This window comes from Macaca fascicularis, chromosome 1 (assembly GCF_037993035.2).
Source record: "Macaca fascicularis isolate 582-1 chromosome 1, T2T-MFA8v1.1".
Classification (NCBI taxonomy): Eukaryota; Metazoa; Chordata; class Mammalia; order Primates; family Cercopithecidae; genus Macaca; species Macaca fascicularis.
Genome location: NC_088375.1, coordinates 25212469 through 25272703, shown reverse-complemented (window position 1 = coordinate 25272703; position 60235 = coordinate 25212469). Strand labels below are relative to the sequence as shown.

At 44.0% G+C, this 60235-nt stretch overlaps 1 protein-coding gene and 1 pseudogene across 1 annotated transcript; one reads left to right on the top strand and one right to left on the bottom strand.

The window, feature by feature from the left end:
• Positions 1-1687: 1687 nt before the first annotated feature.
• LOC123572958 (small ribosomal subunit protein uS13-like) lies at positions 1688-6042 on the bottom strand (annotated as a pseudogene).
• A 32828-nt stretch (positions 6043-38870) lies between these two features.
• On the top strand, positions 38871-51801 carry CREG1 (cellular repressor of E1A stimulated genes 1). Its single transcript, XM_005539881.4, has 4 exons — positions 38871-39283; positions 44646-44765; positions 46530-46714; positions 50524-51801. The coding sequence occupies exons 1-4, from the start codon at positions 38930-38932 to the stop codon at positions 50525-50527; spliced, it is 663 nt and encodes a 220-aa protein (XP_005539938.1). The 5' UTR covers positions 38871-38929; the 3' UTR covers positions 50528-51801.
• Positions 51802-60235: the final 8434 nt, after the last annotated feature.

Below are 60235 nucleotides of genomic sequence, written 5' to 3'. Positions count from 1 at the left end.
GAGTGTTTCTTTCCAAACAAGATTTGTCTCCTACTCCAAATTGTTACCTAATCTATCAGGACTCCATGCTTCTCCTGACTTATATTTTGCTTTGTTTCATATTAGTGTGGCATTTTAAGTCATTCATTGCAAGAAGGGATGCAATGGGGGTCCAAGATTACAAATGTTAAAAAGTGAAAGGGGCTTGAGATATCACAAAGCATCCTCACAAATGATTCCTTTGTTTATGTTGGAATGTAAGTATGACTACACTTGCTTTTTTCCCACATGACTTAAGGAATTTTCTTCATGTTGTAATGTTTGATGGATGCAAAGCAAATGTGTAACTTACATGTTTAGGAAGCATAATAACATAACGAAACCTGTGCATCCACCGCCAAATTTATAAACCAATTTATGATAGGTGCCATCTAAACTACTTGCATGTTTCTCCTTTCAGCCCTCCACCTCCCCACGAGAGGTCGTACTACCCTAACTTTTACATTTTAATTAATTTGGCTTAAAAAAAAATAGTTTTACTACAGATGTATATGTGTACAAACTATATATCAATCTTACTTCTTTTTTGAGCTTCAAAAAAGGGATTATATGGTGAATCGCCTTCTGCAACTTGACTTTCTTTTTCCCACTACGTTATACTTCCCAGATGCATTCATTTCGATACAGGTAGCTGGTGAAAACATTTTTTTTTTCTTTCCTTTTCTTTTTCTTTTTTTGAGACAGGTCTTGCTCTGTCACCCAGGTTGGAGCACAGTGGTGTGATCATAACTTACTGCAGCCTCAAATTCCTGGACTCAAGCGATCCTCCCACCTCAGCCTCCTGAGTTGCTGAGACTACAGGCACATGAAACTGTGCCCAGATAAAGATAGAGTTTTTCATTGTTGTATGATATTCCACTGGGTAAATATTTCACAAGTTATTTATCTATTCTCCTGTTGATGGAATTTGGGTAGCTTCTGTTCTGTTTTGTTTGGGTCATATAAAAAGTGCTGCCCTAAGCATGTTTCTTGGTGGGCGTACATGAGCAACAGTTTCTCTAGGATATTATGTCCATGATGAAAGGAGAGGTGGGTGGTAGGATATGTGTCTAACTATAGAAGATAATTACAAATTATTTTTCTTTTTTTTCTTTTCTTTTTGTTTTTCTTAAGACAGAGTCTCACACTGTCGCCCGGGCTGGAGTGCAGTGACACAATCTTGGCTCACTGCAACCTCCACCTCCCAGGTTGAAGCGATTCTCCTGCCTCAACCTCCTGAGTAGCTGGGATTACAGGTGCCCGCCACCACGCCCAGCTAATTTTTTTTGTATTTTTAGTAGAGACAGGGCTTCAGCCTGTTGGCCAGGCTGATCTTGAGCTCCTGACCTCAAGTGATCCGCCCGCCTCGGCCTCCCAAAGTGCTGGGATTATAGGCGTGAGCCACTGCGCCCAGCCCGACAAATTGTTTTTCATAGTGGCTAAACCAATTTACATTCCCACAGTCATGTATAATACGTTATTGACATTTGGTTTAGTCAGACTTTGTTATTTCTGTCCATCTACTGGATATAAACAGTGCTTTCATTTGTATAATTCATAGTGTGGCTTGGGATCTTTTCACAGTGACCTTATCCTAAACTTTAAGGTGATACCAGGACTTTGTTTTATTTTTATTTTTTTAAGTATATATACAGACAGGCCTACAAACTTACTGCTTCCTGAATCCACTCACAGTACAGCCATGGCAGCCAGTGGTCTTGGCATGCTGGCCTCAGACACAAAGGTCCCAGAAGTGGCACAGCCCTCTATGGGTCTCCATGTCTTCAAAGAGCTTGTTGTCCGGACCAGAACCTAGCCATAGTTTCCATCCTTTACATCCTTCTGTCTGTTCAGGAACTAGTGTGAGATCTTGTACTGGCGTGGATTCTGCATAAGGGTGATCCTCAGGGAGTTCCACTTCATCCTCAGTGAATTCTCCTGCCCTCTTGGGGAGGTCGATGTCTGCTTTTTCAACTCCACACGAGCATAACTTCGGCGCATACCCTTTATGGCAGTGATGGCAAAGGCTATTTTCTGCCACATGTTGATGTTGGTGTTGAGTATTCACAAAACATGCTGGAACTTCTCAGGGATCACTAAAGACACAGTGGCAGCATGAGTGGCGATGCGCAGGCCTCCTGTGGAAGAGCTATGTCAGCGCTTTGGATGACCAAACATCAAGATTAAGTCTGCACAGCTCCGACTGATAACCTGTCCTATCCATAGGCTCAAAGGCTAAGGAAAAAATATTTTTAAATAAAGGACACAACCTTTTTTTTTTGAGATGAAGACTCACTCTGTTGCCCAGGGTGGAGTGCAGTGGCGCAATCTCGGCTCACTGCAACCTCTGCCTCCCAGGTTCAAGCAATTCTCCTACCTCAGCCTCCTGAGTGGCTGGGATTACAGGCGCCCGCCACCACACCCGACTAATTTTTGTAGTTTTAGTAGAGGCGGGGTTTCAGCATGTTGGCCAGGCTGGTCTTGAATTCCTGACCTCAGGTGATCTGCCTATCTCGGCCTCCCAAAGTGCTGGGATTACAGGCGTGCGCCACCACGCCCGGACAAGGGCACATTCTTACGTTGATTCTGACAGACTTCCCCACAAGGTGTTTCACATATAAGTCATGAACTGGGGCTGGGTTCCAAATCCACATGCTTCTGGTAGGGAATATTGATCCAAAAAACCAGATCTGTCAAGTATGAAAAGCAACCTGGAGTTTATAAGCTGTTTATTATATAAACTGACCTATTATTTATGGGAATAGAGAATTGTCCTCCTAACTATGAATCAGGTTTATATTTAGGATAGGCTTAAGATAAATCTGATTATAGAAAACCTTTAGCTTTATATTAGTCCATTTTCACGATGCTGATAAAAACATACCCAAGACTGGGCTGGGCACAGTGACTCATGCCTGTAATCCCAGTACTTTGGGAGGCTGAGGCAGGCAGATCATGAGGTCAGGAGATCGAGACCATCCTGGCTAACACGGTGAAACCCCGTCTCTACTAAAACTACAAAAAATTAACTGGGCGTGATGGTGGGCGCCTGTAGCCCCAGCTACTCGGGATACTGAGGCAGGAGAATGGCGTGAACCCGGGAGGCGAAGCTTGCAGTGAGCTGAGATTGCGCCACTGCACTCCAGCCTGGGTGACAGAGCGAGACTCCATCTCAAAACAAACAAACAAACAAACAAAAAATACCCGAGACTGGGCAACTTACAAAACAAAAGAGGTTTAATGTACTTACAGTTCCACATGGCTGCGGAGGCCTCATAATCATGGTGGAAGGCAAGGAGGAGCAAGTTACATCTTACATGGATGGTAGCAGACAAAGAGAGAGCTTGTGCAGGGAATCTCCACATTTTTAAAATCATCAGATCTTGTGAGACTCATTCACTATCATGAGAACAGTGCAGGAAAGACCCACCCCCATAATTCAATCACCTCCCAGCAGGTTCTTCCCAAGCCATGAGGGAATTGTGGGAGCTAAAATTCAAGATGAGATTTGGGTGGGGATACAGCCGAACAGTATCAAGCCTGTTATTTGAGGGTTCTGATCTCCTGTACCCGATCACAGAGAGACCTGGGATCAGCAAAGATCAGAGTGGTTTCTCCTGGATCACACGGCCAAACAATCTTTCTGCATGAGATACTGACCACACCTTTTGGGAGCAAATGCACCCGAAACTACATTGCTTGATTCCATGTCGTCAGCTTGGTTGGTGGTGGGGAGCTCACGAGCCTGGTTCAGTAAGCAGGCTTAGTTGTTGGAGAGGAAATATTTTGACTAAGATAGTTTTCTTCTGTTAGTCTGCCTCACGAACAGTCCCCAGGAACTTACGGCTTGGTGGTCCTGTAGAGAAGGGGGGTGTACATTAGAACTCCTTGAGGAGTGGAGGCACAAGCAGTTCTTCTTTGTTTGTGGCCAATCTGTGGCCAGTATTTCTTTGTTTGTCTCCCAGCATCCTCTCCCTTGGTGGAGCAACGTTCCCTGACTTCCCCACCCTCTCCTAGTCATGTTGTTGGGGTGCAACACATGACTCAGCCTTGGGCAGTCAGCATAGTTCATTCCCCGGCTTAGGAGTGGGCTCCTCACCTGAGTTGGTCTGATGAGAAGAAACCCAAGACTCCTCTGCAGAACTCCCAGAAGAGAGGCTTTCCTTGTACTGCCTTGGAGGCCATTAGGTTATGATGGTTTGCCCCTGCCTAGAGCCTAAGAATGCTGAAAACCCAGGGAGCAGCAGAGCAAAGAGATAGAAAGAACCCAGAAGACATCACTCGAGCTCTGAGCCCAGCCACATCTGAACGTAAAGCTCCTCTTGGGATTTTTTTTTAACGCTATACTTTTTAATTTTTATTTTTAATTATCTATATTATTTGTACATATTTTGGGATACATAAGATATTTTGATACAGGCATACAATGTGTAAGGATCAAATCAGGGTAACTGGATATCCATCATGTCAAACATTTTTCTTTTCTTTGTGTTGGGAACATTACAATTCTTCTCTTCTAGCTGTTTTGAAATACACAATAAGTTGTTAACTATAGGCCAGGTGTGGTGGCTCATGCCTGTAAAATCCTAGCCCTTTGGGAGGCTGAGAAGGGCAGATCACCTGAGGTCAGGAGTTTGAGACCAGCCTGGCCAACATGGTGAAACCCCATTTCTACTAAAAATACAAAAATTAGTAGTCCCAGCTACTTGGGAGGCTGAGGTGGGAGAATCAGTTGAACCCATGAGGCAGAGGTTGCAGTGAGCCGAGATCACGCCACCGCACTCCAGCCTGGGTGACAGAGCAAGACTCTGTCTCAAAAAAAAAAAAAAAAAAAAAAAAAATTAACTGTAACTTCCCATTACACTATAAAATACTAGAACTTATTCCTTCTATCTAACTGTATCTCTGCACCCATTAACCAACTTCTCTTGATCTTCCTCCCGCTTCCTTTCCCAGTTTCTGGTAGCCACCATTCTACTTTCTATGTCCATGAGGTCCACTCTTTTAGTTCCCACATATGCATGAGAACATGTGATGTTTGTCTTTCTGTGCCTGACTTATTTTACTTAACATAATGACCTCCGGTTCCATCCATGTTGCTGTAAATGACAGGATTTCATTATTTTCCATGGCCAAATAGTATTCTACCGTGTATATATGCCATATTTGCTTTATCCATTCTCCTGCTGATTGACAATTAGGCTGATTCTGCATCTTTGATATTATGAATAGTGCTCCAATAAACATGGGAGTGCAGATGTCTCTTTGATATATTAATTTCCCTTCTTTTGAAGATATACCCAGCAGTGGGATTGCTAGATCATACGGTAATTCTATTTTAAGCTTTTTAAGGAACCTCCATATTGTTTCCTATAATAGATGTACTAATTTACATTCCCACCAACAGTGTGTGTTCCCCTTTCTCCATATTCTCAGCAGCAGTTTTTTTGTCTTTTTGATAATAGCTATTCTAACTGGGGTCACATGACATCTCATTGTGGTTTTGATTTGCATTTTCCTGATGATTAGTGATGCTGAGCATTTCTCAAATACCCACTGGCCATTTGTATGTCATCTTCTAAGAAATGTCTTCAATCACATAAATAGTATCTTCCTTTTGTTTACTTATTTATTTTTTGCCATGGTCAGTTTGAGTGTGATTTTGCTGACACTTGATTCAGAAAATGTCCCCATAGGTAACCACCTAAAAGAGGTGTGAAACAAATTCAGGAAAAGAGAGGCCATCTTCCTTTTCTACCACAGCATTTAGGGGCTCCAGTGGCACAGAAGGTGGCAGAAGCCCCCAGCCAGGAATTGTGGGGTCTGCCACAGTGGCCCCTGCAGATGCATGTGAAGAGGCCAGCAGAAGTAGTGATACCTTGCAAGGGCAGTGGTGTCTGGAGCAGATCCCCAGCAGAGGAGGCTCTAGCAGGAGGATGTGAGAACGTGGTCTACGTGATGCGTACCCCAGTCTCCTCGTCCCAGGGCTGTGGCTGCCAGTGTGCTTGCTGCTGTGGTCGTCATCATCTTCTCATAGTGCCAGCAGCCTCAGCCTCCCCCTGGAGAGGGCCTGCTTCTACTTGGCTTCTATAACGCTTGTGGGGACAGCACAGGTGCCCTGATTTTTCCTTACTAGATCCACAGCTGCTGTGGCTCCTCCCACACTTCTGGGCTCAGGTGAAGGCCGTATTGGAGGACATGGGATTTGGCCTCCCTATCAACTGCATAGAGCAGCCACATAACTCAACCAGAAGAGGGGGGAATCAATGCCCTGTGTAGTGAATCTTAACAATGACAGAAGGTGAAAGACCTAGCAGATGTAGCCCTCTCCTTTTTCACCAAGAGGGACATTTCCAAGGCATGGTGTGTCTACAGGGCCTGTCTAGACAACATTCCACACAACTAGGCAGCCTCTCTCTTTCCTTGGAAGCTGTGGGCTGCTAATCCAAGTGCCACTTTGCATTCTCTTTCCTTCCTTCCCTGCCTTGCCCCTGCCCTGGGATTTACAATGAGCTGTAGCATGTGAAGCTTGCCTCTGCTCTGTTTTTCTAGAAAACATGGGCCAAAGGAGTAACTGATAGTATTTGTCGTGAACACATGTGAGCTCCTCCCTAAAGGCAGCATTGCTAGATTTAACAAATAAAAACACAAGGCCAGGTGCGGTGGCTCACGCCTGTAATCCCACCACTTTGGGAGGTTGAGGTGGGCGGATCACCTGAGGTCAGGAGTTCGAGACCAGCCTGGCTCACGTGGTGAAATCCCATTCCTACTGAAAATACAAAAAAATTAGCTGGGCATGGTGGCGCACACCTGTAGTCCCAGCTACTTGTGAGGGTGAGGAAAGGAAATCGCTTGAACCCAGGAGGCAGAGGTTTCAGTGAGTCGAGATCCACCACTGCACTCCAGCCTGGGCAACAGAGAAACACTCCATCTAAAAAAAAAAAAAAAAAAACCAGGACACTCAGTTAATATTGAATTCCAGATGAAAATCAAAAAAATGTTTAATATACATATGTCCCAAATATTGCATGGGATGTAGTCATGCTAAGAGGAATTATTTGTTATTTACCTGAAATTCAAATTTAACTATGTGTCCTGTATTTTATCTGGCAACCTTATCTGATGACTCCCAGAAATACCTGGGGGAAAAGGAGGACCTAGGTATTTGATGATGTCATTAAGGCACTGCACGATCTCTGGACTATATTTCTTCAGACTTCTTATAGTGTAAGAAAATGAAACCCCAATTAATTAGGGCTACAAATGTCAGGTTTTATTTCACTCGCAAAAAATTGATTAACCTCTCTAATTCATCTTTGTTTCTTTCTTTAGAACTTAGCACAGTGTTTAAGCCCAGAGTAAGTGCTAAATAAATGACTGTTAAATCATTTATATTTAGAGGAAATAAATTTCTTTCAATGCATAGACTAGGCATCATATACTTATAGTTTAAAACAAGGGAGACTGGGCACGGTGGCCCACGCCACTAATCCCAACACTTTGGGAGGCCGAGGCAGGAGACTGCTTGAGCCCAGGAGTTCATGATCCACCTGGGCAACATAGTGAGACCCTATCTCTTTAAAACAAACAAACAAGGGCTAAGTAATTTTGTCAAGTTTTTATTAAGGAAAAATTTAAACATATAAAATAACATAATAAGCCCTGAAGTCCCATGTACATACCACCCAGCTTAACAATTGAGGATAAATAATTTAATGCTTTATGACTATGTATTACATAAAATGATACTTTATATCCATCACTGATAACTTTCTTTTTTTTTTGAGATGGAGTCTCACTCTGTTGCCCAGCCTGGAGTGCAGTGGCACAATCTCGGCTCACTGCAACCTCTGCCTCGTGGGTTCAAGCAATTCTTCTGCCTCAGCCTCTCAAGTAGCTGAGACTACAGGAGCATGCCGCCACGCCCAGCTACTTTTTTTTATTTTAGTAGAGACGGGGTTTCACCGTGTTGCCCAGGCTGGTTGCGAACTCCTGAGCTCAGGCAATCCACCTGCCTTGGCCTCCCAAAGTGCTGGGATGACAGGTGTGAGCCATCGCGCCTGGACCATCACTGATAACTTTCTTTTGTGGGGGTGATCACTGTTCAATCGCCATTCCATCTCATGCATCCTGAGATAATAACAAATATGTAATTGGTTTTTTGCCAAATTAAATATCACCATTTAGACTCCTTCAGCAGATACAAAGAGAAAGATTTTCAGAATTTTATAGAGTCAAAACCAGAAAGCCATAGCAGAAACAGCAATACCGGAAGTCGAAAGCTCTGTTTGGGTCAAACTGTGTCTAAATTTCTCATCCATAACAAGTGGGGTCTGAAACGGAATCTCCTCTAAGGGTTTTCAACTCCAACAATACATGAGTTTTGAAAGAATCCTAAATGTTTACTAGGCAAATGGCATTTGAACCATACACTCAAGGTATGAGTTCTGCTTTGAGTCTGCACTCAGATCCTGCTTTAGGTCAAGAATGACTTAAGCTGCTCTGCATAGACTTTCTCAGAGAGGATGCTGTGGTGTGCCCCTCAGATACCCACTTCCAACCCCTTTCAGGACCAGGTCACTTATTTCCTCATTCGCTCAGAGTGTTGACAACTCATAGCTGGCAGCTGAGTCCCTCTCTGGAGATTGCCCTCAGCTGGTGAACACAGCTAGTAAAGGCAGAGTGTATAAATGTCTAGCCCCCTTGCCCCAGTGTGGGATGGCTATGAGCCATCTCAGCTCCATAGGACCAGTGGCATTGGTTCAGGCTTTTGATGTGACTACGTCACAGCTTAACTTCCCTTGTTGCCCCATCTTGCTCCCTTCACTTCCCCTGGGGATTAATTTTAAAAGCACTCCCCAATAAACCTCTTTTTCTTGTTTTTGTTTGTTTGTTTGTTTTGAGACAGAATTTCACTCTTGTGGCCCAGGCTGGAGTGTAATGGCATGATCTCAGCTCACTGCAACCTCCGCCTCCCAGATTCAAGCAATTCTCCTGCCTCAGCCTCCTAAACTGGGATTACAGGTATGTGTCACCAAGCACCTCTTGCACCTGGTCTCCATCTCAGAGTCTGACGCCCAGGGAACCTGATCTGTGGCAGTGTGGGGACTCGTCCAAGAATGAAGACTGTTTGTAAATTGGGATTTGAGGTTGGAGTCATCCACTGGCCAGCGAGCAGTGAGGACCTGCTGCTGGTGGTTGGGGGTGCACAGATGGCCTCATGCCCGCTGTGCTGCTGCAACTATTAAAACTCCACCATGGTGGACATGGAAGGATGGCTGGTGGAATAGAACATACTGTCAAGTAGTGTATCAGGCATTTGAGAGATACAGGGAAATAGTCATTATAAAGACAATAGAACTAGATAGTTTTTGTTAGGAAATAATCCATTCTTTGGGGCAAGACAGTAAAAGGCTAAGGATAATTGGTCACCTATTATAGGTTAAGTCAGAGTTCCAGAGGACATCCTCAGAAGCATAAAAAGATACCCTCATCTCCTATCACTGGAGTGCAGAAAAACCTGAGGACTGAATTTAGGATTTAATTATGGAAGCACAGAGCTCCAGAGAAGGTTGAGTTCTGAGTTCCACAGACCAGCTCTGCCAAGGTCAGAGCCCTAATTATGAAGGAATGTGACTGCAATACATGGGATGTGGATAACTGATGTAGAATTTTTTCTTCTTGGTCACTTTGCAAACCTGAGACCTCCAGGCAGTGATGTCCTCCCAGGGCTTGCTTGGCCATGCTGGTGTGCCTCAGCTCACCTGTGTTATAGCTTGTACCTGCATTCGGTGATTCTCAAGCTCTTGTACCACACCCAAGAAGAATGAGGATATGCTGCACATTGAAGGGTGAGGAGGGCAGAGAAGAATTTTACTGAGCAACAGAACAGCTCTCAGTAGAGAGGGGACACAGGGGATGGTCCCTCATCCCCACAGTCTGGTGGTTCTCTCCTCCTTGTGTAGCTGGGTCCGCAGATTTTTATGGGCTCAGAATAGGGGAGGGGCAGGCCATAGGTAGTATTGGAAAAGGCAGCATTCAATTAGTTCAAAAGTGTTATTCAGACCCTATTGATTCTTTCTGAATAATACAATCTATACAACCCAAAGAAATCAAGAGTAGATGATTAGGAGACTAAAAGTAGCCACCACAGTAAAAACTTAAAATCTCCTTTTTAGTTTCCAGACCTGAGCCAGTTTTCTGACCTAGCAACCATTGATTGAAGGAGAGTCTAAATCCCCAGGAAGGCCTTGTAACACTATAGCAAGTATAAATGGCAATGATTCCCCTAGTCTTCCCCTCAAAATACTAAGAACTATTTATTTTGGTAATTATGTACTGGGAAAGGGTGGTACCAAAATAGTTTGAGGACACAGAATCCAAGCTAATATTGGTACCTGGAAACCTAAGACATTATGAGAGCCATCTATTAGAGGAGGTGTGAATGGGCACCAGATAATAAATGGTCCTGGCCTAGGTCGAGTTCACACTTGGTTCCCTGGGGTCCACAGACTCACCCAGTGGTCATGGTCCTAATCCCCAAATGTGTAATTTTAAATGGACATACTTGAGGATTGGCAGAAACCTTACATTGGTTCATTGGCCTGCAGAATGAGAAGTATCACAGTAGAGAAGGCTCAGTGCAAACCTTGAACTATCCCTCCAGCCCATGCAGATAAGACAGAACAGGAACTCCTTTTCGGAGCCTGTACCCTCCTTCCCCTGAGCATGAAAATAAAGGAAAATCTTCCTTCAAAGGAAATTCGAGGCAACTACTTAGCCTCAATAAGGGAACAACTTAATAAGCAAGAAGGTAATAGTAACTTAAAACAATAGCCAAGGAAGTTAGAGCCAGCAGATGTTTTGTTTCTTATAGAAACTAAAGGTAACATCCTAACACATGTCACCGAGTTGTTTTTCAAAAACCCGGATCCCCACCAAATGGATCCATTGGCACTCAGGCCTCAGATAAGGAGGAAATGAGGACTAACTCCTACCGCCGTTCTTTGTTCTAAATTTCTTCCTAAGGGGCCTGGAGAAGGTCACACCCATGAGCCAGAGCTGACGTTCTTTTTTAGAGACAAACCTTTGCCTCCTTAACTAATTGCAAATGTGAAAATCTTTGAGTCTACCACCAACCTATGGGCTCCTGCTTTGAGATATCCCACTTTTTTAGGTCAAACCAATGTGTAGCCTCCATGTTTTGCTTTATGACTTTGCCTGTAACCTCTGCCTCTTCACCTTTAGAAACTCTTACCTGGAAGTTCTGGTCTTAAGTATGAGCTGCTCGATTCTTCTTGCTTGGTGCCCTGCAATAAATACCTCACTTTCTCCTGATGCTATGCCAATGTTAGCGTTTGACTTTGCTGCCCCGGGCAAGTGGACTCCAGTTCAGTTTGATAACAAAGATAAGTAAATCAAAACCAATATCACATTCTGGGGGAAAACAGCAGCTGAAAATATCTGCCTCTTCCATGGTCGTATTCCCACATCCAGGGGCAGGCCAGTCCTGGAGGATCAGGACAATTCTAAAAGGCCATCCTTCATCTGGAGCCCTCCATGAGATTGGCTGAGACCATTGGTATGACCGTGTCACACTCCAATTCTCCTTCTGCCCAGTCTGACTTTCTCCACCCCTCACAGGTGTTGATTCCCAAGAGTCCCTCCCAATAACCTTATTGCATATGAATATATATTTCAGAATCTGCTTCCTGGGAAATCTGACATGACAGAATGAATCCACAACATTCATTACCAGAAGATGCTCTGCCTTTGAACTGGCCTGCCCATGGGCTTTTCCCTGGACTTCGGGAGCCCTTCTAATCAAAAGTTAATACCCAGAGGCTCAGAGGTTTCACTCAAACACTGCCCAGGAAGGAGTCACTGAAAATCCTATGAGGAAGGGAAGTGGGGGAACCTGGGAGGAAGGAAAGTACACAATCTGAAAGATGTATAAATACAAGGTTTCCATAAGTTTGGGGCTTGAATCATATACCTGAGAGAGAGAGATTGCTAGGAATGAAAAGAAGCAAGCTACAGCCTTTTATCAACTACCTAAGCCAAGCAGTGGGCAGATCTACTGGCTGGCCACTCAGGGAGTGCTGAATGGCTGTCAGTCTTGTGGGCAGGACGTCCCAACTATTCTGACCCGTCATCGCCATTTTGGGCACAGAAGGGAGGACTGTGGGGCAGTCAGCCTCAAGGCACTTAGTCTTCTACTCCTTTTCTCTTCCTTTCCAGTTCTTTAAACTGAGAATCAGGGTTTATGTCCAGTCCCAGAGTGACACTTAATTACACCACTTTGTTCTCTCTCTCTCTTTCTTTTTTTTTTTTTTTTTTCTGAGATGGAATTTTGCTCTTGTTGCCCAGGCTGGAGTACAATGGTGCAATCTCGGCTCACAACAACCTTCCCCTCCCAAGTTAAAGTGATTCTCCTACTTTAGCATCCCAAGTAGCTGAGATTACAGGCATGCACCACCACACCCTGTTAATTTTTGTATTTTTAGTAGAGACAGGGTTTCTCCATTTTGGTCAGGCTGGTCTTGAACTCCCAACCTCAAGTGATCTGCCTGCCAAAGTGCTGGGACTACAGGCGTGAGACTACAACATGGTCCAGCCCTGATGCCTCCCTTTTCCTCCACCCCCATCTAAGTTGAGAAGATTCTTAGCTGTAAAACTGTCATGAGCTGACTGGAGAGGTCTACATTTTGAGCTTTAAATGCAACTGGAAAGCATATTTTTGCTCTGAAAGTGCCCAGACATGGAAGAATTTAAACAGTTTCTAATTTCCACTTTCTACAGGACTCAGAGGAAGAAAACCCACCTGAGAGGCATTTTTTTCTCTTACTCGGTGTCTCAGTTTCCTAGGGCTGCTGTAACAAAGCACCACAAACTGGGTACTTAACAGAAATGTCTCGTCCCATAGTGCTGGAGGCTAGACATCTGCAGTCAAGCTGCGGGCAGGGCCAACCTGCCTTTGAAAACTGTGGGGACCCTTTCTAGCCTCGCTGCTAACTTCTGCTGATTTGCTGGCAATCTTTGGTGATTTGATTTTTGGCTTGCATCTGCATGACTCCACTCTGCCCTCGTTGTCACATGGTGAGGGAGAACCTTGTGTGTCTCTGTGCCTTCTCGTGGCCATCTTAAAGGACACCAGACAGATTAGGGGCCCACTCTATTCTAGCATGACCTCATCTTAACTAATTGCATCTGCAAGAGCCCTGTTTCCAAACGAGGTCACATTCTGAGGCACTGGAGGTTAGAACTTTAGAATATGAACTTGGAGGGCATGCAATTCAACCCATAATACTCATTGGGGATTGCATTGCCACCCTTTCTCTGAACCCCTGGTAAAAAGAAAATAAAGAAATCGTGCTTGGGATGAAATGAAAGGTCAGAATGATTGGAAATCTCACTCTTTCAGGCACTCCTGGGTGGTATTTGATTGGGAGTCAGTAAAAAGAGAAGAGCTCAGCTGGGCATGGTGGCTCACACCTGCAATCCCAGCACTTCGGGAGACCGAGGTGGATGGATCACCTGAGGTCAGGAGTTCAAGACCAGCCTGGGCAATGTGGTGAAACCTCGTCTCTACTAAAAATACAAAAATTAACTGGGTGCGGTAGCGCGTGCCTGTAATCCCAGCTACTCGGGAGGCTGAGGTGGGAGAATTGATTGAGCCTGGGAGGCGGAGGTTGCAGAGAGTTGAGATTGCACCACTGCACTCCAGCCTGAATGACAGAGCGAGACTCCATCTCAAAAAAAAAAAAAAAAAAAAAAAAAGAAGAGAAGAGCTCAGGCCAGGCGCGGTGGCTCAAGCCTGTAATCCCAGCACTTTGGGAGGCCAAGACAGGCAGATCACGAGGTCAGGAGATCGAGACCATCCTGGCTAACACGGTGAAACCCCGTCTCTACTAAAAATACAAAAAATTAGCCGAGCACGGTGGCGGGCGCCTGTAGTCCCAGCTACTAGGGAGACTGAGGCAGGAGAATGGCGTGAACCCGGGAGGCGGAGCTTGCAGTGAGCCGAGATCCGGCCACTGCACTCCAGCCTGGGTGACAGAGTGAGACTCCGTCTCAAAAAAGAAAAAAAAAAAAAAAAAAGAGCTCAAATGTGTTATTAAATACAAAGTAGCCAGTAGAGTTGTTGGATGATTACAAGACATCTAATAAAAAAATCATATTTTCAGAAGACATTATTCTCTAAGTAAGTACCAAAGGCTAGCACCATATCTGGGCTTGTGGAAATAAAATGTTTGATTTCAATGTTGGTCTAGTTCAGAAGAATGTAACCTGCTTAACGTTCACTAGAATTTTTATCTGTGCTCTTCCTTGTCACAGAATGTTATCCAGGGCACTTTGACCCAGGAATAAATGTAGTATAATATACTAACATTTATCAAGTGCTGATTTTGTACCAGGTACTTTTCTAAGAACTTTATCTGTGTATTTAATCCTCACAACAATTCTCTTATTGCCATTTGACAAATTAGGAGATTGAGGTACAAAGAGGTTACACAGCTAGGAAGTGGCAGCATGAACAACAAAAGAAAAGGTTAGATAAACTGGACTTCCTCAAAATTAAAAACTTCTGTGCATCAAAGGACTTTACCAAGAAAGTGAAAAGGAGACGTGTAGAACGGGAGAAAATATTTGCAAATCACATACCTGATAAGCGTCTAATATCCAGAGTATGTAAAGAACTCTTGTAGTCCAGCCTAACATGAAAAGGACTACCCAATTTTAAAAATGGGCAAAGGACCTGAATAGACATTTTTCCAAAGATATACAAATGACCATCAAGCACCTGAAAACACACTCAACATCATTAGTCATTAGGGAAATGCAAAGCAAAACTTCAACCAGCTACCACTTAACACCCATTAGCATGGCAGTAATCAAAAAAATAGCCAATTACAAGTGCCGGTGAGGATGTGGAGAAATTGAAACTCTTGTTCATGGCTGATGGAAACAGAAAATGGTGAATCCACTATCCAAAAGAGTTTGTTAGTAACTCAAAGAGTTAAACATAGAACTTTCATTTGACCCAGCAATTCCAGTCCTAGGTATATACTCAAAAGAATTGAATACAGGTACTGAAATCCTTGTACATGAATGTTCACAGTAGCACTCTTTAGCATAGCCAAAAGGTGGAAACAACGCAAAGCTGCCTCAATGGATGAGTGGATGAACGAATGGTGGTATATATATACAAAGGAATATTATTCAGTCATAAAAAGGAATGAAGACTGACACATGCTATGACATGGATAAACCACAAAAACATCATGCTCAATGAAAGAAGGCAGTCACAGAACAGCATACGCATACTGTATGGTTTCATTTATTTGAAGTATCTAGAATAGGAAAATCCATGGAAACAGAAAGCAGATGGATGGTCTCCTGGGAATGAAAGTAAAAGGAATGGGCACAACTGCTTAATCGGTACAGAGTTTTATTTGGCAGTGATTAAAAGGTCTTGGGACTAGATAGATGTGATGGTACAACATTGTGAATGTACTAAATGCCATTGAATTGTTCTGTTTTAAATGATTTATGTTATGTGAATTTCACCTCCATTGAGAAAAAACTTTATTCTACAAGCAATGGGACATAGTAAAAAGGTTTAAAAGCAGGAGAATACCCCAAGTTCTTGTATTTGTAAAGCCATTCTGGCTCCTTTGTGGAGAATGGACTCTTGGCAAGGGTGGCAAGAGTAGGGACATGGAGGCACTCAGGAGGCTACTACAACCATCCAAGTGAGAAAAGGGTGCCTTTACCTTTGGTGCTAAGAAGGGGTTAGGGAGAAGGCATGGGAGGAAGAATCAGCACAGTTAAGTGTTAGATGAAGGAGGAGTCAAAGATGGCTCAGGTTTTCAGGTGACAAACCAGCAGTGTACCCTTTAATTCAGTTAAAAAATACAAGAATAAGATTGGGTGGGAAGTTTGGTTTTAGACTTAAGGTTGAGAGTCCTGTGACACATTCAAGTGGAGCTGCTAATTAGGAAGCTGGAAATACAGAGCCGAGAGCTGTTAACCTTCTGGTGGCTAATGAAGCCACAGGAGAGGATGGGAGTGCTTAGGGAAAGAGTGTAGAATAAGAAGGAAAGATGGCTTACAACAGAGCCTCAAGGAACTGCAAATTTTATGGTGAAGTAGAAAAGGAGGAGCAGGCAGAGGAGATTAAGATGTGCCAAAAAATAGTAGAACAGGAGAAGAAAATCAGGGGGTCAAAGGAAGAGAATGTTTTGAGAAGAATGAAGTTAGCAGTTGTGTTGAATGCTTCTGAGAAGTGAAGTGTCCACTGACTTTAGTAACATGGGAGTAATTGTCACTTTTGTATGGAAGGATGGGAAGGAAAGCCAGAGTCATTAAGTCAAAGAGTGGGAACTGTTATTTCTTCACCCTCTTGGCATCCAGGTCACCACAGGATTGTCTTAGATTTTGTCCTCCAACTTCTCACTCCTCATTCCTTATTCTTCATTTTTTTCCCTGTGATGCACAGTTTTTGCTCCTTAGTTCAGCTAAAATCCAGGTCCTTGTCTCATGACCAAGACAAATTAGGCATGCAGACACACTGAAAAGTGAGGAGGGTGGAAAGGAAAACCCTCAACAAGAAGGGTCCTGCACGCAGGTTTTCCACCTCAAAAATTGAATACTAGGCCACCACACACACGAGTCGAAGAGGCCCAGCTCCCACCTGCATAAGGCACGAATTCCTGGTGGCTCCACCCCATTCTTCCAGTGCGCATGCAGGCCCTTAGTCTGAGCCACTTCACGTTGACTTATTTTCCTTACTGCACATGTGTTAAGGGATGGAATTTTCCAACCAATCTCGGCTCACTGCAACCTCTGCCTCCCGATTCAAGTGATTCTCCTGCCTCAGCCTCCTGAATAGCTGGGTTTACAGGTGCATGCCACCACGCCTGGCTAATTTTTTGTATTTTAGTAGAGACAGGGTTTCACCGTGTGGCCCAGGCTGGTCTCAAACTCCTGAGCTCAGGCAATCCACCTGCCTCGGCCTCCCAAAGTGCTAGGATTACAGGCATAAGCCACTGCACCTGGCCCACCGTGGGCATGTTAGGGAAGCCCCCTGTGCACAATGACCTGGATGGCATTTGGCTGTCTCCTGCCTCTATCATTCCCCACCTAAAGAAATACGTCTAACTGCCATTAGAATAAGGATAATGATAAGGATGAAGACTAATCTTAACTGCTTCCTGCTGACAGGATATGCTGTTTTGGGAAAATGGTAGTCAGAGCTCCCTCAGAGACCTATGTAAGGGTCTGGTAAAAGGGGTCATCGTCCAAGGCTCCAGTTGCATGACCATTTGGAGTTTAATGGCCTGAAGGTTAGAAGAGACAAACCAGGTTATTAGAAGACATATATCGAAACAAAACAAGAGGGTGAGGATGGCTCAAAAATCCCAAGGCTGCTGATACACCCAGATAACTTGTGACTATAGTTATGCTTGCTAAGATTTGGGTGCATGGGGCTTGGCTTTGGTTAGCTCTCTTGCTCTTATTTTCTCAAAAAAGGAAACCTCCGGGTGATGGGCACCCTATTTACCCCTGTTACCTGGAAGGATTTGTAGGATAATTCCAGAACTAGAATATTGATCCAAGCGCTTATCCTTCTTTAAGTGCATTAATTAGAACTTTTTCTATAGACATCACACACAACACGTATATAACTATACAGAGAAAGAAGATCTGATAGCTATAAGACTTTTTATTTGCCAATCTCCTAATTGTATTATTGGCCTCCAGGTGGGGCCCTTTAAGAGCAAGGCTAGGAAAGCATGCTGTTTCCGGGGCCCAACAAATAGGTATCGCTGGAAGACAAAAACAAATTTTGAGAGGGACCTATCTGTTTTTAATTCCTGGGGTTCCATGAGGAAAACAGAGGTTTCTCCCAAAATGGAATCCATGGCACCTTTTCTGTTTTTTCCAAGGAGTTCCAGGCCACCAGAAATTATCTTAGAGTCTCTCATGCATTCATTAAGAGTGGCAGTGCAAAATGGAGAAAAGTAATTCAGTCAACTTTTTCTAGCAAAACAAGATCCAAGAAGAGAAAAACATAAAGTCCTTTTAAATACGCCTATAACTGGGATATCAAGTTTTAATTAAGCTGAGTGCTCTTTAAGAAAGTCCTGATTGGGTGTGGTGGCTCAAACCTGTAATCCCAGCATTTTGGGAGGTCAAGGCGGATGGATCACTTGAGGTCAGGAACTCAAGACCAGCCTGGCCAACATGGTGAAAGCCTGTCTCTACTAAAAATACAAAAATTAGGCTGGGCATGGTGGCTCATGCATGTAATCCCAGCACTTTGGGAAGCCAAGATGGCTGGATCACCTGAGGTTGGGAGTTCAAGGCCAGCTTGACCATGGTGAAACCTTGTCTCTACTAAAAATACAAAAATTAGCTGGACATGGTGGCATGTGCCTGAAGTCCCAGCTACTCGGGAGGCTGAGGCAGGAGAATTGCTTGAACCTGGGAGGTGGAGGTTGCAGTGAGCTGAGATCACACCACTGCACTCCAGCTTGGGCCACAGAGTGAGACTCCATCTCAAAAAATAAAATAAATAAATAAATAAATAAATAAATAAACAAACAAACAAACAAAAAGCAAAAGTTAGTCAGGTGTGGTGGTGTGCACCTGTAGCCTGTAGTCCCAGCTACTCAGGAGGCTGAGACAGGAGAATTACCTGAACCTGGGAGGTGGATGTTGCAGTGAGCCAAGACTGGGCCACTGCACTCCAACGTGGGCGACCAGGGCTGACATTCCTGACCCCTTAGAGTGTCAGGGTTGGGGGATAGGGTGCAGTTTCCTCTGCCTTAAGTCTGAGGACAAGAAGGCTCAGAAACAAAAGGGAAAGAGATTTTTGAGTCTGCATTTTACTCACCATTTTTCAGGTCCCTATATGGGCACCAAAATAATGCGGGATTTTTTGCTCCTTAGTTCAGCTAAAATCCAGCTAAATTCTTGTCTCACAACCAAAAAAAATTAGGCATGCAGACTCATTGAAAAGTGAGGAGGTCATAATTTATTAAGTGAAAAGAAAAACTGTCAACAAAAAGAGGGGTCCTGCACACAGATTTTCCACCTCACAACATTGAATACCAGGCCACCATACACAAGCTGAAGAGGCCCACACCTCCCCTCCATAAGGCGTGAATTCCTGGTGGCTCCACCCCATTCTTCCAGTGCACATGTGGGCCCTTAGTCTGAACCACTCCACATTGATTTATTTCCCTTACTGCGCATGTGTTAAGGGATGGAATTTTCCACTGTAGGCATGTTTAGGCAAGCTCCTTGTGCACAATGACTTGGACAGCATTTGTCTGTCTCCTGCCTCTATCACCTGGATGACTTTCTTTATGTCTCTCCTTCTTCTTAACAGGTAACAGACCTCCCAGATTGGGCACAGAAGTTTGAGGCAAATTTGTCTCTGGTGCAAGGGCATGGTTGCTCAGGAAGCACATTTAATATTATTTTCCACTTTCTAGTACTAGGGCAAGAGCCACCATTCACACAAAGCCCTAGTAATCAATGGTGTGCTGGTAAGTGTTTAACAACCAACTCTCCAGGTAGGAAAAAAAAGGGCCCTACTTTTCAGCATTTGCTAATATCTGTGGTGTAAATTCTCTCAACATGGCCAATTTCAAGCCACTGTGAGGTGACTGAACTTGGAGATAGGAAGCTACATGTGGAATCGGCTATTAAGAGCTGGTACATACCGGCTCCAGAACACCACTGCCTCTGCACCTACCTCCAAACTTCTGTGTGGAAACCAGTCGTACATTTTTTTTTTCAAATCTACTTCCTCCAGAATGTTATCAACAGATTTAGCTTAAGAAGCATGCTTGACACATAGGAGCTATTGAATTGTATTTGTTGAAAGAGTGAAGGAATGTACGAAATCGTTTCATGTTCTACTAACTGTGTGTATATAGCATGAGGCAAATGGTACTCATTGAAGAAAATATAGTTTATTTGCAAGGCAACCTAGACATAGAAAGCACACTGAACTTGAAGTCAGAAACCTTAGGTTTAAGACCTAGCTCTGTCACACATTATGAATCTCACTTAAGGTATGTCTGTTAATGGCTCTGGACTTCATTTGGATCATCTGTAAAATGAGGCTAATAAGAATGTGCCAGAGGCTGCTGGCAAGATGGCCAGACGGAACAGCTCCGGTCTGCAGCTCCCAGCCAGACCAACACAGAAGGTGGGTGATTTCTGCACTTCCAACTGAGGTACCCTGTTCATCTCCCTGGGACTGGTTAGACAGTGGGTGCAGCCCACGGAGGGTGAGCAGAAGCAGGGTGGGGTGTCACCTCACCCAAGAAGTGCAAGGAGTTGGGGAGCCTTCTTTCCCAGCCAAGGGAAGCCATGAGGGACTGTGCTATGCGGCCCAGATACTATGCTTCTCCCATAGTTTTTGCAACCCACAGACCAGGAGATTCCCTCGGGTGCCTACACCACCAGGGCCCTGGTTTTCAAGCACAAAACTGGGCTGCTGTTTGGGCAGACACTGAGCTGGCTGTGGGAGTTTTTTTTTCGTACCCCAGTGGCGCCTGGAACCCCCGTGAGATAGGCCCGTTCACTCCCCTGGAAAGGGGGCTGAGGCCAGAGAGCCAAGTGGTCTCGCTCAGCAGGTCCCACTCCCATGGAGCCTAGCAAACTAAGAACCACTGGCTTGAAATTCTCGCTGCCAGCACAGCAGTCTGAAGTCAACCTGGGACGAGTGAACTTGGTGGGGGGCGGGGTGTCTGCCATTCCTGAGGCTTGAGTAGGCGGTTTTCCCCTGACTGCTAAAAAGGCCTGGAAGTTTGGAACGGGCAGAACTCGACACAGCACGGCAAATTGGCTGTGGCCAGACTGCCTCTCTAGATTCCTGTTCACTGGGCAGGGCATCGCTGAAAGAAGGGCAGCAGCGCCAGTCAGGGGTTTGTTGATAAAACTCCCATCTCACTGGGACAGAGCACCCGTGGGAAGAGCGGCTGTGGGCGTAGCTTCAGCAGATTTAAATGTTTCTGCCTGCCAGCTCTGAAAAGAGCAGCAGATCCTGACAAAGAGGTTCTACCAGCACAGTAGAGCTCGAGCTCGGCTAAGGGGCAGGCTGCCTCCTCAAGTGGGTCCCTGATCCCTGTGCCTCCTGACTGGGAGAGACATCCCAACAGGGATGGACAGACACCTCCTACGGGAGAGCTTCAGTGGGCATCAGGCCAGTAGCCCTCTGGGACAAAGCTTCTAGAGGAAGGAGCAGGCAGCAATCAGAGGATGCAGAGAAATAGGAACGCTTTTACCCTGTGAGTGGGAGTGTAAATTATTTCAACCATTGTAGAAGACAGTGTGGCGATTCCTCAAGGACATAGAACCAGAAATACCATTTGACCCAGCCATCCCATTACTGCAGTATATACCCAAAGGATTATAAATCATTCTATTATAAAGACACATGCACACGTATGTTTGCTTCAGCACTTTTTACAATAGCAAAGACTTGGAGCCAACCCAAATGCCCATCAATGACAGACTGTACAAAGAAAATGTGGCACATATACACCATGGAATACTATGCAGCCATAAAAAAGAATGAGCTCATGCTCTTTGCAGGGACATTGATGAAGCTGGAAGTCATCATCCTCAGCAAACTAACACAGGAAGAGAAAACCAAACACTGCACGTTCTTACTCATAAGTGGGAGCTGAACAATGGGAACACATAGACACAGAGAGGGGAATAACACACACCAGGACCTGTCGGGAGGTGGGGGTCAAGGAGAGGGAGAGCATTAGGACAAATACCTAATGCATGTGGAGCTTAAAACCTAGATGACGGGTTGATGGGTGCAGCAAACCACCATGGCACATGTATACCTATGTAACAAACCTGCACGTTCAGCACATGTATCCCAGAACTTAAAGTAAAATTTTTAAAAATTATACAAGAATCTAGAACCAGAAACACTATTTGACCCAGCAATCCCATTACTGGGTATATACCCAAAGGATTATAAATCATTCTACTATAAAGACACATGTACACGTATGTTTATTGCAGCACTGTTCACAATAGCAAAGACTTGGAACCAAACCAAATGCCCATGAATGAGGGACTCAAAAAAGAAAACGTGGCACATATATACCATGGAATACTATGCAGCCATAGAAAAGAATGAGAACATGTCCTTTGCAGGAACATAGATGAAGCTGGAAGCCATCATTCTTTTTTTTTTTTTTTTTTTTTTTTTTTTTTTGAGACGGAGTCTCGCTCTGTCGCCCAAGCTGGAGTGCAGTGGCCGGATCTCAGCTCACTGCAAGCTCCGCCGCCCGAGTTTACACCATTCTCCTGCCTCAGCCTCCCGAGTAGCTGGGACTACAGGCGCCTGCCACCTCGCCCGGCTAGTTTTTTTGTATTTTTTTTAGTAGAGATGGGGTTTCACCGTGTTAGCCAGGATGGTCTTGATCTCCTGACCTCGTGATCCGCCCGTCTCGGCCTCCCAAAGTGCTGGGATTACAGGCTTGAGCCACCGCGCCCGGCGAAGCCATCATTCTTAGCAAACTAACACAGGAACAGAAAACCAAACACCACATGTTCTCACTCAAAGTGGGAGTTGAACAATGAGAACACATGGACACAGAGAGGGGAACATCACACAGTGGGTCCTGTGGGGGGTGGGGGGCTAGGGGAGGGAGAACATTAGGACAAATACCTAATGCATGCAGGGCTTAAAACCTAGATGACGGGTTGATAATTGCAGCAAACCCCCATGGCACATGTATACCTATGTAACAAACCTGCACGTTTTGTACATGTATCCTGGAACTTAAAGTAAAATAAAAAATTAAAACCAAAACAAACAAACAAAGGAATGTGCCTGACATAACAGGAGTGTTGTGGGGATCATATGAAATTATATTGAGTAAAAATTCTATGGTGCTATTTTATTGGCAACACTGCACAGCAGAATTGGAAATTCAAAAAAGCTATGAATTTGTTTGTAAGAATATTCACCAAAAAGTAAAGTTAATAAGAGTAACTATAAATTCAGTGTAGTGAGCACAGGCACTGGATCAGATGGATGTGGATTTGAAAATAGTCTCCACCATGTATTGCTCTGTGGTCTGAGAAAATCACATCAATAACATGGAGATAATAATACCTGTTTCAGAGAGTGATTGCAAGAACTACAATTAGATAGTATCTCAAAGTAGGCTAGGCTATACCATGGTAACAAATAGCTCTTAAATCTCAGTGACTTCAAACAACAGGTTTATTGTTTATTTCCCACTCATAATACGTGTTTACTGGGTCCCTGCAGACCAGCTTTGGTGGGAGGAGGATCTACTCTACACTGATCCAAGACGCAAGTGGACAGAGCACCCACAATCTGGAACGTAGCAACCTAGGTTGAGGTAAAGAGCCTTCTGGAGGGTCTGAATGGAAGTGATACATATCATTTCCATTTAGATCTCAGTGGCCAGAACGAGTCATATGGCCCCACTGACCCTAAGTTGGTCCCCCTTGTGCCCAGAAGGCAGACAGCCAGAAATATTAGGTGGATGGTATAATGCTTACCACAGATAGCACACATGATTACCCTTGGCACAAAATGCCCACTCAGATGTTCCTCCGCCACACACAAATGTTACACACACACACACATACACACACACACACACACACCCTTTTTTTTTTTTGAGAATCTCACTCTGTCACCCAGACTGGAGAGCAGTGGCATGCTCACAGCTCACTGCAGCCTTGATCTTCTGGGCTCAAGTGATCCTCTCACCTCAGTCTCCCTAGTAACTTGGGCTACAGGTGTGTGCCACCATGTCCAGCTATTTTTTTTTTTTGTATTTATTGTAGAGATGGGGTTTCGCCTTGTTGCCCAGGCTGGTCTCAAACTCCTGGGCTCAACTGACCTGCCTACCTTGGCCTCCCAAAGTGCTGGGATTACAGGCGTGAGCCACTGTGCCCAGCCTTTCCTCCCTTTCTATGGAGGAATAAGATGAATTTAACCAATATGCTTGAAATTTATTTGATCAGCATATACTGATTAACTACTTAAAGTTTCCCTTTGAAATTTTGTAAATGTGAAAGAGGGAGTTTTAAAATAGGCCCCAGAGTTCCTTTAAAAGAAGAAATATATTTCATTGAACAAAATGCTCAGAAAGCCATTTTGTTGTGGAAAAGTAGCCCCCATGCCTCGATGGCTGTACTAGGAAAAGACACTAAGCAAAATTATTGTACATATTAAAGGGAAAAGAATTTCAAGTTTCTTGAGGCAGCCTGGGAAACGTTATAGAATAGAGACTCAAACATTCCATTTTAAATAATCTGCAGTGGTACATGCAATGTAACGCCTCCCGCAAAGCTTCAACAAAAACCTGCCACGCTTTGGGTAAGCAGTGTTTGTTGTGGGGAAATTAAGGCAAAGTAGTGTTTGTTGGGTTAATTCAGGACAACAAGCAAAGAAAGCTTTAAGCAAGATAAAAAATCTAGCAGAAAACTATTGTAAACAGCATATACCCCTGGGAATCCTCAGTCATTCTGTGGGGAAATGCTGAGTTTCCAAGCCCAGCGTATGAAATATTTCCATTTAAATGTTAAAGGAAAAAGTGACCCCACTAAACTGAAGGAAACGGGGCTCCTAGGCTGCTGAGTTTTAAATAACCAGTATAGCCCTCCGATATTGGTGGGTTACTTTGTAGTTGGTTAGTATTTAAAAAATCATAGTTGAAGCCGATTTCTTTGACAAATGCCAGACTCTTATTAAGCAAGTTCAGTATATAAAGTATTGAAATGAGTTCCCTGCAGAGACTTTGCTATTATAATACAGCAAGTCAGGCAACCATTTCCCTGTGCGGTTGAGATGGGAGCTGCTCCAGCCTTTCTTCCCGAGTATCCCTCTGTTCTCCTAATGAAGTCACTCTGTAACCCACAGCCCTCCAGGGCAGCTGAGCCAGCAATAAGAAAGGAGGTTAATTTACCTCTACCTGCCTCCTGTCAAACAGAAAATCACATATTTGAAATCCACACAAAACTTAGGGTCGTAATAAGCTTATGGGTGAAGAATGTAGGTGGTTTGGGCTCTTTGTAGAACAAAACTAGGCTCTGTGAAGAGGTTGCAGTGAAATAAACATTTTATGGAGCCCTTCCTGAGGTGTTCTTTTTGTTTGTTTGTTTTTTGGAGGTAGGGCCTACTTAAAATTTTTGTAACATATCTACTTTTAAAAACATTTGCCCGTCTTTACCCATGAAGTATTGAGAGCGCTTATTGAGGGTTAAAGTGCTTATTAGTGGGAGTTCACCTCATGGCTGCATGGCCAGAGAAGCCCTGCAGTGGGAAAGGGCTGCCCTTGTTTTCCTGCCAGATCTCGAAGGCCTGGCCAGAGCATGTCACCCTCTTTAAGCATTTTTCTTTTTACTTTCAATGAGGGCATAGGCTTATAAAAACATCCTATGTCATCCTTAAGGAAAACATAAAAATAAATGATTGTGAATGGCCAAGGAAGTGTATCAGGGAGGAAATATAGTGGAGAGAAAAACAACCACAGGCTCTCTCATCAACTCTCGGAGAGGCAAGAACTATGGTAACGTCAGGGTGAGTTTTCACTCATCCTTGACCTCTGTCTAGAGAGGGGCAGTGACTCCACCTCCCGCCCAGGACAGGATGCTGTGGACGTGAGGAGGGCAGCTCTGGGCACAGCACCTACCTGAGGCCATGCATTCCTTCTAAGCCTCTCGGGCACCTGGGAGTGACTTTTGGAATACAGGATATCTGTTAGTCCACTCACTAAATGCTACATCTTGGGCAAGATCTGTGACCCCCAGGGGCCTCGGTTTCCTCAGCTGTAAGATGGGGCTGAGAAAAAGAGCTTGTAATCCCTTACCCAAGACCCTTGGGTCAAATGTGTCTCTGAATTCAGGATTTTCAGATCTGAGAAAGGCAAGAAGCTGGCCAAAAGTATCCATTTTATGTACTACACACAAAAGAAAAGAATTTCACATTTCTTGAGGCAGCCTGGGAAACTTCCTAGAATAGAGAAAGTGGTGTCTGGAGCAGTACTTGCAATCGAATACACTGAGAGACACACTGAGGATGGAGAAGTTTCCACTGAGGCTGTGGCATGTCCTCGTCCTCCACAGCTGTTTTTCCACCCACTCTAACACATGACCTTAGCCCCTAACTCCTCCTTCTCATCCCTCTTAATGAAATCCAAATTGCCTGAACAACGGTGGTTGATGTGCAAGAATTCCTCTCTCTTCTAAAATCCATCCCTCATCTACTATTCCTGAACTTCCTGAATTAGGGCTGACCCCCCTGCTAAGGCCCTATAACGGCAACAACAACAACAACAACAACAACAGCAACAAACAACAAACCAAAAACCCTCCCTCCTCCCCAAGGTATTTGAGAACACTCCTTTCAGGGACTGCTCCTGCCTGGCAGTCTGGATGAAAGTCTATGGTCATGGTGTTCTGGTTGCGTTTCCTCCACAACATTCATAGTTCTGCAGTGAGACATAGGAACACCTGTGGTGCATAGGAATGGATAAAAAACACGCAGAGCCTCGCCGAGGGAAGGTGTGCTGGTAAATGACTGATGAAAATGTCCCGTTTTCAGAGCTTTTTGAATTTTGGAAATGAGGATGTGAAATTGACGACCTTTGCTGCTACGTGGTCGGGTTGATATGAAAATGAAATGAGATAGTACATGAAAGTATTTGGAATAGTATTGGGCACACAGAGCTTAATAAATATTTGCCATGGTGATTATGCTGAGAGTTTTGTGTAACCAAGGAGCTGTCACATTGGGGTTCAGACTCACGGGTGCACAGAGGGACCACAGCTTAGGACAACGCCATGGGAGAGGGCATCCTCTCATCCCTGCACCCTGAAAAACTTTGCAAGGGCAGGTTTCCAGCCATACCTGCATCTGGCTCTAGGCTGCCTGTTTCTGGGAGAGATCCTGTGCATCCTCAACAGCTCCACATAAAAGCTCTGAATGCAGCCTTTCTGCAGAAGACTCCAGTTTCCCAGTTATCCAATGATTTATTTTTGTACAAGGCAATTGTAACAGGACTGAGCCCATAGCTTGAAGAGCAGCCCAGAATTCTTGGGCTTCTTACTGAGGCACATAGATAGAAAGAATATATTCTTTTGATAGAAGTATAAGAATGTAGAGTGATATCATCTTAAATTGTACTTCAAGTTATACAAACTATAGAAGTAAACATAGCTAAAAACATTTAAAACAAACTTGTACAACCCGTGGCCCATGCGTTGCCCAAATTGGTATACTTTCTTACAACATTATGAGTTTTTTTGCGATTTTTTTTTTTTTGCTCATCAGCTATCATTAGTGTTAGTGTATTTTACAAGTGGCCCAAGACAATTTTTCTTCCAATGCAGCCTAGGGAAGCCAAAAAATTGGACACCCCTGATTTAAAACATGGCCCATAATTTAATCATCCACATATTAATGCATTTAACAGTCAGTGCCCGTGTACCTGTGTGGCCCAGGCACTGATCTATGCCCAGGAATTCAGAGCTGAACAAAACAGACAAGTTTCTCCTCCCATGGAGTCTCCATCCTAGTGAAGACAGTGGACAAATAACTAAATAATATAATTGTTAATTGTGGTGGATGCTAGGAAAAAAACAAAACTGAGTAATGGAGCTGGGAGTGTCTGGAAGTGCGTATTTTGAATGGGGTAAGTCAGGAAAGGTCTCTATGAAATTATCTTCAACAGTTGAGAAGGGGGTTGGAAAGAAGCTGGCTCATGAAGACCTCAGAGACGAAAGTTCTTAGCAGAAGGAGGAGCAAGTGTAAAGCCCCTGAGGCAGAAAGGATTGGAGATGTTTGGGGAGCAGCCAGGAGAGGCATGTGGATGGAGCTGGGGATTGAGAACAGGAAGTGTGGTTGGAGAAGTGTGCAGGGGCCTGCTCCACCGGCTCAGACCCTGCAGGCCATGCCAAGCGGTGTAGATAGTAAGTGTAAGGAGTAGCCACTGGAGGGTTTAAGCAAAGACATGACACAATCTCATTTATAATTGCTTGAGGAGCAGGATAATTATTTTCTATAGTTCCATTTTTCACACACCCTTAAGGGAATTTGCTAGGCATAGCTTTTAAAGGGCTCTGAATTCATTCTTGTGACTGTATCTGGTATTCTAGTAGTCACCTAGGTCACTAACAGTGCCTTGAGTCACCACCTCCAAAATTAAGCCATCCCCACATATGAAAACCTGTGACTATCAGACTTAATGCATATGATGTTGTGTGGCTTTTTCTACTGTACAAAAAAAACCCCCTTACATTAAATATAAATGCACATTAAATATTTAGCAAACACTTGTTTAAGGAATGATGCACGTGGAACAAGAAATAAATGGCATAAGCTCCCGACATACAGGCCACATAATATCATGACAATTCCACCTTACCTGCCACTACTTAGCTTTCATTTTCCTTCTTGCCTTTAGGAAAAACAGCCCTAGCATTCCCTATCTCCTGACGCCTCGCTGCATCACATATCCACATTTTGGGTAGAAGGAGACTTTGACACCCAGCTCAAGACTCTCGGAGGTTGTAGACAAGCAACAAGGGCAACGTAAGGACCAGCCAATCTGGATTCAGTCCAGCAGCTGCCCGGTTGACACCTTGAGCAAAGCCAGCTTCTCACTCACCTCTAGCATAGTTACTATCTATCTAGCTGATGATTTCTCCTTCCTTTCAGTGAAAGCTTTACCTACATAAGTGGCTTGTATTTGCCTGGAAGACAAAGTGGGTCACATTCACAGTAGCACTTTATATTGATGACTATTGTCTCCACTCATGTGGGGCCTCTAGTTCTCCTCCAAGTCGCTCCTATCACCAGAGGCACCTCATTTATGAGCTCAACCTCCATTGCCTGCTGGGGCCACCTCTGCCTGCACAGCTGCACAAGGGCCCTTCTTCTGTTGTCACAGCCCTCAGATGAGCCACTTTCACGGAGAACTGTTGCACCAGATGCTGCAGCTCTGCACTGGCCTACAACCACCAGGGACCATCGAAGCTGGGCCTCCACTGTTGCCAAACATTATTGCCAACATATGCACTTTCAGTTCATGTTGTTGAGGATTTTTTTAGCCCCTCCTTCCCCTTTCCATCATGTTCCACTTCTAGACTAAGGCATGAGACCAGGGGAGGTCATAAAGCTGGACTGGAGGATAAATATAAGTTGTAGATGTTCTTCTGTCTTCTTTGTCACCCCTCCTCTCTGAATACTGGAGTAGTATAACAGCACCAATCATATATGCTTACTTTCCTCACCTCCTGGTATCATGCCCTGTGTTAATCCCCTCTCCTTGAATGACGGAATGTCATTCTGAGATTATGAAAAAATTGTAAGACTCCAGTGGAGCCCTGAGATGACTGCAGCACCAGCCAACAGCTTGATTGCAACTATCACGATAGATCTTAAGCCAGAACTATTTAGTCAACCCACACCTTGATTCCTGACCCAAAGAAATAATGAAATAATACATGTTCATTATTTAAGTCACTAAGTTTAGGTGTAATTTGTTAAGGAGCAACACAAACATAGACACATAGAAGGATATAAATCAAGTGTAGAGCTCAGTGATTATTTCATAAGGTAAGCACACCTCTACAAGCACTGCTCAGTTCCAGAAATGAACACTGTCAACAGCCTTGAAGCTCCCCTCGTGCTCTCTTCCAGTCATTATCTCCCAAAAGGAACTGTTGTTTTCATATTTAGACCTTAGAATTATTTGTCTACTTTTGAATTTTATATAAGCAGAATCATACATGTGTTTTGTGGCTGGCTTCTCTTGCTCAGCATCATCCTTATGTGATTCATTCATGTTGCTTCATGTAGCAGCACTCATTGCTGAACTATTCCACTGTGGGAATAGACCACATTTTATTTTCCATCCCACTGTTGATGGACATTTGGGGGCTATTACAAATAATGCTGCTATGAACATTCTTATACACATCTTTTGGTCAACATATGTCAGTATTTCAGGCTGGGTATGGTGGCTCACACCTGTAATCCCAGCATTGTGGGAGGCCAAGGTGGGTGGATCACTTGAGTCTAGGAGTTCAAGACCACCTGGGCAACACAGCGAAACCCTGTATCTACCAAAAAGTACAGAAAATTAGCCAGGCAGGATGGTGTGCGTCTGTAGTCCCAGCTACTTGGGAAGCTGAGGTGGGAGAATTACCTGAGCCTGGGAAGTTGAGGCTGCAGTGAGCCGAGATCGTGCCACTGCACTCCAGCCTGGGCAACCGGAGTGAGACCCTGTCTTAAAAACAAACAAAACAAAACAATATATATATATATATGTATTTCAGCTGGGTATATACTGGGGAGTGGAATTTCTGGGCCATATGTTTAATAGACACTGCTGGCTGGGCTCAGTGGCTCATGCCTGTAATCCCAGCACTTTGGGAACCTGAGGCGGGGGATCACAAGGTCAGGAGATCGAGATCATCTTGGCCAACATGGTGAAACCCTGTCTTTACTAAAAATACAAAAAATTAGCTGGACGTGGTGGTGTGTGCCTGTAATCCCAGTTACTCAGGAGGCTGAGGCAGGAGAATCGCTTGAACTAGGCAGTAGGAGGTTGCAGTGAGCTGAGATCGCGCCACTGCACTCCCGCCTGGTGACAGAGGGAGATTCTGTCTCAAAAAAAAAAGACATTGCCAATCAGTTTCCACCCTGGCTGCAGCAGTTCACGTTTCCACCAGTGGTATACAAAAGTTCCCACTGTCTCACATTCTCACCAACACTTGGAGTTTAGCTATTCTGGTGGGTATGTAGTCATATCACATTGCGATTTTAATCTGCATCTCATGAGTCATCATGCTATTGCTCCACTTCTGATGGACCATCTACACTCCAGAACTCCTTATGAAGAGGGGCTTTGTCAGGCCTGCACTGCAGGTTGGCTTCTCTCTCTGCCCAATCCTGCTGTCACCCTTTTTTTCCCCACCGATGTTGATCCTTAGTAAGCACAGCTGCTCCTCAACTTATGATGGGGCTCTGTCCCAACAAGCCCATCGTAAGCTTGAATATTATAAGTCAAAATGCATTTAACTTAAACCTGCCTACCTTAAACGTGCTCAGAACACTTACATTAGTCTACAGTTGGGCAAAGCTATCTAACACAAAGCCAATATTGTAATAAAGGATTGAATATCTCATGTAATTTATTGAATACTGTACTGAAAGTAAAATAGAATTGTTGTGTGGGTACTCAAAGTATGGTTTCTACTGAATGCCCATCACTTTTGTACCATCTTAAAGTCCAGCAATCGTTAAGTCGAAGCATTGTTAATCAGGGACCGTCTGTGCTCTGCAGGCCAAACTCTGTCAGTGTCTCCTTCTGAAGAATCCAATCTGTAACGATTTGCCTGTTTCTACCATAGTTCCTACAGCTGTCTCAATTACTGTCATGTACAGTATGTTTTAACCTATGAGCTTTTGTCAATGAACACATATATATTTGTTTTTCATGACACTGTAAGGTAGCAAAAATCAATCTAAGTCCTACAAATGGTATTGTAATATGTTTGTTAAAATTATGCTTTAAAGCTTTAAGTTATATTGTTACGTTTTCTTGAAGAGATTACAGTATGAATGATATTTATAGGGCAATTTCCCCCTCACTGCTTTTCTTTTGCAAAAGTATCTTAGTTATCCCCATAGATTACAGTTCCAAATAAATTCCAAAACCAGCTCATCAGTTTCCCTTACAAAATTCTGTGGAGATTTTGGTTGGAAGTCACTGAATTAATAGGATAACTTGGGGAGAACAGATATCTTCATAAAATTACATTTTCTCTCTCTTTCTTTCTTTCTTTCTTTCTTTCTTTCTTTCTTTCTTTCTTTCTTTCTTTCTCTTTCTTTCTTCCCTTCTTTTTCTTTTTGTTTTTTGTTGAGACAAGGTCTAACTCTGTCACCTAGGCTGGAGTACAGTGGTACAATCTTGGCTTACTGCAACCTCTGCCTTCTGAGCTCAAGTGATCCTCCCACCTCAGCCTCCCCAGTAGCTGATACTACAGGTATGCACCACCATGCCCAGTTAAATTTTTTTGTATTTTTTGGTAGAGATGGGATTTTGCCATTTTGTCTAAGCTGGTCTTGAACCCCTGAGCTCAAGTGATACACCTACCTTGGCATCCCAAAGTGCTGGGATTACAGGCATGAGCCATCGTGCCTGAACTGATCTTTCTAACACATGAATTTTCTATGGCTTCCCAAAGTCAAAATCTCTTCTTGGCATGATACATTTCCCCTACCCAGCTGAACATGCTCATCTCCCCGCATTGGTTCTTCACGTTCTCTTCAACTTAAAATGGCTTTTTCTGACAAATCATGTCTTCTTGCCAATGTACCTACTATTTCCTCTGTGTAAAACTCTTCCTCTCCTTCTCTCTCTCCCACCTCCTCACTGTCTGCCACACTTCTATTTATTCTTCAAGATTCAACTCAAGAATACCTCTGATATGAACATTCCCTCGAGACAGGCCTCTGCTCCTTCTTCCCTCGCCCCTTTACCTGTGGATAGCCCTCCACATTGCACTAATGACATCGAAGTATAATTTGTCTCTTTGCTAATTTGTGAATAAATTAAGCAGAAATTTTTCTTAAAATTAGGGACAATGTCTATTAATAATTTTCATCCTCAGCACCCATCACAGCACCCAGGGCGTGTTTGGCACTCAATGCATACTTAAGTGTTAAATGCATACATATAATGTACAAATGCATAAGTAGTGGAATTATGGGCATTTGGCAGGCAAAGTGGACAGATATTTTGTTATAGGGCACTCTTTCATTTGTGCTTTTAAAACTGCTATGGTGATGATGTGAAAGGCTGGCCTTGTTTTAGTGCAAATTCTGATTTAATTATTTTCTTCTGACTTGCAGGTAACTTTCTTTTCCTGTTTAATATGACTGATATATTGATATACCATGGAATAATTTGTAGCCATAAAAAAGGATGAGTTCATGTCCTTTGCAGCAAGAAGCCATCATTCTCAGCAAACTAACACAGGAACAGAAAACCAAACATTGCATGTTATCACTCGTAAGTAGGAGCTGAACAATGAGAACAAATGTACACAGGGAGGGGAACATCACACACCAGGACCTGTGGGGGGGTGGGGGTAAAGGGGAGGGAGAGCATTAGGACAAATACCTAATGCATGTGGAGCTTAAAACCTAGATGACAGGTTGATGGGTGCAGCAAACCACCATGGCACGTGTATACCTATGTAACAAACCTGCACGTTCTGCCTATGTATCCCAGAACTTAAAGTAAAATTTAAAAAACAAATATTACAAATATATTGAAATACTGGGATGACTACTCTTCTAAAGCTTAGTTAATGAGTTTTTGATTAAACAAATGCAATCCAAAAGATACATATTAACAAGTCTTTCTATGTACCAAGCACTGTCAGGCATTTGGAAAACATGTCCTCTAGATTGAAAGGAGTCAAGAATTGTTCCCCAAATGTCTGGAAAATAATTGTTATCCAAATGTAAATGTGCATGAAAGAGAAAAATGTAAAACTCAAGGCAGTCAGCAAAAGGGCAAGTTTTCATTGCTACCTTTTAAATTCGGAACATTTGATTCAAGTGAAGGGATGTGAGAAGAACCATGGGGAAAGGCTATCTGCTTAATGAAAAATAACAAGCATCAGCATTTTCTCCCTCAAAGCTGCGGTGAGCTATGAAAGTTCTTCCTCAATAGCTGCCTGGGGACTTTCAAGACATCTTATAAAGTTATTTTTTTCAAGAGGCTTCTTTTTTCCTGCAGAGGCCACAGTGAAAAGTGTGAAAAATCTATAGAGAAATTAAATGAAGTAATCTACAGTTTTTTAGAGTAGAAAGTGGGAACAGAAATAGTGGAAAAAGGCCGGGTATAGTGGCTCATGCCTGTAATCCCAGCACTTCAGGAGGCCGAGACGGGTGGATCACCTGAGGTCAGGAGTTCGAGACCAGTCTGGCCAATATAGTGAAACCCCATTTCAACTAAAAATACAAAAAATTAGCTGAGTGCGGTGGCACGTGCCTGTAATCCCAGCTACTTGGGAGGCTGAGGCAGGAGAATCGCTTGAACCCTGGAGGTGGAGGTTGCAGTGAGCTGAGATTGCACCACTGCACTCCAGCCTGGGTGACAGAACAAGGCTCCGTCTAAAAAAAAAAAAAAAAAAAGAAATAGTAGGGAAAAAAACTAACAATTACTAACACATAGCTAATAACTACTGAGCATCTATTCTGTTCCAGGCACTATAATGGATATTTTAAATGCATTCTTTCATTTAATCCCCATAAAAATCCAGTGAAGAAGGAGCTATGATTTTAATGACAGGGAAATTGTGGTTCAGTATCATCCTATGTAAGGTCATGTTTAAGTGGCTAACTCCAGAGCTAACTCTCTTCACTATTTTACTAGCTATCTACTATTTGAAGCATGCGTACCACAAAAGAGAAATTTTCTATTCTTCAAAGACTAAAGCCTGAGCTACGGCAGACAGCCTGGGAACCCTCTGCCCTTGGTGTGATTGTTCTGATACAATTCATTTGTCAATAACATGTAATGGGTACCTGCTGAATGCCTGGATCTGTGCTCAGTGCTGGGGCACAGAAAGGACAAAGCCACCACTTCTAACCCAGAAGGAACCGGTGGTGGCCTAGACAAATAAACAAGGGCAACACCATGTAAAAAAGGAGTTGGCGGAGTGGGTTGGTCACAAGGATCAAACCTCGACATAAGGAAAAGATAGCTATTCCACAGTGGGCCTGTGGGAATGGGGACCAGTGTAGGCTGTTCAAATGAAAACATAAAGTCAGGATGAGAAGCAGCAGGATCTGGAATGACCATTTTAGCCACTCCTGGCTGAGGGCTTCCCCTAATATCCCAATGAGGAGGATTTGCTAAGCAAAAGCTGGAGTGTCCGGTGGAGTGTCTGGTTGTTAGTCATCCTCACTTCCTATTAATTTTATACAGCTCTATGTGCAAAGAATTTTGCCAGGTATTACTCACCATCAGGTAGTCATTCAATAAATATTTATGTAGTGCCCACTCTGAGCATTGGGAATACGAAGGTGAACAGGATAGACAACATTCCTGCTCTCCCGGAGCTCCCATTCTACCAGTGGAGACAATTAACACGTAGCTAAAAAAATAGATAAATACTGTTATGATAGTATTTATTTTTGTTATGATGAATTAATGATTGCTATGAAAGAAATAGAGTTGGTTGATGGAGAGTAACTGGGGAAGGCCTCTCGGAAAGAGTGCTCCAGGAATCACTGCTGAGGAGTGACATCTAAGTGGAGGTCCCGACGGGAGTGAGGCAGCCATGCCAGCAGCTGAGGGAAGAGCATTTTGAGCATAGGGAACAGCAAACACAAAGACAGATACTGAGGTGGTGTGCTTAAAGCCGGAGGGTTTGTAGACCTCATTCTCCTGCTCTGATGCCTGAGACCAAGCTCTAGGCACGTGTTTTATAATGGAGCTGTAAGAGGGTCTATTGCTATTTTGTATGCCAGTAATAAATGGTGTAGCAATAAATAAATGTTTTAATCTTCTTGCAAAAAAATTCACATTGTGAAACTTACAAAGGGCTCATACTTTGCATGTTAATGGAAAAATAAGGCCAGGCATAGTGGCTCATGCCTATAATCCCAGCACTTTGGGAGAATGAGGTGGGAGGACCAGTTGAGGCCAGAAGTTCAAGACCAGCCTGGGCAGCATATGAGACTCCATCTCTACAAAAAATGAAAAATTAGCCAGCTGTGGTGGCATACATCTTTAGTCCCAACTACATGGGAGTCTGAGGTGGGAGGATCACTTGAGGGAGGATCACATGAGCCCAGGAGTTTGAGGCTGCAGTGAGCTATGAGCCACCACCACAGTGTAGCCTGGGTGACAGAGCAAGACCTTGTCTCAAAAAAGAAAAGAAAAGAAAAACAAACAAACAACCACAAGGAAAAAGAAGATACAGGGCTACAAGAGGCATCAGATGTTAATACCATCTAATTCAATTCCTCATTTTAGAGGAGAAAATTGAGGCCCAAAGGTAAGATAAAATCACATGGTCACATGGCAAGATAGTGGCAGACCTGAGATTAGAACTCCAAATGTGAGAGTATTCTTTCCTCAACAGGTAAGGGATGAAATGTTTATAACTGGCAGGTACTCAAACTATTTGTATTAATCATTTGTTTTTAAAATGATGAACCCAATTTTCCTCCTTTTGAACTTCTCCCACTTAGTTTTCCATCTATCTTGAAGTTCCTCCAAATTCAGTTGTTATAAAGCAAACCAACTTTAATTAAAGATCCTTCTACCCCAACGTCGAAATCAGGGTGTGTGACATCATTTGGCCACCAGAGGGCACTGAAGTCTCCTACTCAGAGTAGATGATCTTGCTTCTGATACACAATTCCTTCTGAGTAGCCTGAGAAGTTGGCTGAATATTAGGAGGCTGGGTTTGAGAAGGGAAGTAGCGGTGGGACTTTGGCTCACACACCTGTTGCCCACAGCTGCTCAGCAGCTGAGTGAAATTACTTCACCTCTGTTACACAACTCAGCCTCACAGGGCCAGGTGTCTGCCAGAGCCAGCTTTACAAGATGACAAACTGTTGCACTAACACCACCATACAGTCTTTATAACAACAATTACAGTGGAAATTTGAGGCCAGGCCAAAAAGATTAAGACTTGCTCCAAAAAGACGCGACCAAAGCTTAAAGTCATGAAGAATGGAGGCCAGGTGCTATGAGCTTATTTACCAGTTTCCAGAATAGCAGAATCAGGAGCACCCCTGAAAGAATGAGACAGGTCATCTTAGAAGAAGCAAAAGGAATGTCCCTTACATGGAGCAGGGAAGGGCAGCAGGGGCAATAAATTCATGAAACCACCGACCCCAAGCTTTATGTCTTAACAGGTCCTGAACTGGTAAGTTCAAATTTATACATGGGATATTGATAGTAGACTAACAATCCCTTTGCGTGTCTATATGAGGGACTCCTGGGCCAGTAGTTTAAAAGGTCTTGACAGGCAATAACAAATGCTGGTGAGGATGTGGGGAAAAGGGAACCCTTGTACAGTGTTGGTGGGAATGTAAATTAGTATAACCGCTATGGAAAAAAATTTGAAGGTTCCTCAAAAAATTAAAAATAGAGGTACCATATGATCCAGCAATCCCACAGCTAGGTATATCCCCAAAATAAAGAAACTCAGTATATTGAGAGATGTCTGCACTCTTGTGTTTATTGCAGCACTATTCACAACAGCCAAGATTTGGAAGTAACCTAAGTGTCCATCAACAGATGAATGGATAAAGCAAATGTGGTATATATACACAATGGAGTACTATTCAGCCATAAAAAATGAATGGGATCCTGTCTGTCTTTGCAACAACATGGTTGGAACTGGAGGTTATTATGTGAAGTGAAATAAGTCAGGCACAGAAAGACAAACTTCACACGTCCTCACTTATTTGTGGGAGCTTAAATGGAAACAATTGAACTCATGGAGATAGAGAGTAGAGGGATGGTCACCAGAAGCCAGGAGGGGTAGCGGGGGGACTTGCGGGCAAGGAGTGGGGATGGCTAATGGGTACAAAAAATAGTTAGAATAAGACCTAGTATTTGATAGCAAAACAGGGTGACTAGAGTCAATAATAATTTAAGTGTACATTTAAAATAACTAAAAGTATAGTTGGATTGTTTGTAACACAAAAGATAAATGCTTGAGGCAATGGACACCCCATTTGCCCAGATATGAGTATTATGCATTGTATGCCTGTAGCAAAATATCTCATGTACCCCATAAATGTATACACCTACTCTGTACCCACAAAAATTAAAAATGTAAAAATAAGTAAATAAAAATTTTTTAAAGGTCTTGAACTTTTGGGTTTCTGCCTAACTTTACTACTAGTGTAAGGGGGCCCCTTGAGATTTCAGCACCCCAGCATTTGTTAGTGACTGAAATAATGAAACTTCTGATTAGGCCCTTGCTTGCACATGTTAACAACTCTCTTTTTGCCCAATATTCCTTGTTACTACAACATAATCATAAACTGCTGATGTACTGTGTCTTTCTCAAGCAGGAGGAGATAACTTCAGGGTTACGAAAAAGTTTGTAGGAGGAATAAGTCCTTTGAGGTACATTGAGACTAGCTTCTGACACCCAGAAATCTGATTGTTCAAGGAATTATCTGAGATTGAAGAAACACAGACTTTTCCCCTCATTCCCTGAAACTCCTCCTCCCTGACTCTCTGGCCGCATAAAGACTCTCTACTTCTTTTTGTAAAGGCAGATTTGAGAGATCTTGCCCTCCCGCCTTCTCGCTTTGGCCAAATCGAATAAACGTTTATCTCCAAGCACCTATATGTCAGTGTTTGCTTGACTCTCGCTGTTCTTTGGAGCTGATGGTAAATTCAACAGAAAAGAGGCGCATGGGTAGAAAATGCAGCATTTCCTCTCAGATGCCAGATATTCATCTTCAAAGGTATTAAAAGGAGGGGTGTGTGCCTGTGTAAAGAGCCTGGTCTTTTCCTAGCAGTACGACTTGGGCAAGTTGCTAGATTTCTTCAAGCCTTTCTTTTTCCGCCTGTCAAACAAAACAAAACAAATATCCCATTTAGGACAAATTCACAATACTTAAAGAGGGCGGGCGGAGCGATTGGAAGGCGGATGAACCAATCGCGTCTCCCGCAGGTTGCGGAACGGCAGAGGGACCCCGCCCCCTGCATTGTGCTTAGCTCTGATTGGCACATCGCGGAGAGGCGGGGCCTGGGCGCGCCGGGTTCACGCTGGGTCGCTGCAGGTGTTGGGGCCTGGGACTCTGGCTGGAGATACCGCCATGGCCTGGCTAGCCCGCGGGTCCGCGCGCGCCCTGCTCGCCGCCCTGCTGGCGTCGACGCTGTTGGCGCTGCTCGTGTCGCCCGCGCGGGGTCGCGGTGGCCGGGACCACGGGGACTGGGACGAGGCCTCGCTGCTGCCGCCGCTACCACCCCGCGAGGACGCGGCGCGCGTGGCCCGCTTCGTGACGCACGTCTCCGACTGGGGCGCTCTGGCCACCATCTCTACGCTGGAGGCGGTGCGCGGCCGGCCCTTCGCCGACGTGCTCTCGCTCAGCGACGGGCCCCCGGGCGCGGGCAGCGGCGTGCCCTACTTCTACCTGAGCCCGCTGCAGCTCTCCGTCAACAACCTGCAGGTGAGCTGGGGCCCGCGGCTTCCCCAGGCGGGCTGTGGGCGGGGCGGCCACAGAGCAAGCCTTCACCTTGGCCCAAATTCTTCCCGGGAAGTGGAGCGTGGCTCGAACGTCTGCCGCTTCTCTGCAGCGCTGGCGGGTGGGCATTGCAGCGTCCCGGGTGTTGGGCAACTAGGTACCAGGAATTTCGCACACGCCCCTGCGACTGGGACACGCACCTGGGGTATAAATTCTCTGCCAGCAGCCCGAGGACTTCTCATCCCTGAGTGGTCCAGAGTCATCTTGGGGCACAGTGTCTCTATTAACTGTGCCCCTAATTTTTTTTTTTTTTTTGAGACGGGAGTCTCCCTTTGTGGCCCAAGCTGGAGTGCAGTGGCGCTATCTCAGCTCACTGCAACCTGCCTCCCAGGTTCAAGCGATTCTCGTGCCTCAGCCTACCGAGTAGCTGGGATTACAGGTGCGTGCCACCACACCCGGCTAATTTTTGTATTTTTAGAGGAGGCGGGGTTTCACCATGTTGGCCAGGCTGGTCTCGAACTCCTGACCTCAAGTGATCCACCCGTCTCGGCCTCCCAAAGTGCTGGGATGATAGGTGTGAACCACGGCGCCCGGCCTGGGCTCCTATTCTTAAAGGTTTTACAGGGCATAGAGATTGTTGGGTATTTAAGCACTTTAATATGTGACTTCAGGGTTTCTTGCTCTCTCTTACCCTTTCTGAATTAAGCTTTTCCCTCCTGCAGCAAGAAGCTAATGTACAATGTCGTGGACGATTACAATGATTACTGCAGTCTTTAGGCCTCCACAGGCATAGTGGCTCCTCAGTAAGATGCAGAGCTAATTGAAGGTCCATCTCTTCCTCGCCCTTTGCCCACCTTCTGGTGCAGGGCTACACTTACAACTCTGGTGGACCTCTGCTCTCTCAGGGATGGGGTCACAGACACAGCTTGGCAGGCCGGAGACGCAGAGAGTCCAGGAACGAAACCTGATTTGATGGAGGGTCTTTTTGACAAAGCTCTCACATTTGAGTTCAACTCTGAAAATACAGCGTTGTTGATAAAGACAGGATGTAAGAAACTGATGCTTGATTCATCACTTTTCCATTCGCCTTCCATTCATTGTCTCTTCTGTTAATTATTTGAAGTAGGTATTATATACCCCATTCTGCAGATGAAGAACTTGAGGCCTACCTAGGTTAAGTAACTTGTTTAAAGCCAGCGGGCAAACCCGTAGTTTCATCTCAGGTTCATCTTTCTTCCCACCACATATCCCAGGCTGGTGGCCCATCAGCTGAATGTGTCCCACCGACCAGTTTGGCGCACACAAAGTTCTGTTTTGTTTTTAATAAAGTTGAATTTGTGACCAACATTTTAAAATTTAGATTTTACTTTAAAATGTAAATCTCTAACTTTTCTTGAAAAATGGGAAGATCCAGTGACACTGTGGGCCTGCATTCTCTGAGCCAAAACAGAAGCAGTGCCCTCTTTTAGCTAAGGCAGATACACCCCAGTTCACCATTTTCTCATTCCCAGCCCATTCCACACCTTTAGGCATTTGCTCAAAACAAACTCACTCCACTCCATCGGCGGTGCTCAACTTTGACTGCAAATCGCAGTCACTTAAGAAGGCTTTAACAATGGGATGCCAAGGTATTTTATTGAAAACACATTTTATTTTAAGACAACACCCCTTCCCCCATGCCCCACAAACCACTCCCTGATGATTCTAATGGGGAAGGAGGGAGGTTGAGCAATACATAATCATATTTAAATTTGTGAGGTGACCAGGGAGTTCCTGGTATTATTGTCCCCATTTCAGAAGTGAGGAAACACAGACTCAGAGGTGCAGGGACTTACCCTGTGACCAGCCAGCTAATGGCTGTCAGGTAGGACTTTAGCCCAGGTCTTTCATGTTTCTAGAAATAGATAGGACAGTGGCAAGGAACCTACCCAGGGCTTCAGGTTTCCATGATGGCAGTGAAAAGAAGTGGCCACATCCGAATTTGTCTGACTTGATTCCATCAATTAGCTGGTCAAAGTTTCTGCTTTTTTCTTTTCCTCCTTCTGACCTCCAGGGTGCTCTGCATTTCTTCTCATTGACAGGGGGTGAAATCGTTCAGAAGGAACAAGAAGACCTAGGTTTGGGACCATTTCTCACGTGTAAAATGCCTGTCCTCTGTAACTTAGAGAGAGGTTGTGAACTTCAAATGGACTTACCACTGGGATGTGTCTTTTGTCTGTCTCTTTCTTTGTGGCATTTTTGTATAGTAAATGTCTGTAGGACAGAGTTGCTGATGTTAGCTTGTAGCGGGACCATGTTTGGCTGCAGAGCCAGTGAGTCAGAAGGGAAATCTTGGGGTTTGATTATCTGCACCAAGACCTCTTACTATTAGCCTCCCTTCTGTTTTGGCATTCTTTTCTTGTGATGTGCCTTTTCTGTTCTGGTCACTCTTGATTTTTTTCTCTGACCTACTAAAATAAGTATCCCTCAAAGTCAGTTTCCTACCCTTTTGTTCCCTGTAATGATCCTCAGAAGATTGTATACACTATCATTGTATACACTCTCATTGTATACACTCTCACTGTATACACTCTCATTGTATACACTCTCATTGTGTACACTCTCATTGTATACACTCTCAATGTATACACCCTCACTGTATACACTCTCACTGTATACACTCTCATTGTATACACTCTCTTCTAGTCCTTACTAGGACTCACTTCCAGATGTGTGTCCATTTCTGACCTCTTCAGGGTTTTCTGTATTTCTGCTTGCTGTTCATTTTTACTTCATTAGTTTGCCACCACCTCAAATTCAACATCCAGTCCTTTCTCTTCCTCCTGAAACCAGCTGCTTTTGATCTTCTGCATTTCTGTTAGTGGAAGTACTGTTTTCTCATTAAACCCAGTTGGTTCTCACTGCCTCCCCAAATCCCTCGGTTCCCAAGTCCTGACAGTTTTCTGTTGCCTTCTTTGCCTCTATCCTTGCCCCTTCCTCTTTATTCCTGCCACCTCGTCCTTAAGCTTGTCACCTCATGCCTAAAAGTACTAGAACAACTCTTACATAGTCTTCCTGTCTGCCCCATCCACCTTGCCTACCCAAATAGATTAACAAAAATACCTGTCACAGCGTTGCCCTCTGGCCAGAAACCTTTAACAACACCCAACTGCCTAGAACTGCGGAAGAGTTACCTGGAATGTTTGTTTAAAACGCACATAGAGGCAGGGTACGATGGCTCCAGCCTGTAATCCTAGCACTTTGGGAGGTCGAGGCGAGCGGATCACCTGAGGTCAGGAGTTTGAGACCAGCCTGGCCAATATGGTGAAACCCGCCTCTACTAAAAATACAAAACTGGGTATGGTGGTGTGCGCCTGTAGTCCCAGCTATTTGGGAGGCTGAGGTGAGAGCATCACTTGAGCCTGGGAGGCAGAGGTTGCAGGGAGCTGAGATCACGCCATTGCACTCCAGCCTGGGTGACAGAGCTTGATTCTGTTTCTAAATAAATAAAATGCAGATAGAGGACAGCTTGGTGGCTCATGCCTGTAATCCCAACACTTTGGAAGGCCGAGGTGGGAGATCACTTGAGTCCAGGATTTTGAGACCAGCCAGGGCAACATAGTGAAACCCCACGTCTACAACAATTAAAAAAACATTAGCTGGATGTGGTGATGCACACCTATAGTCTCAGCTACTCCGGAGGCTGAGATGGGAGGATCACATGAGCCCTGGAGGTCGAGGCCACAATGAGCCATGATTGTGCTGCTGCACTGGGTGACTGCCTGGGTGACAGAGTGAGACGCTGTCTTAAAGAAAACATTGCAGGCCAGGTGCGATGTCTCACGCCTGTAATCCCAACACTTTGGGAGGCTGAGGTGGGCAGATCACAAGGTCAGGAGTTCAAGACCAGCCTGGCCAACATGATGAAACCCTGTCTCTACTAAAAATACAAAAATTACCGGGCATGGTGGCACACACCTGTAATCCCAGCTACTTGGGAGGCTGAGGCAGGAGAATCGCTTGAACCCAGGAGTCAGAGGTTGCAGTGAGCTGAGATCGTACCACTGCACTCCAGCCTGGGTGACAGAGCAAGACTCCGTCTCAAAAAAAAAAAAAGAAAAAATTGCAGTTATCTAGGTTGGGAGTGAGGCCTGTTTCAACATTTTAACCCAAATCAGCATTTTAACAAGCTCTCCAGGCAGGTGATTCTTCGAAAACACTGCCTAAAACTGGCCTACAAATTACAATCTAGACTCCTTAACTTGAGTTTGAGCCCTCTCCACTCCCAACCCCAGCCTCCTCCCGTAGGAAGGCCCCTCTTTCCAGCAAATCAGGTTTCTTGGTGCTTTTCATTAAGTCTTAGGCTCACCCAGTTCTGTGTTTTTTGCAGTCAGCATCTCCTCTCCCTTTAATATGTCCTCCCACCTTCTATCCTGGTTTTGAATGTATTATAAAGCCCCTTATAGTTCCTCTATCACTCCAGTCTATGCTGGACATACACTTTTGTTTATGTCTGCCTTTTCAACCAGATTCTAAACTCAGAGGGAGTTTACCTGGGTGTCCCCCTCCCCCTTTTTGGTCTTCTGTGGTGCCTTGCCTAATAGTTTCTAGACAGTGACTATTTGGCTAAATGATTTCAAAGGAATCTCTTTATGACTCTCTGTTCTGATGGATCACTGTGAAATGGCACAGTTCTCCACACAAGACACTTAGAGCTTAAAGACCGAAATAGTCTAAAATGCAATGTGTGAATTTTGCTATCTGTCAACAATGCTTTTTATGAAGTTGATGTCTGAGTAAGAAGGCATTAAGAATTTTACTTGTGTTACTTTTTGAATGTGGGGTAAGACTTACTGAAGCAGGAATGAACAACTTCTCCAGTTTTGAAATCACATGACAGTTTCTGCTAATGTAAGATAACCAAGCAGCATGATTCAGCTACTTTCTTGCTTAAATCGCATAGTCAGCCAGTTGAGCAACTGTGGTGTTTTTATGCAGTGGTTCTGTATTAGAGTTTAACCCTTTAAATCTTTCAGTGAAGCCTATAGAACAGCCTTGAATTTGGGTGTCACTGTAATTATAATTCTTCTGATGAATATGGATTAAATTCAGGGTTTCAGAAAAAGTATATTGAAATAATTTTTACCAAGTCAGTTAATTTTAAATGTGAAAACCCCCCACCCCCTTTGGGGAGTGGTCAGGATACTATCCAAGTATTATTTTCCCGAGTGGAAGGTGGTGTTTTACAATTCGTTGTTTCATGGAAGACCAGTCAAGTTCTAGGGACATCATGTATGCAACTTTTGAAATTTATTACCTCTCCAGAAACCATATTTCACATGAGAGGATCTTCATTTTCTCTCTACAGGAGAATCCATATGCTACACTGACCATGACTTTGGCACAGACCAACTTCTGCAAGAAACATGGATTTGATCCACAAAGTCCCCTTTGTGCTCACATAATACTGTCAGGAACTGTGACCAAGGTAAGTAGTTATCCTACAGGAAGGGAAATAGTTTCAGAACACCATCGTATTCACAATGAAAGATCTTTTTTCTTTTGAGACAGAGTCTCACTCTGTCTCCCAGGCTGGAATGCAGTGGTGTGATCTCGGCTCACTGCAACCTCTGCCTCCTGGGTTCAAGCGAGTCTTGTGCCTCAGCTTCCCTAGTAGCTGGGATTACAGGCACGCATCACCACACCCAGCTAATTTTTGTATTTTTAGTAGAGATGGGGTTTCACCATGTTGGCCAGGCTGGTCTCGAACTCCTGACCTCAAGTGATCCACCAACCTTGGCCTCCCAAAGTGCTGGGATTACAGGCGTGAGCCACCATGCCTGGCAGAATAGATCTTTTGAGAGTGAAATGCAGTTGATTTGTGAATGCCATGCCCAGTCAGGACATGTTCTATTCTAATAGGTGAAGTAATTCCATGAAAACCAAATGTTTTAATAAGTTGTTTTCATATAGGTGTCAAATAAGGTACGAGGAAAATGAATGATTTTCTGAAACCAAGCAGATATAACAACTATGAAGCTCCTGTATATAAAGTTGTTCTTACTAAAGAACATCTGGTTGACCAAAGCCGTCGACTCTCCATTATATTTTACATTGGTATAATGTTTTTTCATGTCTGGGCTCCTTGTCTCCATATTTTAACAGTGGCTTAAAGCAGAGAAAACATATTAAGTAGGCCAACCAGAGGACTGTCCGTTACTGAAAACTGGAAGTGAATTTAGTTTGGATCACCTGCTGAAGGGAAGAGGTCAAATACAGTCTCAGGAAGAGCAGTGGGCACGGTGTCAGGAGTGCTGATCTGATTACCCAGCCAGCAGATTTGCTTTTTGACTGTGTCAATCATTAATCATTAATGATGTGTCAATCATTAATCATTAATGATGTGTCAATCATTAATGACAAGTGTTATTTATGGTCTGAAAATTCTTTGTGGATGCATCTCTGTAGTTGAGTGTCCTTCACTGGCAGGAAAAAGATGGAGGAGCAGCACATGCTTTTGAGTTCTGTTATGTGGCTTCCAAACATTTTTATCCTTCAGTACATTCATCTGTATGTTTAACATGTCCATGTTATGGGGTAAATATGCTAGACATTACATGTCTTAGGCACCAGTAATGTTATAGTACTTAGTGCTGGTTATTCTAATAGCTCAAAATGCCTTTTTACCAATGGAAGTTGGTATTATACTTACAGTGGTTTCCCACTTCGTTATATCTGTTTTCACCAACAATTGAAATCTTTATTCTCTGCATTCTTTACATTTCCTTTGTTTTCTCTTGATTCCAAAAGGTTAAGACCAAGATTTACAATTAAGTAAACTCTTAGGATTTATAGAATGCTAGAATCACACATTCTTTTTTTTTTTTTTTTTTTTTTTTTTTTGAGGTGGAGTCTCACTGTCGCCCAGGCTGGAGTGCAGTGGCGCGATCTCGGCTCACTGCAAGCTCCACCTCCCAGGTTCACGCCATTCTCCTGCCTCAGCCTCCCAAGTAGCTGGGACTACAGGCCCCCACCACCATGCCTGGCTAATTTTTTGTTTTTTTTGTGTTTTTAGTAGAGATGGGGTTTCACCGTGTTAGCCAAGTTGACCTCATGATTGCCCGCCTCAGCCTCCCAAAGTGCTTGGATTACAGGCATGAGCCACTGTGCCCGGCCAAATCACACATTCTCAATAAATGAGAAAATGAAGTGTTACTGCTATAAGAATGTTTATTTCATATATGTCCTTTAGGTGAATGAAACAGAAATGGATATTGCAAAGCATTCGTTATTCATTCGACACCCTGAGATGAAAACCTGGCCTTCCAGCCATAATTGGTTCTTTGCTAAGTTGAATATAACCAGTATCTGGGTCCTGGACTACTTTGGTGGACCAAAAATCGTGACACCGGAAGAATATTATAATGTCACAGTTCAGTAAGTACTTACACATCTTTCACCTAAGATTGCTGCCCTTACAGCCATCTTCAGCCTTCTAAAGCAAGGGGGGTTTAACCATTTCATGTGCCCTGGACCCCCTGGGCAGTCTGGTAAAGGCACTGACCCCTTCTCAGAATAATGTTTTAAACACATAAAATATATAGAATTAAAAAGAAAATCAACTGTAATGAAATACATTTATAAAAATATTTGTAAATGTGTGATATGATAATTCATTATTTTATTAATATATTAAATATAAGATCTAGTAATGCATCTATTACTTTTTCCTTTTTTTTTTTTTTTTTTAAGACAGAGTCTTACTCTGTCACCCAGGCTGAGTGCAGTGGCACCATCTCAGCTCATTGCAGCTCCACCTCCTGGGTTCAAACAATTCTTGTGCCTCAAGCCTCCCAAGCAGCTGGGAATACAGGCACAGACCTCCACGCCCAGCTGATTTTTTGTATTTTCTTAAAGACAGGGTTTTGCCATGTTGCCCAGGGTGGTGTCTAACTCCTGAGCTCAAGCAATCTGCCTGCCTCAGCCTCCCAAAGTGCTAGGATTATAGGCATGAGCCACCGTGCCTGGCCTTTTCTGTGCTTTTAAAGTAGTGAGGATTGAAGACAATATTTTAAGACATCTGCAACACCTGTAACATGATATGAAAGTATCTGTGATTTCTCTATTTCTGTTGGAGACAGTCACAGATATGCTGTCACCCTCTGGTTTATTCCCTACATTCATTATTGAAGGAAATGATACATTTCAGTTAGAGCCTAATGAAAACGAAAAAAAAATTTTTGAGCCAAGTTCGTAGACCCCCTGAACTCTGTGTACAGGCCTGGATACCAGGTTGAGACTCCATTTTAAGGCTATGCTTGTTGGGCCCTGGACAGAACCCAGTTATGACCCATGATGGCATTTTCTCATGAGGCTTAGACTCAGGTGCTCCTGGACTGTGAACGTCCTTCATCTGAGTCTGAGCAAGTAACCCCATCCCATCAGCCCCAGTACTACAGATGCCTGTGGGGATTGTGGTTTATCCCACCAAGAAGTACTTGGAAGGGAGGAGGCTGAGACAAACGAGGCCATGGGAGAAAATGAAGCCCAGGACCTAAAGACAGAAAGAGAAAGGAAAGAAGAGTGTAATCAGAGTCTTTGGAGTTAGTTCAGGGTTCAAATGAAGGAATACAAGGGACTGGTGCTTCTCTCAGGTGACACAGGGAATTCTGGCATATCTGGGGAGGTGATAAGAACAGTAACAATAACAGCTAGTGTCCATTGTTTATTACTGGCTGGGTGCTGCACTGGTTACTTTTCATATATTAACTCATTCTATTCTCAGCACACCCCTATCTTACGCAACCCTCCACTGCAACAGGTAGGTGCTGTTTTTCTCATGTGTGAAATGGAAAGCTGACGCACAGAGACGAAACTGGACTAAAGTCTTGCAGTCAGAAAGTGGTGGTGCTGGGATTCAAACCCCGGCATTCTTGCTCCAGAGCCATCACCTGACTTCGGTTCATGATGCTGTACTTCTCCTCTGGCTGCCTCACTGGTAGCGGGCCAGGCTCCTAACTCAGTGTAATTTATAATGCACATTCTGCTTGTAATGACTGACTGCTGTTTCAGGAGATTATGGTGATGATACTAAGGTAGACTTGTAAGTTGTAGGTCATTTGAGGGCTTAAATTCTTAGCATTTATTTAATCTGTGTCTTTTTCAATTGTAGAACAGTTCCATGTTGAACTATTGACTATTGACTCCCTACCATGATTGGAAATTTCTTGACAGTGAAGCTCAGTTTTGTTTTGTTTCTATTTTTAAAAAATTCCGAGCAGGGCCTAGGACAGCATGTGTCACAGAGCAGGTGTTTAGGAATGATTGTCTGGCTCGTTACTTGAGACAAACACTCTCACGCTCTGTTGGGATAAAGAATCCGACAGTCCTGGCGCTTGTTTTGCTGCTGTGCATGCAGGAGAGGCACGGGCCTGGGATCGTCTTCTGGGCTGGCGAAGCCGTCTGACTTCGTAGGAATATAGGGGTAGCAATTACAACCTTATTCCCCGGCAACAAATTATCAGGATGACTGTTAAGAATGACAGGCCTGCTCTTTGAAGTTACAGTTTACTTTCACAGGACATAATATCTGAAACGCAATTATCTTTGTATAAATAACATGCCCAAAGGCAGTGCCTGGTTTAATGACAAAACCAAACTCTTTTCCCATAAGTCTCACACTGAATAAGTGAGTAAAACAGATGCTTTTGAGGTTCCCACTTTATTATGCAGACAAAGAAGCACTTTTCTGCAGCACAGAGAACATTTTTTCCTTGTCCTGAGAGGAGGCCCAAAGGCGAGAGCAGGATGTGGCTCTTCTGAGGCAGCGCACCGGAACCTGAGGGGTGGGCAGTCTGCTAGGAATTGTCCATCACCAAGTCTAGGAGGGCCCCCACTAATCCCACCCACCAGGTCTGCCACCGGAGCTGTTCAATAGTCCAGGGAGTGTACAGTGATCTCTGTGAGAACCAGAGCCCCCATCTTCTTGGGGAACCACTCACAGGGGCCTCACAGGCATTCTGGAGCTTCCCCACCTTGGCAGGCACTTTACTTGGCTTGTCCAGATGGGTTTTGGAAGTTATCATTCCTCCAAATACCACGAAGCCCTCTGCATCTGAAATCTGTTTCACACAGACGGAGACTGCCACTTGTGAGAGCTGATAAGGAGCTTAACTGAATGTGGTTTGCCTCATTGGACTGTTGGGTGAAGACCCCGTGAGCATGTTTGCATGCTGAGTGGAGGGCTTAAATGTCTACACGAAGCATTTGCAGGCACCCTGGAATAAGCAGTTCTTTTTTTTTTTTTCAGACAGAGTCTCGCTCTGTTGCCCAGGCTGGCGCGCGGTGGCGCGATCTCGGCTCACTGCAAGCTCCGCCTCCCCAGTTCACGCCATTCTCCTGCCTCAGCCTCCTGAGCAGCTGGGAGCACAGGCGCCCGCCCCCACGCCCAGCTAGTTTTTTGTATTTTTAGTAGAGGCGTGTTAGCCAGGATGGTCTCGATCTCCTGGCCTCATGATGCACCTGCCTCGGCCTCCCAAAGTGTTGGGATTACAGGCATGAGCCACTGCACCTGGCCAATAAGCAATTCTTATAAGCATAAGCATTGCTTCCGACCACTGTTAAGTCTGGGCAGCAGCATGTTTGTGCTAAGCCTCATTTTATCTCCTCTGGCGCACATCCAGATATTTCCTAGCAAACACACAGGTAACAAAAGGTCATGGATTACAGACTTGCCTAGTCTCGATACTTAGAGATGGATTTCCTGGTTGGTGGCAGCCGGAAGGGGGAAAGTTCACCTGCCAGCTGGGGTCAGTATCACTGGGCAATGGCTCATCACTGCTCTTCTGCCCTGATGTTCAGGACCCCTTCTGTTCTCAACTATTTTTGTCTTTTAAACCTTCAGATATTCTTAAATAAGATAGCAGCAGCAGCCATGGCAATGGCCTGCTTCTTGCTACATCCTAGTAGAGTTCATCAAAGTGTATCAGAATCATACTTGGAGAGGAGGGTTGCTTGTTAAAATAAAGATTCCTAGGCCCTACCTTCAACTTATTGAAGCCAAAACTCAGGAATCTGCATTTTAACAAACCCAAGCAGTTCTTTAGTATATTCTGGTGGCTGAAATGAACTCAAAATCTTATTTTAGATCAGAAATTTTATCTAGTCCTTCCGTAGGATGAATTAGTTTTTAAGATGTGTTAACCCAGTTTAACAAAATAATTCTTCCTCTCTGTTCCCCTTTCTAGGTGAAGCAGACTGTGACGAATTTAGCAACACTTACGAAGTTTCTTAAAGTGGCTCATACACACTTAAAGGGCTTAATGTTTCTCTGGAAAGCATCTCAGAATATTAGCCTGTTTTCTGTCACATGCTGGTTTGTTTGCTTGCTTGTTTACGAATAGAGTTGACCTGTTACTGGATTTCTTGGAAGATGTGGTTGCTACTTTTTTCATATTTTGAAGCCATTTTCATAGAGAAATATCCTTCACTATAATCAAATAAGTTTTGTCCCATCAATTCCAAAGATGTTTCCAGTGGTGCTCTTGAAGAGGAGTGAGTACCAGATTTAAATTGCCCATTGGCATTGAAGGTACTTGAGTATGTGTTCTTTATTTCTGGAAGCCACTGTGCTGGGTAGAGTGCGTCACTCACCACAGCTGCCTCCTGAGCTGTCTGAGCCTTGTGCAAAAGATTGGCCCCCATTATGGTGCGCCTGAATACATCTTGCCTAGATAGACAAACAATGATGAAACTCAAATGGAGCTTCCTACTCACGTTGATTTATGTCTCACAATCCTGGGTATTGTTAATCCAACATAGAGTGAAACTATTTCTGATAAAGAACTTTTTGAAAAACTTTTTACACTCTAAAGTGATACTCAGAACAAAAGAAAGTCATGAAACTCCTGAATTTAATTTCCCCACCTAAGTTGAGACTGTATTATCAAAACACATGTGCACACAGATTACTTTTTGGCCCCAAAACTGGATTACAAAAGAAAGAGGAGAAGAATATTTTGTGTGTTACTGGTATTCTTTTATAAGTAAAGTTTACCCAGCATGGACCAGCTTCAACCAGGGACAAAATCCCCTCCAAAACCACTCTCCACAGCTTTTTAAAAATACTGCTACTCTTAACAATTACCTAAACCTTCCTCAACTGCTCCAAATCTCTTAATAGCGTCTAGTGCTACTACGATCTAAGGTCACCAGAGGGAAGAGAACATGGCATTAAAAGAATCACATCTTCAGAAGAGAAGACACTAATATTACTACCCATATACATGATTTCAGAAGATGACATAAGATTCCTCTTAAAGAGGAAATGTCAGGAATCAAGTCACTGAATCCTTAAATGGCAAAGAGAAAAGTTGAATATGAGTCATTGTGTCTGAAAACTACAAAGTGAACTTAACTGAGATCCAGCAAACAGGTTCTGTTTAAGAAAAATAATTTATACTAACTTCAGTAAAATGGACTTCTTATTCAAAGCATCAATAATTAAAAGAATTATTTTAATGAAATGTGTTGGATTTGTTTTCTTAAACATAGACATTAATATTTATTACACTTTGTTTTATTGTCTACCATCAAAATAGCATGCTCCTAAATCAGTCACTGGCTGTTTCGAAACTTGAAGTGAATAATACCACTCTTTCCAATTGGCAAAAAGCTTGTATGTCCTAAAATTCTGGGCATGGCCAGAATCTAACCTTTGTCACAGGTTTTGCCTCAGATTTGGTTGCCAGTGTACCTTGTGATAGAATTAGGTTGAGGGCAGCTATTTGGTTTTCTCCCTTTACCCACTTACTGAGTTTTTTCTCCAGCATTTGGAACCACATAGATACATATCAACATTCAGGTAAGACCCAGTTATCATACAGGGTAAAGTCAACCAGTGTTTCACAGCAGGCGCTGCAGATTCTTTCATAATTGAATGTGCCAGAAGATGTCGCTGTTAATATTCCAGTCAGCCACTAGGGGGCACTGTGGACTACTTTTTGTGCAGGTGTGGGTTTCTTACACAGCTAAATTAAGCCCCTAGGAATGATTCCCTGGGCTGGGTTAGGAGCTGGAGTAAATGCAGCTGTGAAGGGGCAAGAGGAGAAGCAGAGGCCTGATTTGCTGCTGCTGCTGCTGCTAGATTTTCCTGGGCTTATCACTCCCTCCACACCATGTGTTTCTACATCAGGCTTCTGATCCTCTTGCACCCCACGTGCTGCAGAAGGAGAACAGATTCCTGGTCTCAAACAGCTAGGAGATGAGTGTCTTAGACTGGGGTGGGGAGGGGGAGTCAGCCTTGGTGCAGAGAGCAGGACAGGCCCTGATAGAGAAAGATAAAAGTGGAAAGAGGGAGTGGCTCAGGAGCCTGAAGCTACAGAGTCCAGACAGCTGCCTTTGGCAGATGCTGTCTTGGACCATCGATCTACACTCAGCTGGTCGAGGCCATTTGTCTTTACCGACCATGGCCAATAATCATAGTTTATTCTGTCTTTTAGTCTAGGTTCAAAGACCTTGGCAGGTATGTGGGGGAGTGGAGAAAAATATGAAATGTGACGAGGTTCAGTGAAATAAATGCATCAGATATTCTGAAGAGATTGCTAGTGTGATGTTCCCTTCTTAGTAATATTTAGACTAAAGATCACAAAGTAATTGAAAAGGAGACTACTTTCTTTTAATGGAGCCTAGTTTTCGGTTTCAGTACTGAGGAAATCATGCTCTGTGTAATGCTGGTTGGCCAGTGTTTCCTAGGGGAGTTCCAAACTGTCACTTCAAAACCAAGTGTTCTATCAATTTTCATTAGAGAAGACAATTATAATTTAATTGTAATTCCTTTTGCAATTAAGGGGAGTACAAATCAATAAAATGTAAGTTTTTTGGTTTTTAAGATTTATTGTAAGACATTTGTACAGGAAATGTGTAGAATAAAAAGTTTGAATTTTTTTTTTTTTTTTTTTGTATTTTTTAGCAGAGACAGGGTTTCACCATGTTAGCCGGGCGAGGTGGCGGGCGCCTGTAGTCCCAGCTACTCGGGAGGCTGAGGCAGGAGAATGGCGTAAACCCAGGAGGCAGAGCTTGCAGTGAGCTGAGATCCGGCCACTGCACTCCAGCCTGGGCAACACAGCGAGACTCCGTCTCAAAAAAAAAAAAAAAAAAAAAAAGTTTGAAATTTGTAACCTCACCAACCAGTGTGGCTGCTAGTATTTTGGGTGTGTTTTCTTGGGAGCGATGTTTAAACGTAGTCAAGATCTGGCTGTTTAATGATTGTATATTAGGCTTCTTTCACTTTATCATAAAAAACTGTGTTCCTAGAAGCCATTCACAAGGATGGCTGAGAATGGCTGCAGAATATTTCATCAGACCAATATAAGCAGACCAGCAAATAATGGTCTGTACTGGGACTCTGTTGCTAGTGACAAGAAACCCAAGTGAAAGTTGTTTAAGCAAAAAGAGTTCATTGATCTTACATTATTCAGAACTTGGCCTCCATTTCCTGGCTTCTCTTTCTGCCGTGTTGGTTTTGATTGCAGCCAGCAATCTTATAGCAAAGAGGATGTGTCCTTCCTAGCTGGGCCCTAACCATTCCTGAATAATCACTGTGTCTGGGAATGGGGTGCCCTCTGTGGCCGAACTTGAGTAGTGTATCTTCTGAAGTTGCGGGTTCACTCAGCACCATCAGAATCACAGAGACTGGGAGAATGTAGAACGGGGACTCCTGCAAGGAAAAGGGTGATTATGCGAACTGAAGGAACACTGAGCAGGCAAAAACCAAAGGCTATTAACATTTTCTCCAGTTTTTGCACATTTAGGTTACTTTCAGTTTTTTCCTGTTAGAAAAGTCTTTCCGCATAAAACATTTTTTACATTTCTGTTCTTTTTCTTAGATTCCCAGCAGTTGAATTCCCAAGCCAAAAGCTTTTGGAACATGTTATAAATTGCTTTTAAGAATGTATATTGATTATAATGTCTAGTATTTGCTTTAAAACATTCTAGCAAAGAAAAAAGTATAGAGGATTAGATGAGGAGAACTTGGCAAAATGGTAACAGTTGAAGCTAGGTGATGTGCCTGGAGATTCATTTTGCTATTATTGTCTTTTGTGTATGTCTGAAAAATATAAAGATTTCTAAATTGAGTTAAAAAAAAAAAAGAATTGGGGACCTGGAGAGGTTGACGTTCCCAAGCCCACCCAGTTCTGGTCTCCAGGCTCGAAGTCCTGGCCATTTCTTCTACTCCATACTAAATTGGCATGTGATTACACTGTTTGAGACACAGATTATGCCAGCACAAGGCTTCCTGACTCTTCTTTACCCCACAACACACCAAGGCAGGAATGCAGAGCTAATCTATGTTTGTGGGTGGGGAGGGGGTATGAGTAGTGGGTGCTAGGGAGCTAGATAACAAGTTTGACTTGGTGATTCAGGAGTTCAGTAGAGATTTCTTGGAATGATGTTTTCAGTAAAATTTTGGAAAATATATAATAATGGGGGAAGGGAGAGAATTTACATCAATGAACAGCCCTGTAAGCAGTGTATGAAAGTGCTTACTCTGTGATGGGTTAAAATAGTGTGTTATTTTAATTGGCAGTTCTTAAGGATACTAATAACATTGAACATTAAAATTTCTTTTGGTTTATTTTTCCTCATTGGAAACTGTCAATTTATATTCTTTGTCCACTTATGTTTGGGGGATCATTTTAAAAAATTGATCTTGGTGAATTCTGTATATTAAGTCTATGAAATCATTTAGTAAATTTTTTGCTAATACTCAGTTTTCCTTTTAAGTTATTTTGTTTAAAACCTATAGATTTTCTATTTCTATAGAAAAAATTAACATATTTTCCCTTTGACTTCTTTAATTTCCTTTAAACTTGGTATGTTTGTTTCCTTTGAGAAATTTGATAAATGTCAATTCAGATTTTCTCATTCTTATGTTTAATTTTTATACTTTACTCTTTAATCCTTTAGAATGCATTTTGTGTATAATGTTCTTCACTTTTTTGGATGACAAACCCAAATTATACTTAGCTTTTTTAGTCTAGATGTGAACCCAAATCTAAGCATAGCTCTCTCAGCAGTGAGGATGAAAGTGAGTTAGGGCCATCGGCCTAGCCTGCTGGACAGTCTATCTGAGAGACACTCTGTATCCCTTAGCTTGAACTTGAGGGACTGGGATTGGCAAAGAAGCATGGTTCTGATAATATTCTCATAACCTTTGGAGGTTGTCTATCACATACACTCCTTAGCTAGATTCTCAAGTCCCACCACAATAAAACTTTAGCTGACTCTCCCAACATTATCTGCCATTCCTCAGTGTATCCTACGCCATGACCAGCCAATCTGATCTGGCATGCCCCAAACTTTTCCCTTTGGACTTTTCCACATGCTCCTCCCTTAGCCAGGCATCTCCTACCTCCTCACCTCCCTCACTTTTCAGGAGTAGGTAGTCCTTTGAAGGCCGAGTCTGCATCTGATTTATCACTGTAGCCCCAAAACACCAAGTGTCAATATTTCATTACATGGAGTAACTCCTCAATGAAATTTTAACAAATGTTTTGCTTGCAGACTTTCTGCTTTAGTGAATATAGTGGAAGATGGAGGTTGGGTCTCCAACTTGCTGTGTGACTTAGAATGAAGTGATTTATTTCAGTGAAGGCACATTTAATCCCAAGCGCTTGGCAAATCTCAAGGAGACTTTGCTTGGCACCTCAGACATCAGACTCCGTTAAGGAACAGCATTCCACATTACAGGCTTGGATGGAGACGTCTGTCTCAGGGGCACGCTTAGCAACTCTGCCACTAACATTCCATGAGGAAGCAAAGGATTTCGAAGTGAGTTCATTATCGTGTCTTTGATTTTTCGGATTTGGGGGACTGTGCCTCATTGTTCTCTTCCCAAAACCTGATGTATAGACGCTGCTCAAATATGCTTGAGGAACGAGGGTAGAGCAGCTTAACCAAGAAACAGTCTCCCGTCTCTCTACGACTGCTCTGAGAAGGAGAATTCAGCACGTCATATGCACGCCCAGAGTCGGTCAACACGAACTCTCCTACTTGGTTGCCAAGAGTCATCTGTGTCCCTGGGATTTATCTTTGTCTTAGTTTGCTCAGGCTGTCAGAACAAAATACCATAGACTGGGTGGCTTAAACTGCAGATATTTATTTCCCACAGTTCTAGAGGCTGGACATCTGCGATCAGGGTGTCGGCATGAGTGGGTTCTGGGGAGGGCTTTCTTCCAGGCTTGCAGACGGCCGCCTTCTTGCTGTTTCCTCATATGGCGGAGAGAGATCTCTTTCTCTCTTCCTCTTTCTCTTCCTCTTCTAAGACCACAGTCCTGTCAGATCAGGGCCCCAATCTTCCAACCTCACCTAATCTTAATTAGCTCCTAAAGACTCTACCTCCTGATGCAGTCGTAGGGTGGGTTATGGCTTCAACATATGAATTTGGGGGAAAACAATTCAGCTTATAGTAATTGTGTTTGGAAGAGAATAAATGATAAGGCTTCTTTGTTCATCCCAAACCTTTCCTCCTTTGATAACTCCCAGGCCCACCCACGCAAGATTTATCCTCAGTGGTTTCTAGTCCATTCCTGCTTAGACTGTGGTTTTATGGGCATGTTTTGCAGGTTGTATCCTGCACAAAGGCCCCAGCTGAGGGGAAAGCAGGGGCTGAAACCCAGCCTGAGCTCATGCCCTTGTCGTGGTGTGAGCAGCATCACCCCAAAGGGCATCTTTCCTAAAATTTCAATGGCACTTTATGGGTTGGTGGTGCCTGGCTTTCGGGCCATTTCTTTCTTTAGGTGTGTTTGTTTCCTATGCATAGAATCTCAGAGAGGGCAAAAAAGAGTGTGAACAGAACCCAAGGGAGTCCTGGGCTGTGGGGGGACCCTCTGGTGGATGGGTGGGGGGAGCAGCCAGGCAGGAGCAGCATAGCAGAGGTTAGGAGCGGTTCGGCTTTGAGAGCACTGGGTTCTGAGCCAGTCGTGCACTTGCTGCACGTGGCCCTGGGCAAATCATTCTACTTCTCGGAGCCTTAGACCCCATCTGTAAAGCAAGGGCAATACTTCACAGGTGGGAGTACAGGTTAGCAAAAATGTTCACAGATCACTTAACACAGTGCCTGACAAGGCAGTGATCCTTGTTAGGGGCAGTAAAAGAGGCATTCTCAAGCTCTGGTGGTCCTCATAGCATCCTCTCTGTGAGACCGGAATGGATCCTTGAAGAACAGCAGAGTGAGTGTCAAAATCAAGCACACTGGCTCTGCAGTGGGACTGCATAGGAGCAAATCCTCGTTCCATCACTATTTCATCACGGACAAGGGGCCTCCCCTGTGTGGGCTGCAGGGTTTTCATCAGTAAAATAGAAAATAAAAATAGAACTTGCCTCCCTGGTTTGTAGGAAAAAATTCGAGCTAATATGTAAGAAGTACACAGAACACTATCCAATATAACAAACATTTTGATAAACACTGGTTGCATTTTTTTCTTTAACTTCAAATATCAGTTGGTAACTACAGGTTGTTTTCACAAAAATAAAAGTTATAATTGTCAACTTACTTAATTTTATAAAATATGCTCATACATGGCATTTCAGCTAACCCTTGCAACAAGCCCTAGAGATAAGCAGGACACTCTTTATTTTTCTTATTTCATGGAGGAGGTTGGATTCCCAAATGGTTACCTTGGGCAAATTTACACATGTCAGGCCCCTTCCTTCAACCTAGCTCTGTTTCCAAGAATCCAGTGACCCCCTCAACTGCTGGTGACACATGGGTCCTTTGAAGAAATGTCTTCTCACTTGTTTTAGAGGTGCATCATATAGAAATGGCCAGTGCCCTGTGCTAGAAAACACCAGGTTTTCATGAGCACACTCACATCTTTGGGGGCAGGCAGTATGAACTCTGAAGTCAAGCGGCAGCGTTCCAATCCCTGCTCAACCACTTAGCCAGGTGGCCTTAGGCAAGTGCTCCTCGAGAGGTTCCCCTCTGTGAATCAGGAATGCTACCTAGGATAGATGGTGATTATTAGTATTACTTAGTATCCATCCAGGTGTGGAATGTCCTGAGGCTGGTAAGGCTGGAGACCGCAGTTTGACAAAACAGCCGCTAGAGGTCCCCATGGAGCCGCATTGAACATCCAACTGGAACGCTCTGCCCGGGACAGGAGAATTCTGTTTAATCCTGTCTTGGGCCAGACCAGCTGCCCTGCTGGAAATGGGGGCCCATCTTTGTCCTGATAAGCACTCTTCCTTCCCTTTAAGCTGGTGACCCTTCTACGGGGCTGTCAAGGGCTAATGCTGAGACTCACAGGTTCCTGACCTTCAGTCCCCAGAAGTGGGCCCTCAGGTTTAATCCTGAGGCGAGGGGATGCAGGCCTGTTCCAGTGGATTCCCAGGGGCCAGGCTGGGCTCTGTGAGGACTCCAGGTCAGGATGTCTCCACCCTGGGCAAACTCAGGCGACCTTTTTGTCTTTCCTTTTTAGAAAAGACAAAAATGTACTCTGCATGACGTCAGAGCATCTCCAGCACAGTTAGACTCCGCAGACCCTGCAGGCCAGGAGCCAGACCCTCATATGGAACCCTGGACATGGGCCATCACTGCCTGCCTGGGATGTGGCCCAGAGGCAGCACACAGCACAACCCTGTGGGGAGGTAACAGCTGGTGGAGCTGAGAGAGAAGCAGGAATCGTTATACGAAAATATAATTTCCAGCTGGAAGACATCTCGTGGAGACCATCTAGTTCAGCCCTTCATTGTATAGCTGAGGACACCCAGGCCCAGGGAGGGAAAGTGATTTGGTCACAGTCACACAGCAAGTAAAGGACAAAGGTGAGAGCAGATCCCAGGTTTCTGCATTCCCATAGCAGCTGCTTTCCACACACCCCACTGAGGGAAGACCATTTGGTCAAGTCAGAGCAGGGGGGTGGGGGTGTTTAAAAAGCAGAGCTGAGGAACATAGGAATACACACTGCTTAGCACATGCTTATTAGCTGGTCCTTCAGATGCCCCAGGGTCTCAGCGTTTGAAGCTTGCTCATTCCACAGGATAATTTTGTGTTTGCTCAGGTGCCTAGCAAATGCCTTTTTAAGATTTCTGAGAATCAACTCATCACCTTCAACAGTCCCAGGAATTGCAACAGTCTGTTCATAACGAATGAGAGGCAGGTGCATTAAATTCTGATCTAGTGCTCAAGAACTTTGGAGGAATAAAAAGAGGAAGCACATGGGTGCCTATTCTAGGGGTGTGGGGCCTCCTCCCCTCCCCGTAGGAGGGCTTGTCCACACCACCTCCTCTTTCCTTCTCTTCATCTCCCACCCTTTCCACCAAGACAGTGACCCCATCCCCCATGCTGGGTTCCAATCATTCCTGGAAGGATTTTTCCCGGAGCACTTGCCGGCAAACATTTTACAGTCCTCTCCTCTCCGTGATGTACCATTTCCCAACACCTTCTATATACTAGGCATATAACCTACACATCTTACTCATTCCTCCAACAGGACAGTACAGTGGGCATTGTTAGCCAATGTGGGACACAAGATTTCAGATATGTATTAACTTGTTCAAAACATACAGCCAGCTAGTAGATGGAATTTGGAATTTGAATGGAGGTCTAACCTGTTCTAAAGCTCATGTTCTTTCACTACTGTGAACCAGCACCCAGAAAACTTGAGCTTTAGTTTTGATTCTATCAGCTTTGTGACCTTAGAAAAATTACTTAATTTTAAGTTTCCTAAACTACAAAATGGAAACTGGCTGGGCGCGGTGGCTAACTCTGGTAATCCTAGCACTTTGGGAGGCTGAGGCAGGCAGACCACTTGAGGCCAGGAGTTCGAGACCAGCCTGGCCAACATGGTGAAACTCCGTCTCTACTAAAAATACAAAAAAATTAGCTGGGTGTGCTGTTGGGGGGGCCTGTAATCCCAGCTACTGGGGAGGCTGAGGTAGGAGAATCGCTTGGACCTG

What these genes read in the sequence shown, in the direction of transcription:
- CREG1 (XM_005539881.4), top strand. Translation starts at nt 38,930, where the DNA reads ATGGCCTGGCTAGCCCGCGGGTCCGCGCGCGCCCTGCTCGCCGCCCTG. An exon ending in TCTCCGTCAACAACCTGCAG is followed by an intron (nt 39,284 to 44,645) that starts GTGAGCTGGGGC and finishes TTCTCTCTACAG; the next exon opens with GAGAATCCATATGCTACACT. An exon ending in TGTCAGGAACTGTGACCAAG is followed by an intron (nt 44,766 to 46,529) that starts GTAAGTAGTTAT and finishes TATGTCCTTTAG; the next exon opens with GTGAATGAAACAGAAATGGA.